Source organism: Cyprinodon variegatus, unplaced genomic scaffold (genome assembly GCF_000732505.1).
Source record: "Cyprinodon variegatus isolate N-32 unplaced genomic scaffold, C_variegatus-1.0 Scaffold171, whole genome shotgun sequence".
Lineage (NCBI taxonomy): Eukaryota > Metazoa > Chordata > Actinopteri > Cyprinodontiformes > Cyprinodontidae > Cyprinodon > Cyprinodon variegatus.
Genome location: NW_015150624.1, coordinates 823,944 through 896,032, shown reverse-complemented (window position 1 = coordinate 896,032; position 72,089 = coordinate 823,944). Strand labels below are relative to the sequence as shown.

Sequence of the window (72,089 nt, the reverse complement as noted above, 5' to 3'; positions counted from 1 at the left end):
ACAGTTATGAACAGCAGTGTTTCAAACTGAAGTAATGTATCTATCAATAGTTACATAGTAAATAATTTTTGTATTATTTTGATGTGATTTCTCTCACAACACCAACAGTCTTTTTATTTTCTCTGTTAAAAATCTAACTTTGGCTTCTGTTGTCCTTTTCTGGGTTTCGAAGTTCCATAGAACATTTTTAGTCAAAAATTTCTCATTAAACTAAACTGATCATCATAGGCATTTTTTTGTTTCTTGATAGAGAATGAAATCAGTTAAACATTTAATCCCTTAAAGTAAATTAGGAAAGAAAGATTTTTGTTATAAAGTTATAGTTTTTAATTAATTCACACAAATAAATGCACACAAAATATAAATTGCGTTTTGACAAGTGACCTGAAGTGAACAAAAAAAGATTAGTCTTTCAGAGACATCCAGGTATTATCATACATATGGCAAATTAGGTGATTGTGGAAATGTTACAATTTAAGGCACCCCTTTGAAATCCATAACATGGAATAATTAAACTATTGGTAGAAAGATTTTTTTTTTTTTAATCTAAAGAAAAATAAATATATGGTTAGATACAGCAGGACTAACATCAAAACACTATTTTTAAGTACAATTGAAGGAAACTTGTATCGGTTCTTTATGCTGTCTGAATTTTTTAGATTTAAAATAGTTTTTTTTTTTGTTTTAAAAACTTTAACATTAAGAATTGAGTCTCCCGTAAAATATTCGAACTCATCCCTAGAAAAATTACAAGGTGGGCTACAGAACTACTATTTTTAAACATGATCTGAAACAAATTCCTTAATAATTTAGGCTAGGATAGGCTCCATATTATTCTACTGTATAGATATGCTTTGAGTGTAAGTATTCCATTACATAGTAGATGTGGTTGTATGTTTAGGGTCACTAAGCTCCTGGAAGATCATTATCCCTACAAGTAACAAGTATTCTGTAACTCCAACAGCTTTTAATTCAGGATTGCCCGGTATACTGCTCAATCCATTTTTGCATAATCTCTCATCAACTTTTCTGCCACTGCTTAAGAATTATATCCTCAAAGCACAAGGCCACCATCAAAGTTCATGAAGTTATTCACTTCAGGGTGCTGCTTTGATTTATACTTATCTTGCTTGGCCTGTCAGTTTAGACTGAAACATGTTGTGGTAACCTTGTGTGCAAGTTGTATTCTTGTGGGATTAGGGGATTCCCAACCACACCAGAACCCATCTTTACTATTTCAGCTCCAACTATTCAAGACCGACCAAAATGAGTTTGCCACTAAAGTTGGCCAGCAAGAGCTTTATTGTTGTGCTTTGTCATGGTGTCTGTTGCTATTTGATTAGTTACTGTGACTGGCTAAAACCAAACTTTGATAGCAGGTGAATGTCCCTCCTTTATGCAAAGATATTAGATAGGAATAATCCCAGATTCATAATGTTTGGAACTAAACCTGAATGCTACACATTATCCATCTGGCTTGCCAGGTTAATGTCTTTGTAGGTTTTAGGTTTTGCCATACTGTTTTTTTCCCCATTATATTCTACATTACATTTAGAATAGAAAGTGCTCCATGAGATATGAAAAGCTGGAATATTTTATTTACAACTAAAACATGCTCTTGACTTTGACACAACTGTGATCCTTTTTTTCTTTGGTCTTCATCATGCAGTCCATGACACAAAATAACAAATTTGGTGATTTCTAAAGGCAGTTGGACGCACTGTATTTTTTTTAACAGTATCATTCTCTTTTCATGTCCCAAGTAGATGTATACAGTATTTTGTTTTTAGTTTACCATATAAACTCTGACGAAATATGTATACTTTTGCAAGGCATTATAGAAGTGTAGTTTCTAATGATTGCTATTCTATATTTTAACAAGATACAACATTAAATATGTTAAATATGGAAATCATGTCATATAACTTTTGTAAATGCAAGATAGTAAAACTTCTTTAAGCCAAGTTACTATGATTTATGGTAAAAAAAATAAGAAATAAACAATGCTAAACAGGTATGACAAGTTCAATGTTGACAGGTTGCCAAAATGACAGATTTCAACATCTAAAATAACTACATATTGCATAAATTAGTAAAGAATGACAAAATACACCTGAAATTAAACATGGTAAATTTACAGGAAAACCAACAAAGTCTGCCCTTTTCAGATAAAAAAAAAAGCCCAACAAAAGAGGTATTTGTGGTACACCCTGTTTGTTATTAGAAAACATTATTTTCAACAATAAACCATCAATAATTTTTTTGTACTTTCTTTGGATTTTCTTCTCAGTAATATTTCATTCATATGATCTTCTGTACTGAATATATTGGATGCTCTGAGGAAAGTTTTTCTGTCAGTCAACATGTTTTCCCTTTATTCTGTCAGATACCATTGGCTTTGTTTAGTGAACTATTGCTGCGACGTTTGTTACTTTCTTCAGCCTTTATGGCTTGCTCGATGGCCTCAGTCATGGGAACCTTATCCTCTGCTTCAGTCTCTCTGTGGTAGAAGTAGTTGAAGTTTGAAACAATGACAGGAACAGGCAAAGCAATTGTCAAGACACCTGCTATTGCACACAAAGTGCCCACAACCTTACCCCCAAGGGTAATAGGATACATGTCTCCATATCCTACAGTTGTCATTGTAACAACAGCCCACCAAAAACCATCGGGAATGCTGACAAACTGTGTATCAGGGTCATCTACCTCTGCAAAGTAGATGGCACTGGAGAAGAGGATCACTCCAATAAAAAGAAAGAAGATGAGCAATCCAAGCTCACGCATACTGGCCTTGAGAGTCTGACCCAAGATCTGCAGTCCTTTAGAATGACGTGATAGTTTAAAAATACGGAACACTCTGACCAAACGGATAATACGTAAAATCGCCAAAGACATGTTCTGTCCTGAACTCTCTTGATGGGTTGTGGCCAGTTCTGTGATCAAAGTCACAAAGTAGGGAATAATGGATATAATATCAATCATGTTCATAAGGTTGTGGAAGAACTCACTTTTACTTGGGCAGACCAGAAAACGAAAGCACAACTCGAAGGCAAACCAACCTATGCAGGCAGTCTCAACAAAGAAGAAAGGATCTGAGAATGTTTTCAGCCTTTCACCAGATAATGAACCAAAGGGAGAACCTCTAGTTTGGTTAAAATGATGGACTGCTGTGGCAACTACATCAGCGTCATCTCTAAATTCCGGCAGTGTCTCCATGCAGAAAATGATGATGGATATGACAATGACCAGGACAGAAACAAGTGCTACACCGCGTGCAGCGTTAGAGCTCTCTGGATATTCAAAAAGCAACCAAAACTGCCTATACATTTCATTTTTAGGGAGAGGTATGTCAACGTCTTTTATAAATCCTTCATCTTCTCTGAACTGTTCCATAGCTTCATGTCCAAGCTCATAAAATAAAATTTCATCAGCAAACACATCAAGGGGAACATTAGCTGGTCTTCTAATTTTACCACCAGACTGATAGTAATACAAGATTCCATCAAAACTTGGTCGGTTACGATCAAAGAAATATTCATTTCTCATTGGATCAAAGTACTCCATCCTCTTAAAAGGGTCTCCAAGAAGTGTTTCAGGGAACTGGTCCAGTGTTTTGAGTTGTGTCTCGAAACGAAGACCAGCGATGTTGATGATGACCTTCTGGTCTCCATCATCAAGGCCTCTTTTATCTGCAAAAAGATCCTCACAGCACTCCTTCGTTAGCCGACTGAAGATTGTTTCGCTTTCTTTTACCCCTTCACTACTTAAGAGCAGTTTCCAGTTGGATATCATGCTGGCACAGCTGCTGCGACCCTTTCTACTTGGTGATGGCATCGTCGGTGATTGAGGTAATCCCAGTATTTGTGTTGGTGGAATGGGTGAAGATGATGTGGATTCCCAAATGTAGGAGGGTATGGGGCTGCAGTGGGAAGGGGTGGCAGACAGTTGACGGGCTTGTAGGACGTTGTTGATGTCTGGGCTGTTATTGTGCTCTGGAGGAACATCCACTGTGAGAGCTGTTGTCTCATCAGCATAGGTGTCAACTTCATCCTCAAGGCTGCCATCAATGTCCTCCAGGCTCTCAAAGTCAACCAGGGCCACTTCCATGGCTGGGATTCAGCCAGTGCAATGCCTTGAAAAGGATCAGTATCAGAGAATTTTACAGTCTTTGTAACAGAGGGAAAGTCCAGTTTTCAAAGTTGGTAGCAGCATTTGCATATCAGAGTACAGAGTCTTTTGGAAGAATCTCTGAACAAACAGATGGCCAACTTCATTTTTAGCTTCTGTTCAACACCTATAGAAGAAAGAACAAAGAAATAAAGATGATTTTTCAGTTTCTGTCAGTGTTTGGGTACCTTTTCTACATTAGCTTCTATAAAGTACAATGTTTTGATGTTTCAAAGCACATATTTTATCTTAGCTTTTTCAGAGATGATGGGTTTCTTGGAAATTAATAGTAAAAAATATTCACATGATATCAAAGAGGCACAGTAGAAAATTAAATCTCAGGTTGAGCAAAACGTTTTAGCCTTTTAAAACTGCTATTGATTTTTTAATAAATGCAAGATGCAGTTGTTAGCACTGCCCTTGCCTTGGCCATTTTGTAGAAGTTTGAAGAATAGGATAATTTTTCAAGATCAGCAGATTTCTACCAAGTCAAAAACTGGTAAATTGTTTTTTTTTCTACCTTGAGGAGTGTGTGTTTGTGTACGTAGGTTTCTTTGATGAACACAGCAGAAGACGAGTTATTATAACAAGGTTTTAAAATAATTTATTAAGTTGCATAATAAGTGCGTGTATCTTAATTTCATGTGAAGTCTTATCTGGTGACAGTTGAGAAACTTATGTCTCTGTCACAACTTTAATCATTTTGACTTGGAAAAGGGGTAAATAATCTGACTATTTTTTTTGTATTTAATCAAAGCTGCAGTAGTATATCTCCATGCTTTTAAAAGGGAGCTCTGGTGTATTCATCAATATGGACCCACTTTAAGCTACACAAGCTTCAAGGTAACTAGGTCTTTGCATGAATTAATGCATAATTAAGTGGCGTGAAGTGATAGCACGGATCTCCCTTCTTCCAGACACGACATTTAAACTACACTGGACCACATGACTTCCAGAGGCCATGACACATAAAACCTTTGTCATTTGTGATTAAAGTTAACTACCCTTGATTGTGTACCATTTAACTAGACGCCAAAATATAGAATGTGCACATACATGAGGCTGGTCTTTAAAAGGATTTCTCTGTGAGTGTCTGCTCATTTTGTTTATTTGACTAAATGTGTGGCGGAGATGTTGCAGATGTTTAATTAAAGACTTCAGACGTCAAAAATCAAAACTGGTGGTTCGAGCCCTTCTCTAAGAGAAATAGACACAAAAAAGAGTTAATGAGGAGAATGATACGAAAATTGTTGGGGAGATAGATGTGGGTGGAGTGATGGGTTAGGATGAAAACTGTGCAACTGCAAAAGGAAAAGTGACAATGAGACAGAATGAGAGTTGTGATGTGGGTGGATTGATAGACAAGATGATGAGGGAGTACCTCTGGCAAGGGGACATCAGTTGTTTTTGTGAGACAGGAATAATGTGAAGATGGAATGAAGGAAGCAAACAGTTATCCTACCACATGATGTAAATTAATAATCCAAAAGTAGTAGTAGACTGTTTAAACATCCCTAAATCTGAAACAGGTTTTGCTCAGTACCAATAATACCCAATAATACCCAAACGTCATATTACACAAAAAAATTGGAGTTTGTATATCAAAATACCTAAAATACTAATAATTCCTGTTATGTATTCAGCATTAGTATGACAAAAAAATAGTATGAATTGAACAATTGTTTGTAAACAAGTGTCATTAATAAAAAGCAAAATGTAAAGAATCCAATCTTTGCTGAAACTCTAGGCCATGCACTAAAACAAACAAATCAAAACTATTGAAATATATTCACATTAAAACAAAAAAAAAAAAAATAAATACAGCATGAAAAGGGGATGCTTTGAAAAATGTTTTAGGTTTCTGGAATACCATCATATATTTTAGATGCATCTAATTTTTTGTGTTACTTGAAAAAATATCATAGTCTCTATACTGGTAAATAAAGTTTTTACTTTTTTAAATCTTATTAATTCTAAAATAAAGACCATAATGAATCTTTTCAACAGCTTGCAAGTCCAAGGAGTTGTGACGTGCCTCTTACCTTGTTTTTAAAGATGTTCTTAGTTTTCATCCTTGCAATAAGCTCGGAACCATCTATCACTAAAGCAGGATACTAAATTCTCTGTGAGTTCTTCTGCAACGTACTGCTTCTCTTCCATTTGAGGTCAGAATGCCTTATCTTTCGTGGACTACACTTGGTAACCCTATGCTTAAGCAGAAACTGGAGATGTGGCAAAGGCCAAACAAACCTACACATGCTAAGAAACACACCCACACAAACACACACACTTGTCAGACTATATCCTTAAGGGGATTTTGCATTGCCATTTATTTCTATGGCCTAAACCAGGCCATTACCCAAACCCTACCCATCATTGATACATATCTAACCCTAAACCTAAGCTAAACTCAATTCCCTTCTTTATCCTAAACCTAACTTCCCACCCCAAAAGAGAACCATTCATCAAGTGGACCAGTGGACAGGTCAACACAAGAAAATATAAGTCCCCACAATGTAGCATGTATGTGGGAAATGTCCCCACAGATACAACTTTTTTAATGGCAGGATTCTATTTATATTCACGTCTGTTCACAGCACTTTATATACATAAAAAAGGAAATACAAATGTTGCAGTCAAGGTATCTTGGATCTAAAATGTCTGGAACCTATTTTTTAACCCCTAGAAGCATGTGGGATATCTTGTTTGCATAAGTGCCTGTTCATGCGTGTCATATGCCATCGACCAGGGATTTAAGTGATGTGCTCAAGACCTTCTAGACTGGAACGGTGTTATTTGATACTCTGATTTCTCCATGCTTGATCCACTTACCTTACACACACAAGTTTCTGACGTATCTACAACTAACTTATTTACAGTATCACAATGAATATTTGATAGCTTACTAGTTCGATACTAGAGGGTAGACAGAATGATAAAGCTTCCTTCACACAGCCTTTCACTTTCAACAGGTCTTTATCAGCAGTCTCTTAAAGCCTTTAACTCACTGCTATGTCTAAGCTGTGCACCTCAACAGCATACATTTTTAATAGCTATCTGTCTAAATTAGTGTTTCAAATGTTTCAACATTTAGGACAGCAGCGCTCCAAAATCACTTCTAAGATTTCTAAGGAGCCTTTTGATATTTTTTGTCAGCTAAAGTCGGAGATTTTGGTACGGTATGTAAAATTGCATGTAGGGAAGCTGCCACTAATTCTACAGTGTTGTTATCCACTGTTGGATATCAACACAGGGGTGGACAATTCCAGTTCCTGGGGGCCGGCATCCTGCAACGTTTAGATCCATCCTTGGTCTAACACGCCTGAATCAAATAGGTGAGTTACTTCCTTACTATGCAGTCAGTTCCTCCAGAGTCCTCTCAATCTAAACAAAATAAAAACAAAAGGGGTTTATTTGATAGCTTACTAGTTTTTTGCTAATTAAACATGTTTACTTAGAAAAAACATGATCTAGTGGCCATGAGTTGTATTCAAATCCTTCTTATACTTTTTGACCAGCGTTTTGGACATTTCCTATAATATCTCATATTTTACATCTTATTTTTAAGGTTGAAAAAAAAAAGGTTGACACTTATCTGACAAGAGATATTTTTAGTTATTTAATTTATGATCTCCTCTAGAGGGGTGAATGTGGCTTTATCTCTATCGGTAACTCCATGAATCCATTGGTTCAAAAGTCTGCTATCTTATTCAGAAACACAGTTGGAAAATTTTGCAACAGTGCAGTGCTTTCCTGGACAGGTAACCTGGAAGTCAAAGGTCTAGTGCCCCTTGTGGATAAGACTTACCTAGTAATTATTTTATAATAGTTCATTAGTCAGAAGAATTGTCTCATTAAAATTAAAATATTACATTATACCTCAACTTGAAAAAAGCCACAAATCGCTTTAGACTGAACTGTGTAGAAATACATTTTATGTAGCAGTGGGAAGTGTGAAGCTATTAAAGTGTGAATCCATCACTTTAGTTTGACTTTGAATTGTTTCAAGGCAGCTCAGATACAAAGTGTTGTGAGAGATCAGTAATTACTGATGGTGTAACTATAGCCACCTATTTTGATGAACATTGTTGGAGGAGAAAGAAACAGAAACAAAATAAAGAATGAGCTAAATATAAACAGCGGGTAGAAAAACATATTGAACACACACCAGTTTTCTCAAAAAATAAATGTCTAGCGGTGCTACTGACATGAGATTTTTATCAAATGTTGTTAACATCAATGCAATCTCCTCATTGAAAGAAATCAAACCATAGATCTCCAGAAATCAAGTAATGTGTAATAATGTGGAATGGCACAGGGAAAAAGTGTGGCGCCGCGCTGCACACTTTAGTATCTCCTGTGGATTTATAGCATGTGGGTAAACAGGAGCAGATGTTCTTGCAAATCAAGCTTAAGACAATCCCTTGCTAGCTGGCTTGCCCAGTAATATGTCTATGTTGAGCAATTAACAATATGAAAATGTATACTGTAGCTGAAATGACACATTCCTGCTTTTTGCTTAACCAATTTACTAATCTCTGAATCTCTATTCCCTACACTTTTTAAACAGTTTTAAGAAGCTAGCAAAATAAATTTTGACAAGTGATAAGTTTAACATAACATAACATTTAATTTTTTGGGGGGAGAGGGGTTCAGAGAAATTGGGGTTCAGGAATATTGTTTTACACTGGAAAATGTTTTTCCTAACAAAAAAAGTGACACCATCCTGGAGAGAAGTATCAGCTGTGCTGCTACCATAAGCACCTTTGTTTATCGATGTTTGAGCTCGGCCTATTTTTTAGTGTAGTCCTGTTTCCCTGACTGTGACTGTCTGGATGTGCTCTCTTTGTCGTCTTACACTGAAGCTGCTCAGAGCTTGTCTGCCTGGCAAAGTGTTTCCTGGACGGGGCTGCCTGTTGAGCTGGTTGACAAGTTCCTTTGTATCTCTTCTTTTTTGTATCTCTGGTTCTGTCTCCTTGAACCCCAGTCGGCCTTGACAGATGGCCACTCACACTTAGCCTGGTTCTGCTGGAGTTTTCTTCCTGTTAAAAGGTAGTTTTTCCTCTCCACTGTCACTATAAGCATGTTTGGTGTGAGGGATTGCCTTTGAGTCAATGAGTCGATGCACTCAACTGGTTTTCCTTAGATAGAAAACTTATTGATAGAACCAATTTACTGTATGATCTGGTTGAAATGTAAAGTGGAGGAGATGTGTTGTGAATTGTTGTGAATAAACCAAACTGAAAGTTTTTTTTTGTTTAAAATGAATTATTGGAAAGTATGCTTTAAATAATAAAAAATATTATTCTAAAACATACATGTTGAATAGATTTTGATTTTATTCATGAATGTTTTAATTTACAATAAAAGATACATACAACTGACATAAAAGCAACTAAGAACTTTAAGACCAAAAACATGCATGACGACACACTAAATGTCAATGTGGGTGGCCAAACCATTTAATCTTATGAGCTTCTTTGTCTTGAACTATTAGACAAAGCTTTCATTGTGCGGTGAAATCATACTGCAGATATAAATGTTAGTTTGGATCATACCTCTACTAGACAAATGTCTTTAGTGTCTCTGTGCTGGTCCTGTGATAGACCAGGTGGTCCTGTGATAGGGTGTGTTGCTTCTCTCCTAATGATATATGGCATTTTTGGATCAGAATTTTGACCCTTTTAAGCAGATTAACGCAGAATGGGTAGCTCAGTTCTATAAGCCAAGGCATCATTTCCACAAATTAGGGATATCCCAATGCAATATTAATACTGGGCATCAGTCCAGTATTAACCAAAAAAAAACTGATATTGGATTTTATTATCAAGCATTTAAAATCTCAGATATTTTAAAGCTAATAGAAACACTCTGCTTCTGTTAAACGTTTCTGTACCTCACTGGTTAATTTTACATCCATCAGTTGTTTCCATACATTTTATTGTTGACTTTTGTATCCTTTTATTTTAAAAAAAGGCCTTTTCTAACATTCTACAGTTTAAGTGATAAAAGGATGTATCATTAATGTTAATATCATATCGCGTCAAACTTGTTATCGGACAATTCTTAAAGCAGCAATATTGGTATCTATGAAAAACTTGCACTTAGACCCCCCTACCACAAATACCATTGATCTGAGGAGCTAAATATACTGTATCTGTACTTAGGTAGATAAGGGAAGAAAAATAAATAAGCTTTGATAGTGAAGCATGCAACATTTTATAGTACTTATCTATTTCATTCCTGCAAATTCAGAGTGAGATATGTCTTTTCTCCAGGTGAGGAAAATATAACACAATGATCCAGGTTACTGAATATCAGTAGTCCTCTTTTCTCCTAAACTGCATAGAACAAATAGACAGTACCAACACAGAACATCAAGAGTTTTCTCTGATTTATCATACTGGAATGTCAGCAAACAATCCTTTCAGCCTTATTAGAGATTTATTGTGACCTTGCTCTCATGCTTTAGAACCAATTTAGATTTAGATTTGGGAAATTAAGGGTCAGATCTAAACCTTAAGTTGTTTGTTTGTGTACAATCAGGTGCCTGACACAAGCATCAAAATCAAATCCCTAAGAATGAAAGTTTTTATACCAACATGTAAAGGAAATCATATATCTAAGACCAGACAGAAAGTGTGTGATATGTACATTTAAAGATACTTTTTTTGCAACATCCTCCATCTACCATGCTGTGTGCCTGGTTTTCTTCATCATAAGATATTAACAGAGACTGAGATGTGGGTGATAATGTGATCCCAGCCCAGGCTAACCGACAGCCTGGGATGGGTACAATAAAATAAATAATAAACATAAAAGCTACTGGCATCATCTAAACAAGGACATTTATGCAGCATATGAACCATAGGTTTAAAGCACTTTCAGTCAGATTGTTTAATCCAGACAGATGCAAGTGTCGCAGACAGATTATTAACTCTAACCCCAGAGACAGAGAGGTGAGTGATGTGAGCTGTCAGCAGCTTTGTTGACATTATGTCAGTTTTCAGAGGATTCAGAGGATTCTCAGAACCCGCACTTCAAAATAAAGACACAGATTATTTAGAATTTGATTAGCTCCCACAGTCACAAAGAGGTTGAAGAATAACAGCAAAGAAATATTAGATAACAAAAGCTCATAAATAAAATAATGATAAATGTTAGCTTAACAACACAGCTTGTTTGTGCTTGTTAATTTAATCATGGAGCCTAGAAAGTCACAAGTTCTTATTCCCGTTGATTACCAATCACAGATTAGTGTTTGATTCAGATGGTTAATAGTGTATTATGCTAAACTTCCATTTGACATTTTTCAGATTCTTGCAACAGCTTGCTTTACAAATAGACAATCTTAAAATATAAATACTTAATGTTAAATGGTAACAATAAACGTAGTATTTTTTTTTGTTAATGATGCCTTAAGTCTTAACCCCCAAAAGGGAGACAGCAACACTGTTAGCCTGTCTTCAATAATCAACTTAATCACAAAATTAATCTTCATATGGTTATATTAATATACTTGATATAATATTTTGATATGACAAACATAATACTGCAAAAGCCGATTTGTACTGTTGCTTTGGTTAACATGCAATAGTTGTCAAGGTTGGGTAAAAGTTAGTTGAGGACCTAAATGCATTGATGAGGAGACAGAGATCAGTTATTGTAGATTTAATGTGATATAGATTCCAACAGAAATATAAATCCATGAAAAATAAACTAGAAATCAAACCCAGGAGACGCCAGGGAGAAACACACATGAGGATAGAAAAAATTAAGAGAAACCAGCACTGAGGAACTGCACAGGAGGAGTATATATGGGAGACAGAGCAAAGACTTGGGTAATCAGCTAAGAGGAAGCAGGTGTGGATAGATGCAACTAGAAGGTAGGGGAAAGGAGACTGGTACAAGAGGGCTACAGAGAGCAACACAAAAAATAAACACTGCTTAAATATAACTAGAAACCAAGTACAATAACACAAAATGGAAAAGAAACAATTGCCAAGAAAACACAGAATGACATAAATAAAAATGTTCAAAAAATTAAAAAAGAAACAAAAAGTCCACACAGGGCAGGATCATGACAATAATTTTTATTTTGCTTGAGAATATCATTGTTTTTTTTTATTATCATGGATTAATTTGCGCTGACTTTAAGATGATTTTGAAATGTACCTGCTCTCAGTGGTTGTTCTGATAAGACATTTCCTTTTCAAATAAATCAAAAAAAATTTTCATGACTTTTACCCTCTTCAAATACATAACATTACTTGTCGAATATGCTGAATTAAAAATTTAAGACTTCAGCTTCAGAGCTACATGCCTTGATTTGGACTTAACTTGGGAACTAAATGCCATTTCCTTGCAGGAAAAGGCCCTAGCCTTATTAGTGACTTCCAATATTGAACAGTTTAACACAGATTTTGTTTTAAGATATGTATAATCCTTTAAGTGTAAAAATGTAAAAAGTGTTTTAATGTAAAAAATTATTAGTTTAGTTTATGAAATGATTTAAAACTTGCTTGTCTAACCCACACATAAGATAATGTACCATAATATTACATGCTATGCAGGGATAAATGTCAAGGATTATACTTTCTCATGTGTATTATTTATAATGAATTTTAAAGACTAAAGACAGAATGTTTTAAACACAGGGAGAAAGTTCTCAGAGAATGTCATGTTTTAGCCTGAATAGAGAAGATTATCACAAGACAAAATGTAGCCTTAGTTACAGCATACACCAGCCTAGACCACAAATTCGTTCAGCACTGAAAATGGCTTACTACACACAAGTTTAGATCTTTTATGCGTGATGAATCAGTGAAGGCTTAACTGCTAGAAGACATCTTAATGTTATTTTCCTCTCACTGTGGCTTCCTACTCCAAATGTCTCTGGAGAACAGATTGGTCTGTTGACGTGCCATCCCTGCAAGGCATTCATAAGCTGTAAGCTGCTGTTGTTGACATGGGTGTGTCTATAGGCTGCAGGCCAAGTCTCAGTTCAGAGCAGCTGGGACTGAAATCCCTTATCCTTCTGATGAGACATGTCTACATAGGCACAAGCACACACACACATTTGTATAAAATAACAGCATCATTTAGAAAATCTCCTCCTGATGAATTAAAAGCTTCCGTTAAAAAAACTAAAATAGGCACCGAGATACAGAGACTATATCACTTAAGGCAATTACAAACCAACCAAAACTTTGCAAATGAAAATCATAGAGTATGAGTAAAAAATAATCTAATGCAAAGTTAAAATAAGTCCAATGACAATCTTTTTGAATGTGGTATTAATATATTAAAATTCAAATAATATCAAAACACATTAAACACATTAAAAGTTATATACAACAGAACTTCTGAAAAAATGTGAAATTCTTGATATTAAAATTTAGATCCCCAATTTTCTACACCCATTAATCTCCCTCATATATGTTGAATCAGATGTGGATGCAATATGAAGCATCACACAATGAGAGAGTTCACACAATGAAAAATACGTGTATTATACTTTGAATAAGGTTGGGGCAGCGTGCGGGCTGGTGTAAGGGATTTAAAAATGTCTTAAAATAATTGAAAGCAGTCTTTCCACTGTTGAAGATAACATTCAAGACAACTGCATACATGCTTACCAAGAATATGCATACTAAGAGCAAGGGAGTAAAACTAGTTTTTCAAAAACTCTTAAATGTCATTACAGGACAGCTACAGCAGACGCTTACTACTGCTGATATAGAAAAGCTTATGTGCACATTTTTTAAAGATACTGCACAAGTTTAGGTTTCATTTAATAGTTTATTAATAGTTTAATAGTTAGTTTATGCCAACTGTTAGAAAACTCTAAAGGCTGATTTATACTTTGAAACTAGGTTGTCTGTGTAGGTGTCGCAGTGAATGCAAAGACGTCCCCGCCCCCTCCGCAGACACTCTGCTGCACCTCTCCCAAATTGTAGGTGACGGCAGAGAGTGCCGCAGATAGGAGTCCTCTGATTGGTCAAATCTACATCCGCTTGCCGGCTTGTTTTGTTTGTATGACCGCAATTGCAGAAAACAACTCGTGAAGTTGGACCAGCTAAAAGAGCGAGGCGCGACAACGCTGGGATCCTTTTTCTACCTGGATCCCTGCTCTTTTTCGCTGTAATTTCCCTCTGTTGTTGGACAAACTTGCCCCCACTTCCTCAACGCCTTGGCCATATCTAGACCCACAGCTAGTTCATGATTGTACCTCTTGCGTTGTGGCGTGGAATATAGCGCAGACCATGCTTCAAAATTGAGCAAGCTCACTGCGACAAACTTCTACGGGGAGTATAACCAGCACTTAAGTAGAAGGCGGATGTTTGTCCAAAAGAACTTAGACAAAGACCAGGGCTGCATCCGAATTCATCAAATCATTGCCCTTAAGCTTGTGTTTCTTTACCTTTCCCCACCATGGGTGAAGAACGAGGTTCAGGCTGTTGCACCAATTCTGGACAGCCGTCTGGGGGAGATCATGATGACAGAATGCCAGAACAACACAAGCAGAGTATTGAATAACAACTTGAAAATAAGTAAATCAAGCGAGGCTGAAGAAATGGAAATCTTCAGCACTTCTTTTGAATTTTACCTAGGCTATAAATGGACAGGAAGTTGCAGGGGGTAGTTTAGAAACAATTTTTGTGAAGTGAATGAGGATAATAGTGGAATTGAAGAAGACTGAATTATCGGTAGCCTGAAAAAAACCCCACAAACCAGATGTCAATGAAAGAGCACAGTTGTTCAATTCTAGAACAATCTAACAATCAACACAATTAAAAGGCAACAGAAGAGTTTACATAAAGAAATTAATATAAAAACATATGGTGAGCAGAATCCAGTTCAGTTTAATTAAATTTAAAGTCAAATCAAAAACAAATTGTTAGGGAATGTACAAACCGCGAAAGTTTTGCATATGAAGTTTTATTGGTTAACTGCAAAAAAGGCCATTCTTTACTTAGAGAATATGTGCAAATGTGCATACAGTATATGCAAAAATTCTATTTATACATAATGCCATTTATACGTCCATCCTCTATGCTCACCATAATTAGGTGCTGTATGTTCTGCATGGCCACTGGTCCTCACTTGCTGGGGAGGGCCTTATAAGCCACTGGCACTTGTACGTGATCAGTTTCAGATGGGACCTAGTGTGGCTGACCCTCTGCGGGCGCTCGCAGATGAAGTGAGTAAAGAGTAGGGGGAGGGATTAACCATGGAAAAGGCCTACTGTCAGGGATAGCAAAGGATTCTTCTGCAGTCAGCAAACAGCCAACATGTACTCAAAGCTCAGTAAAAAGTGACACTGCCAAGAAAAGAATACTTTATTAGCATCATCTCGTGAGTTGAAACCAAAATATGACAGAAGCCAGACAGAGGAGAAAGAGGAGACCTAAGTGCAGTAGCATTAGCTTTAATCACTCAACTTTGATTTGTAGCACATTTGCCAAAATGTATACAGGGTTTGTTAGACATATAAGCCCAACCTGTAAGGTTGGACCCCAAGAACTGAAACTGAGGACTGCAGTTTCTCTGTATTTTGAGAACGTTACCTGAGGGTCAACTTTCAGTAAGAAGCTTTTGTCTGGACAAATATAAACAAGTGTTCAATCATAATTCATGCAGCTGTTATTAAATCTGTTCCAAAGCAAAGTTATATATTTAGGCTCGTTTAACCAAGGCCCTCATTTCCAACACTTTATTCAACTAATTTACACAAACCATTGCTGTTCTAAATATTATCTTTTAAAAAAAATATTTTGTAATATCAAACACTTTTTTTTCATATAATGCATGTAATAATATATTTTTAAAATGTTCCTACAGTCTAACAACACTATTTTATTACCTCATGTTTACAAACCAAAGCTACAGGATTAAAAAGCAGAAATTAATTTTACCTAAAAGCAATGAAGTGTGAGCTCTCATCCATCCCATCATGCACCCAGGTCAACCAGCATCACCCTTTAGCATCATTCAGGCACAGATGGGATTCAGGGTGTCTCATTTCCAGAAACATTAAATTATTTTTCAGAAGCCTTTTTAGTGCCAAAGCCCAGACGGGGAAAATATGGACATCTGTTCTAACTGTATGACATACCACTAATCTCAGGTGGTGCACACGCTAGCAACAAGCACTCACACACATATACACATAAACTGATGAAATATTGCATGTGCACATGTGCTCAAGCCACATCTGCTTCTAAAAATTACCACATGACACTTACTGTACCACTTAAGCCCCAAGGACTTCCCTGCATGCAAACACAGACTCTGGGCAAGTCAATCGTTTTTCAGATATAAACAACATTGCATGAATAGTAGGGTAGTTTTTTTTAGCAGGCAGACATCACAAGGTAAAAGGTATATCTATTAAGTTTAGGTGATTAGTTCACTGTCAGTTAGAAACCATTTAGTTTCTTCCAAAAAGTTTGTCTTTTCTATAAATTCTGAGGTACAAACAAAAATTAAAGTCTGGAGAAGAATCCACACCCTTTCGTATCAGGCTACGCAGGGAGGTGATGATGATTTACATGTGGTGCAATATAGTAGGAGACCAAAATGGAGCAAAAAAGCCAGTACCTGACCTGGGTTGATAGGCATCCACAATGGATAAACTAAACCCTTGCAAATGTAACTTGGAAAATACAGTTGAAGATTTAAAGCTGCGATCACACATGCAAATAGAGACAGGTGCTTTTGTTTTGACAGAAACCTGGCTTAAAGGCAATCTTTCTGATGAAATAATCCTGCTGAATGTGCTAACAGACAACAATTAGACAGCTCCATTACATAACCTGAGCGTCCTGACTCTGCAGCTCCTCTTTGAACACAAGAAGACAATAAAAAAGTAGTAAAGACATGACAAAAAAAAAATTGTACATGGAACCTTAATGGGTCAGTATCACAGTAACACAGAAGTTGTAAAGAATGGATGTTCAGTGTAATCTATTTTGTGTATTTTTTTTCACAAAGTCATTTTACAAGTATCAAATGACAGGAATAACATCTTGTATCAAATAAAAGTAATCTACTTCACCTATAACGCTTGGTTATTGTAGGTTATGAATTCAAGTTGTGCTTTGTTTTAATTGTAGGCCTAATTTAAAGCAGAAACATTTTAAAGTAAAATATCCTGAATGATTATCATGATATAACCTTAACCTTTCAATAAAAGGATGTCACAAAAGCTCACATTTTATTTTTCCCTATAGCGCAGTGCCCATGAAAATACACACATTTATTTGCAAAGTCTAGACTTTCATGCCAACAGTGATCAAAGCCTGCTTATGCAAAAAATATTTTAATCAGACTGTTTGAACACTTTTTGAATGGCCTCTACTGTATATTCAGTTTTCCACATAATCCAAGGGTTTATTTAAATTTTTTTGTGACATTCTTAAAACACTTCTATGAGACAAATCACTTAATAGCTACAATCTTCTCTTTGAAGTGATGAGACAGCTCCTTTAATTTCAACTTGGTGCACACCAAATCTAATGTTTTATGTTTAAACAGAGAAAACCATCATAATTATGTAATCAAATACATAATATCGATGTTCACCTGATGTTGTCAGTTCTAGCACCTAAATTGTGGAACATGCTCCCTGTTCATATAAGCAATTATTAAAATTTTTTAAATATAAATGAATCAAATTGTTTCCTTGTGTATCCCTCCCTAATCGCACAGATATGATTAGTTCTACGTTTTTAAACTCTGATTTAAAAATAAGAACATTTTTACCAAGAGTTTTTTGCTGCATTAAAACCAATAATGTAGAACCATAAAGATGCATTGAGACAGACTTTACTCAGCAGACAAAGTTTCCATTTCAGATCTTTTATACAAAGTAAGAATATACAGAATTTACTAGTGACAGCTAAATGCTATCTTTGTAGATTAAGGGATTAAGCAGCATTTCTCTTATTGAGTAAATCAGTGCATGTTAAGTAATCTAATCCTTGCAGTTTCCAGTCATGGATTTTACTTGATAAGGACCATGTGACTTTTTAGTTTAGTGAGGAGCAGTTGTGTTAATAAAGATGCCTTAACCATCATAGGTTGGAGTATAAAGTGAGTGTCTCAAGAGTGGTTTAGCTTAGATACCTACTTGTTGCACAGTTTAGAGGATGATATCTCTCAACACACACGCATTAAATGTGAAACAGATTATATACAGCAGTGGACAGCTGAAGATCACACTATATGCTTATACTACTGTAGAGGAAGTAGAGCTAAGCAACAATGTTGGTTTGTTGGTTTATTCGACTGCGATGGACTGGCGAACTGTCCAGGATGTAGCCTGTAGACAGCTGGAGATAGGCACCAGCACCCCTCGTGACCCCAGCTGAGATAAAGAATGATGAAAAATGGATGGATGGATGGTTTATTCGATTGGTAAATTTTTTATTGCACACTTTGAACTCCTTAAAACTAATTATGTATAAAAGTGGATTAGAATAGAGTAATATAGAAATATACTCTCATTGAGTAAATCCAGTTATGATATCAATTAATCATAGTGATTATATATTTTAGCCATATTGTCAGATTAAAAAAAGCTATTAATAAGAGACACATCACAGAGTCACATTGCACATGGGCACAAATACGTAACAGGAGCAGGAGGAAGATGGAATTGAACCCCAAACTTTTGGATATAATTTCAACAACTACTGCCATTTTTTTAATTTTTTTTTATAAAGCTGTGAGATATTTACAAACATACAACCCACCTGAGTGCTGCTGCTGACCATTTCCACCCCTTTATGACCATAGTTTACCCATCAGGTTGTCAACAAAAAAAACAGCATAAGTGGAAGATGGATTTTTAGCAAACTTTTGCTTCAGGGAAAAGGGGTTCCTAATTTAACGGGCCATGAGATGTAATTCTTGCTCCCTCATAAACCCTTGAACCATTAAAGTGAGTCAATTAAGATAAATATAAAACCACCCACCTTTAAAATAGACGTGGTTCTGCAGACTTCGTGGTTCTGCAGACTTCGGGTCTCAATTGGAAAGTTTGTCCGGAGGCATAGTCTGCGCGCACCGGATCTCCAGTCCAAAAGGCGCATCCAGCCCTGCCCGCGTCACCGGCCAATCACTTACTGGGACCAGATGTGAGTGATATAACCACATCATAATTACCTTGTATTGAAAGTGGCCAATTTCTTTACTTTGTAAAATACTCGGTTCTCTTTGTCCACAAACCAGTGTTATGCGCTTTTCACGAGAGGGTGAGGGTGAGAGTGAGAGAGAGAGATGTCTGAACATCTGTCCGTCTCATCACAGCAGGCTACAGCTAAACGGCTCAGTGTGATCAGGATTCTGTGATTAGAATATTTTTTCACCCAAAGTATGCATGATCCCTTCCTCAAACACTCAATGAATTTATAATTAATATCCAGGGCTGTTTTGTTTTCCAAACACATTGGCGCCTCTGGTTCCATTTAGACTTTTAGACAGATTTTATTTTTAATATTTCTGTAGACATTATTTGACTCTGGTTTAGGGGTGATGTAGTTCACTGAGGAAAATGAAATATAAACTAATGAAGACAATGAAATTACCATTAAGTATATTTTGTCGTTTCAAAGCTGAACAACAAAGCTATCATTGCATCCATTGTGTGCGTCTATTGGCACCCATGGTGTGGCCAGGTTGTATTTTGTGCTGGTACCAAAGCAACATAGACATCTCTGTTTTTGTTTTTCCCTTATTTTACTTTTGCTCTATACCACAGTATTTCAAATGCAGCTTGTCATTTTGACTAAGCAAGTTTGAGACATAAACAAATTAGTTAACTAGTTAATGATATGCAGCTGTTTACAGTTGCAAGTAAAATCTAATGATTAACCACTTTTTGCTTGTATAATTTGCAGATGTAGCCTTCATTCCAGTAAGCTGTACACAAGAAGCAACTGTTGATTGGTCCAGGCAGAAAATGCTATGAAAAAGTAAGGATATGTTTCCATCTACAGGCAGATGATGGTATTGCTGTTTATAGTATGGAATTGAAGACTTCCAACATCAAGTATATATTTTTTTAAAGTGTATTAGGGCGGGCTGAAACATTTTAAATCCCTTTTCATCTTTAATCTGTAATATAACAGCAACATTTCAATTAAATAACAGATTTCCTATAGGGGAAATGGACTAACTAACTTTCTTGGCAACAATTCCACTCGACAAATGCATTCAACGTATTTGAGAAGGGTTGGTGTAGTAAAGAACAGCTTGTTTTCACAGTATTCACCATTCCTAAAAGTCAAAGAGTCAAAAGCTCTTCTTCCTCCTCCTTTCACCTTTATTTCAATAATCTGAAATCCAAAATGGTGACAATAGTTAATCCTTAAAAAAAAAAAAGTATCACAAGAACTTTATAATGGCAAAGTCATGCATGTTTCAATGCTCTGTAATTTTAGTAGATAGTCTCAAGTTTGGTTTGACAGATTTGAGACAGGCCTGGGAACTTACTTAATGACAAAATACATCAGTCTTTCCACTCCAGGATTTAGACCCATGAACAATACAGGAGATGCTCTGAAATGCAGAAGACAGTTGTTTTTGCCAGAACTTTCTACAGCTCCTTCAGTATTGCTATTTGCCCCTTGGCAACTTCACAGATCATTATCCATCAACTTCACATTATCTGTCTTATTGTTTCAAACTGTGGAGAAACATTAATTTTTTGGGATGCTACTGCTGCAGAAGTCTTCCACTTTTTGTTGATGGTGACGTCTTCACTGAGCTGTAATGTAAAAACAGTTTAAAGCAATGTTTTAATAACCCATACAACTGTGTGACAATAACTACAGTCATGGTGTAAACATTCTAATGTGTTTCATCTTGGCTTATTTTTCAATATAAAAGTAATTTTTAAATGTATCAACTTTTTAGCACATGTAAAGAATGACCCATTGTTAGGTAAAACACAAGGCAAGACCAGTTAATGTTCATAGCAATATTCACTAAAAAATAGTGTTGCACGTGAACTAGACATGGTGTCATGATCTTGCATTCTGAACTTTTAGATTCTGTGTAAGTTTTCATTTTGGATTCTCAGTTATGCTTCATTTTATGTTATCTTTTTTGAACTCTTAATTTTACTCTTCCTTGTTATCTCTTTTCATAATTTTTGCTATTATTTATTCCTTGGTCTATTTTTAGTTAGTTATTCTTTCTCTTAACTTTAGATTATGTTTTCCATGGCTTCAGTTATCTCCAGTCCCTTTTCTTGTCCTCTAATTTTCCCTTTGGTTATTCTTTATTTTTTATTCATTAGTTTTATTCCCCTTTAGACTTATTTAAGTTATTTTCTAGTTACAGTTGAAGCCTGTTTTCCCTGGTTACTGTTGCCTCAAGTGCCCCATTCCTTTCCCCTTGGCTCATTTCTAGTTGCTTCTGTCCACACCTGCTCCCATTGTTCTGTCTACCTTGTATACTCCTCCTCTGCAGTTCCTCAGTGCTGGATTCTCTTAATTTCTTCTTGTATGTTTCTCCTGAGCCTGCAGCCTGTTATTGCAGGATTGATGTTTTAGTACCATCTACTTCACCATTAAAACTCTAAGAACCATCTCTGCCTTCCCTACTCTGCCTTTGAGTCCACAACAGAAATCACCAACCCTGACAAATGGGGGAAAGAATGCATTTCAGTATTGAAAATATCTGGTTTTGGGCCTGATTTAATATTTCAACATAAATTCCATAATTGTAATCTATATAATTTAGTTTTAGTTTTAAAAATGTGTGAAATTTTTTTTAAATAAAAATAGGTATCCTGTGTTGGGTTCCTACTCCAGGACAGCTTGTATTGCCAGAATGATATTTATTTTCCCAAATAATGGGAGACACTTTTTTTTTTCCGTTTTTTTTTTTTTTTTTTTTGCTCCCTGGGGCTGTAAATATGCATAGGGAAATTCTTCATCTAAAAGACCCAATTATGTTCAAGCCTGAACTTCTTGGTGAATGTCCTGAGATGATGCAAAAATATCTGCATGTGTTACTGTTATTTTCAGTCTGTTTTGTGCACCAGTCTCTCCTGCAGAAAACCTCTTAAACAAAATTAAACTGCCTCTGTGCTAATACCATGCAGCTTGGCTAGGGTTCTTAAACTGAAAAGGTTTTTGTTTGTCTTTATAACTTTTCAATATATTTAATGACTTTATTAATGAAAATTTGTCAGATTTTTTAATGTGTGTGACATTCTGATACATCTTTTTTTAAGTATTCTAAATACTTTATTTACAATTTACAGATTAGATATATTTAACTAACATACTGTAACCTGCCTTATACCTAAAAAAAATAAATAATATAATAATTAACTGCTCGCAAACATCAATGAAATTCTGAAAGTCTATAAGAGATATTTACTGAGTAATTCTTTTTTCCAGGACACTCTGGTTGCACATCCCAGCAGTCCTGCTTTCCTTCTCCCACTCATTTTGTCCCAGTGACTTTTCTGTCTGGAGAGCTGTTCTGCTATAACAATCTGTTAAGGTTATGTTTCCCTAACTTAGTGACAATCATAGGACAAATAGAGAAGGTAAAGACAAGAAAAATCATCAAAGAGAAAACAAATGAGCAAAATACCTGCTTATAGTTTTATTTTAGGCTTTTTTTTCAGCTAAAATTTCTCATTGAGATAGACTGATTTAAAAAAATCATATCAAACTTATCAGTCTAATAAATCTAATCACTCACATTGTTATATCTAGTTGATCCATGAACAGGACAATAGTAGATAAAAATAGCAGCATATTTTTATTACTTCTTCAATGGGGGCTGTGAGACGACATCTTTATTTTATATTAAGTGACAGGGAAACACACCTCCAGATATCATCATATTCTAACCATCAAGCAATTTTAAGCAATTTTAATCTAATGATCTAAAAACAGACAACCCTAGAGAGAGGGAGACAGAGAAACTGAAAACCAGAAGGGATTGTGGAGCGTGGTTTTAGAGATTATGAATTATTTATGTGAGTGGGATATTTTAAGGCCATCACATTATGTCTGGGAGCAATGAGTTAGTGGGAGGTGCAGAGAGGAGAGAATGAAGTGGATATCATTGGCTTTGTTTTTACTGTGGTTACTACTATTGCACTTTGCAAACCCCTCAGTGACACATACTCACTTATAAACTCTAGATTTCCAGGCCCACATATAAAATAACAAAAGGCCAATGAAAGAAACATAAACGGTGCATGGTATTGATCAGCATATACAATCCAGTCTCTTATCTCCATTGGTCAAGAAAAATTCTGCTATTTTTCATTTGGTTAAGAAGTAATTTCTATTGCATGTGAATATGCTCTGCACACATTCTAATTCTACTACAACCAACCCTCTTTGTCTGTGTCTGGCAGATTGTCAGGTTTACAATTTTTTTTATTTTATTTATGTGGTTCCAAGCCATAATCATGATTTTTTTTTTCTATATCTGAAATTTAAAAGTCAAGATTTAAATAATGTTTATTTTAGATATGTAAGTTCAGAAATAAATATTAATCAATGAATAATAAATAAATTATTTACTCAAAAAAACAGACTGAATTTGTATTTGTGCAGTGATATCCATTTAGATTGTCCACTAGGGGGCAAACATGAACGTTGAGAGCGCTTCAAGAAGCTCTACAACTAAACGTTGCTCTCTGATATTTGGTGATTTGTCAAATAACTGATGAATTAAACTTTATACATATGCAAGTCAATATTATTATATTTTCACATGAAAGAGTGTTTCTTTTTTTTGTCTTTATGGAAAGCAGGTGGTTCTTGAATGGGATCTTCTTAACTATGCATCCTTATTTCGTATTTATGGGAGTTTTTCTTTAGATTTTGTATACATATGTGTGTTTCTCTAACCCATGGGTATATTTGGCTCACATTATGTTGCTACAGTAGTCAAGCTAAAGATAAACTGAGTGAATCATTGGCTGTGCAAATTATGGCAACCACAACACAGGCTTAAATTGGAGGCCAGCAGACTTTCCCCAGCTTTTCTGAAAATGTTTCGACACTTTTGTGTAGGTGTCGACATTTTTTCAGAAAAACTGAGCAGGTCTGGCTGCCTCCGATTTAAGCTTGTTTTGTGATTGAGAGCATCACTGCTAAATATACTAAGAAGAAATTGTTTTTTTAATAATTGAGAAGTGAAGATTACCCTATTCTGCAAAGTTACTGAAATATGCTGCATATTGATAGATCTTCATGTTAACATGGCATAAAATGCAAGTATGAACAACTATAACAACAATAACATATGAAATGTCCTCACACACATACTCGTTATGCCATTGTAGTGAGGACCATGTGTTGACTCCCAGTGACTTCCCTTGATTTTCAGTCATTTTCAACCCTTTCTATGCCTTAACCCTAAACCTAACCATTACCAATGCATACCTCATGCTAACCCTAACCAATTGACACCTTAGCCCTAAACCTAACCATTAGCAAAATGGCATGTGAGGACCTTCAAAATGTCCTATAGACTGTTCCAACACCACTTACACACACTTCTCAACTATAGCTGTATATAAACTGTAAATCCTCCATGTATAGTTCATGCATATAGTTTATGTAAACATGTAAATAAATATTTATATCCTGTATTGCACCACTAGATAGATGCAAACTATATTTTATTGCTTTGTACTTGTTGAAAGAAAGAAAGAAAAAGTGCAGTCTACATTGTTCAAATCACTGAAAGGTTTTCTGTGTGGTTACTCAAGTGGGCCAGATTCTCCTGGATCTTCATGTTGTAGGACGTCTCAGAGTAGCATGTTTATAGTCCTGTAACACTAGAAACATATCCTCAGTCACGGCAAACCAAACTTGTTGCTACAAAAACTCAGTTTATGCTCCTGATGTTATTCACCCATCCATAATGTGTCTGAAAAAAAAAATCCCACCCAAATTTCCCCTCTACAGCACCATGTCTGTCTGCCTGGATAGTTTCTAAGCTTATACTGTATATAATCAATCAGCTATTTTACTTCACTCTATTTTCTTCTTACAACAACAAAAAACAAAATATTGCAGTGAGAAACAAAAAGTAACCTTCCTTCACTTAACTGTAGATTGTTTAAAGATAAAATGAATTTCCCCTTATTCCGAGACGAACATGAATATAAATGTGAGCACATTAACTGCACAGCATCCACCCATGGAGAATTATGTGCTATAAAGAAAGTTCAGACCATTAAGTGTTTTATGTATAAGGTGGTAAATCAGTCCTTACTGCAATGGAGAGTGCTCCAAGGCATTCATTTAGCTTATTGGAAATAGAGTCATATTACATCCAGACACAAGTGCACTTGTGTGGATCAGGATGACTTAGGGGATAAAATTGGTCTGGAAAATGTATTGGAAGTATGGTTCAATATATCTTTATTACACCCAACGCTACTTTTATTTATACCTCACAACATTTTATATTTATATCCTGTTATATAGTGAAAAAGGCCAAACATACATGTTATGAATTACATATTTACATATTGGTTAGGAAATTTACACACTACATACTATACTGTTACAATGAATTTTATGTAAAAAAAAAAAAAAAATGAAACAATTTTGCCTTTAAAAGTGATTCAATTTTGTAAACCTGTTTCTTTTATAATATACTTAGGAAAAAGCCATTTCCTTAATGTATGTAATTAGAAATATAAATCAGTGGCAAAACCCCCATTAGTTATCTGAAAGCTGCTAAACTGCCTTTCTCTGCTAACATACCGGAACCCAGTCAACCGAGACGCCCAGAGGGAGTTCTCCACTCCACCTATATGTCTGGGAGGAGAATCAGTTCAACCACTGTGCATTACCACACTGCTTAGAGTTGCTCTACATGGAGGGAGATGCACACAAGAGAAAATCCTTTAAAAAGTATGTGTTGGATAGATAAAAAATTATAAAAAGTGAACTGAGCTTAGTAGGTGACAAACACAGCTGCTAAGAGAATTGTGCTTGAATTCTAAACCAGGAACTGTTCTTTTTTTCAGTGTATTAATGATCCATTAGACAAGTTCAATGCATTGTAAAAAAAATATTAGAAACAAGGTTGGGTGAACAAGTTTAAAGTTATTATAATAAAGCCAAAACATATCACATTATACTGTATATGAAGGTTAATATCTATATTTAACCCACCCGTCAATTTATGGAAACAGTAAAAGTCACTTAGCTAGTTGCAGGACTGCCATTCTTCAGTCACCATAAATCAACAACCTATTTATGAGATGGAAGAAGGGGCTGAAGATCAATGGGTACTCCTAGTCACTATGGGGGTTTACATACTGGTTGGCAGTGGTTTTGGTTATATGGGTTATGATGTTATGAACATGTATATGTATATTTATATGTAAAGAAATTCATTTACATGCTCACTTTATTGAACTTTTGAATAGTATGGCCTCATAAGTCGTTTGGGGTATAATTAAATAGGTTTCTACCAATATTCCTACAGTACATAAACACAAAATACAATGTAATAATAAATTGCATTAAATATATATCATGTTTGTATTTGTTGAATGTTTTTAATTTTATGGGTTTGTCCGAAATAAAATAATTAATTAATTAATTAATTCGTTCATTCATTCATTCATTCATTCAGTTATTAAATCTGATACTTGTAATAACATTGGTTTTGGAATAAATAGTGAATATGATTGCATTCAACTTCTGGAATCATGTTGAAGTATTATATAGTTCATTTATTCAAATACTCCAATCTACCTTAGCATTATAGTGTAAACAACAAAACTGCCACCTTATCTGCCTGAGTCATGTCTCCTATCTCTAAGAACCAAGGATGGACCTTTGCAGAGGACTGCAGCAGCTTACCAGCTGGACTCATGTCACTTTGCAGAGACAATAAAAGATTTGATCCACTACTTGTTTCTATCTCATTTATTTGAACTTTGAACAAGTGCATCATCATATAGATTAAGGGTTAGAGTAACTATGATTTTTGTGCCTAGAGGTATTATTTAATATTTTTCAAATGATGAATAAAATTTCTATAGACATATTTCTATATGACATTTTAAATAAAATGAGAAAGAATATTTTGTTACTGCTTTTTACACGATTTTATTATCTTTTGAGAGATACTGGTGTTATATCCTATAGACAAATTCCTTTATAAACAGAACATGTTTAAATCTTAATCTCCCATATATATAATAAAATAATTCTAGGCTTAAATGTATGCGATTGATTAACTAAATCAACTACAAAAAAACCTGATCATGACATTTTCAAGTCATACTTGTTCATTCGGGCATGGATAAAAAATTGATGTGGCTTACACGATTAGTACAGGAAGCATATTGTCAAGTTACTGTAATAAAAAATGTGTTTAAATGGTCAAATATGTATATTTATGCTCTACAGGAATTGTTTTAAATATGTGTTACTGTCAAATTGAGAATAAGGAAAGTAATAGAAAATTGTGCTTAGGTAGAGATGGGGAGTTCTCATTGGAATGATCATTCATCCCATTGCATGATCCAGATTTACAGTCATTACAAATAAAAACACCAGACTAAAGATTTTCCTGACTACCATATTTATGTCAATCAGAAGTCCATGTATAGAGTATGGCAAGCATTCAGACAGATACTTCTTCTTTAGGCAACAATATACAGTTTGCTTCACGGTTTAGTATTTTCCAAATAAAGTGGAAAAACGGTAGTTACAGAGGAAGTTGAGAAGCCAAATATTCAAGGAGCACACGATTATCTTGATTTTATCAATGACACACAGTTGGCTCAGGATACAGAAAGTAGACATATCAAGACACAACGTATTTGAGCAAGGCCTGTGTGTGATTATTTTCTGTTATAAACCTCAGATGCTGCATTTGATTTGATGACATTCAAACAGAAAAACAATGTTTAACATATTCTGGTAGCACATCAGTTCAGCTTTCATTGGAATAATACTATATGTTCACTATCTATCCCTTAAACTTTGATTAGATCAGCAGCATATTTATAATTTCTCTTACACGAAGGAGAGTCTATACATGGCAGAAGCTTAAAGCGTTTTAAGACAGAAGACATCATTTAAAGCAGCTGCAAGTTTTAGATACATTAGTATGGCTACAACAGTACAATCCCATCAGCAATAGTTTTGAGTCCTTTATGGCCTTCAGGCTGAACAAAGCCACATGTAGGTTTTCCATCCTGACATCAGGTATGTCCATTAAGAATAATTTCCACAGGCAGTGTATGTACACACGAGTACACAAGCTGTATGCTTTCAAATGGTCAGTTTGAGTTTGTGTGTCTAAATGTTGCCAACAACAGAAAAGAGACATCTTCTGCAGTTTGCATCCCATCCTCGCCTCCTGATAGAGAAGGTTTTGTCTTGGCAGCACGTCACTTCAATTGTGTGCTTGGTAACAAGAACTGAAGGAACAGTGTTCAGGGCCAAGCTTAAAGTGACATAGGTGTTCGACAATTCCCGGCTCAGAGAAATGAGCACAACACAGTTAAAAGAAAACAAAAAAGGAAACTGGGGTGAAGGCAGTGTTTATATTACATCCGCTATCGGATATATTTACCCATCATTTTTTTCATAGTTTCATGTAATACAGGCGTTGACAGACACTGTAGCTTATCCCATAAGTTAACACATATGTGAAACACACCTTCAGAGTGTAACAGGGCATTCTTACAATGTTTTTTTCTTTTGTTTGACGTACAATATGCATATGTATACAATACACAAAAATGCAAAGATACATTAGAGCACACTGACCACACTGTCATTTGAGCTTGCAGTTAACAGTGGCCGCTACAATGCCTCTAAAAGCTCAACACTCGGCTTATGTGTGTCTAAAAGCTTTCCATTTCACTGGCTCTCTCTTGAACACAGATGTAAAGACACAGATACATGCCACGTATCAAGCTTGATGGAACGATACGTCAGTGAGAGGAGCACTCAGACATTTCCTTGGAGCATTATAATATACTCAGCTGAGCAAAAACTCTGACTGACCCACTGAGAATCTCCTTGCATCTATTAGGTAGGCAGCAGGTAGTAGCTGTTGTGCTTTTATTTTGATGGACTGTAGGACACTAAACTGCAGGAAAAAAGAATGAGTATTTAACATCCAACTGTAGATTATAGGTTTTAAAATCCTTGATTGTATAACAGCATAACTTATAAAGATTATAATAAAATAGTTTCCTCTCATACATTACCTGCAGGTTCAAAAAGATTCATAGACACACAGAACTTTATCTTTAAATGTATTGTGACGTAAGTGTGAGTACCTTTGGTGTTATTGGAGTATGATTAATTAAATTGAATATTTAAATGTTACTCATCCTAGGGCATGCTACAATTTTAGGGCACATGCAGTTCTACAAAAGTAGAATTACACTGGATAATGAGAACCAGCAAATGGTAACCTTGCTTGCCTACATTACTATGTTTATGCATAATAGATGGCTGCTGAACTAATAGGATACTAAACAACTGAAAAACAAAATACAACAATCAGGCATAGCATAGAACCAAATAAGATATCTGTGTCTACTTGTTGAGACATGAACTCCACTAGACCCTTGACGTATCTGGTACCAATATGTTAGCACACGATTATTTAAAGGGGCTTTCACAGTCAGATTTAAAGAAAAATGCCCTCTAAATGTCAATCTTTATTTATTGTAGTTAACTTTCACTTTTCAAACATCAAGGATAACATTATATAGCTATATCGACTGCCTGTTTCAGGTGGTACTGCTGAAATGATGTCTGACCAGGAAAGTTCAGCTCATTGATTGGACAGTACTAAAAATGGAAATATATTATCTTTGGGTAGAGAGCTAATGGCTTTCTACAGGATATTAGCAGGGATGAGAAGCACAGAAGGCAGCAAGATATCCTCCATGTTTTTATTATTATTTCTCTAGTTTGCTGGACAGTCAGTAGACATATGAATGCATTGGTCACTTTCATGCTGGGCAGACTATTTTTCTTGTATAGTTCATTGCAGAGCTTAAACAACCATTTTGCACAAAGGAAACACAGACTGTGGTCAATAAAGCTTGAGAGGGAACTGGTCCTAAGCTCTGTCATCTGCAAATTGGAGATAAGCTCCATACATCAAAGCAAATGTTTAATTAGATTGAGATTTTGAGATTCTAGAGGCCAAGCTAAACATCTAACACTAGTAATAGTGTACTTTCAAAAAATCTAAAGTGCAATCCTGCTTTGTGGGAGTGTGTATTAACCTGCTGACCAAAGCTATCAATAATACAATTTTCAGGGAAGTGCACAGTGTTAGACAGTGATGATATAAATGAAGCAAGTCAAAGAAAAACATTCTGAATGGCAAACACTCCCCAGCATAATATTGCCTGAAGTGTCTAGGTAACTCTGCTAACTTGCTTGTTCCCACACTGCATGTTGGTGCCATGTGTTCCACAAGTGAATATCCAAACAAAAGGAAATGTAATACTTATGACCAGACCACCTTCTTTAATGTAGTTCTGGAGATTCAGCTACTTTCAGCAGTGGAAAGGGGTCAGCATTACCTCCCTGACTGGGATACAGGAGTCCAAAACAATATACAACAAATTATTATCAACTGTGTCTGTGACGTAAAGATTATGCAGAACACACATAAAAGTTGTTCTGCAATCTGAGTACCATGGTTGGATTAGGTCATACTGCGCATTCTGTGCTCCCCAAATGCATTTATGAGCCTTGTTTACTCATGATCTTGTCACTGTTTCAAATTGCTTCTTCTGGCAATCAGTTTTCTTAGATAATAACCACCACAAACTGAAACACTTCTTTCCTTACTTCTAACACTTTTAGTTTGATAAGCAAATGCTCTCTTGCTGTCTGATTTATCACTTCCACAAACAAATGCCATGAAGACAAAGCCAAGCTCTGCTTTCCTCTGATGTCATTGGTTATGCTATGCCTGATTAATGTATGTTGTTTGAAGACAAAGATACAAAAAGCAATATTGTATCTCACATTTATATAAACGGACATTACATGTTTTACCTTAATTTGTTTTTAGAAGAAGGTAGTTTACTGGATCATTTGCTCAGGAGCAAATTACAGGAGAAATGGTGGACAAAAGCATTACATCAAATCAAGTAATTAGTGTTAATGCTTCCATTGCAGCTACAGTGCTGCTGAATGTTGTAAGCAAGCCTCTTTGCAAATCATATAAAAAAAACATTCATTCTTACATTCTAATAGCAAACAAACAAAGAGTTGTCTGATCAAGTAATGGTTGACCATATTACTCTGAGTAACTTGAGTAAATTTAGCTGAGCTCAGTCTTTGGTTGCATGTAGTTCTGATAACAATAATACCTTTAAGGGTAATGCTATAAAAGGCATGAATAATCAAAGTCATACATTAGGTTGGATATGTGCAACATATATGAAATACATCTGATATCAGCTTCACATTAAAGTATAGAATATAATAAAGTGTCTTCTTAATCTTTTTCTAACATGGAATGATATGAAGTTGAAAAAATATGTAGGGCAGTGGTTTCAAAAATCTTACATCACAGACAGTTATAGGTTGGGGAGTTAAGGGCAAGTCCTTACATGAGGGTCATACATTTTAAAAAATTACTTTTGGTAACTGGTGTGGGTAAAGTTTGTATATGCAGTCATTTAAAAAAATTCACAATTTTAAGTTGTAAAACTTGACTGCTACTAGTTGCAGTGAAAGAATGGTGGGCTCCTATAACAGAAGATAATAAAAGGATAACTTCATAACAAAAAGAAAATATTAGGTTCTGCCCCAACCTACACTGTAGTCAAACAGAAAAAAAGAAACAGCCAGTCACTCTTTGCAATACAGTGAAAATATTCCCATATGCTGTGTAGCAACATTAAAAATACATGAGCTATAGATGTAACGCAGTAAAAACAAACTACAAAAATATCAAAAATATAAAAACAAAACATCTTCACTGTTTCAAGATATATATTCTTTTACTTTTCTGGTTGTCTTAACTACTTTGATTATCACAACAAATTAGACATATAATTCCCTCTAGCCTGAGCTGGAGGCGACAGGGCCAAGGGATCATTTCTAAATGCACAGTCAGACAAAGAAAACACCATTGTAACTTCATGTCTATGTCTCACTTTGCTGCTAATATTAGGATTTCCCAGATGTAATACCTGTGATTTTGTTTTCTTGGAATCAAAACCTGGACTGTAAAGACTATAGTGAATAAAAGCTGCCTGTGGATGCTCAAACAATGTGTTTTGTAAATACAAGCTTGGTCAGAAATTCATAAAAAAAAAGCCTAACATTATCTTCACTATCAATTATCTCTGGAGCAGTTTTAGCCATATAGTACATACTAGTGGTCCCATCATGTTGCTATAATAACTTATTGATTTGGCTACTAGCTGGCTACTGATGCAAGCAGGACAAACACTGTTACAAACTGTTTCAGCTGTAAGACTAACTCCATGCAGACATAAAAAAATGCCATAAACAAGATGACTGGCAGTTTTACAGTGTGAACCGTCTGTGGTGTCTGTAAGATGCGAACACGTAAGGTCTTTTTAATCAACCTTTAGTGTAAGTTCACTTTGCTCTCCTTCTGTTCAGTGTTCATATACCTGGTACTATTGGGAGGGACATGAATCACCTTCCAGCTATACTCTTTGCTGGCAATGATTGACAATCCATTGCATTATACATCTGTACGCATCTTTGCCATATTTACGTAATTAGTGTTAACCAGAGTGCAATTTCCTGTTTTCTTGGCTTCTGGTCTGAAGTCATCAGTGTTGTGGTTAACAGGCTCATGGATCTCAACATAGTCAGATTTACTCAGAGTGGAGCCACTCCCACTTCGACCACTCTTCTTCAGATCATCAGCAGAGCTGGCTTTAGGCACACTTGGGATATTCAGATACTGTGCTTGTTCCTCGCCCTCTGTCTCTCTATGGTAGAAGTAGTTAAAATTTGATACTATGACAGGAACGGGTAAGGCAATGGTCAGAACACCAGCAATTGCACAAAGAGAGCCAACTATTTTTCCACCGATAGTTGTCGGTACCATATCTCCATAGCCTACAGTGGTCATGGAAACCACTGCCCACCAAAATGCTTCAGGAATGCTGCTAAACTGTGATTGTGGCTCATCTGCTTCTGCAAAGTAGACAGCACTAGAAAAGAGAATTACCCCGATAAACAAGAAAAAGATTAAGAGACCCAGCTCACGCATACTTGCCTTTAGAGTCTGTCCTAAGATCTGCAGCCCCTTAGAGTGGCGTGAGAGTTTGAAGATGCGAAACACCCTTACTAGACGAATAACACGGAGGATAGCCAAGGACATGGCCTGCTGGCCAGCCTGGCTATCTTCTGGCCTCTCTGCAAGCTCTGTGCCCAGGGTGATGAAGTATGGAATGATTGCAACAATATCTATTATGTTCATGATGTTGCCAAAAAATCCAGCTTTGCTTGGACAGGCAAAGAACCTAACCAGAAACTCAAAAGAAAACCAGATGATGCAGAGGGTCTCCACAATGAAGAAAGGATCTGTAAAATATGGTGAAGGATCATATGTAGAGGTGGAGTTAGACATGGACTGCAGTTGGTAATTGTACATCTCCTCGTCTTCATTTCGAAAAAGTGGCAGTGTCTCTAGGCAGAAGCTTACAATTGATATAAGAATCACCATAACAGAGATGATGGCAATGATTCGAGCTGGACCTGAGCTCTCTGGGTATTCAAACAAAAGCCATACTTGTTTCTGAAACTCGTTTTCTGGCAGTGGTCGCTCTTCCTCCTTTATGAAACCTTCATCCTCTCTGAAAATTTCCATGGCCTCCTCACCTAACTCATAAAACCTAATCTCCTCAGAAAATATGTCCAGAGTCACATTAACAGGTCGGCGAAGCCTCCCTCCAGACTGATAATAATAGAGGATTGCATCAAAACTTGGTCGATTCCGGTCAAAGAAGTACTCATTCCGAAGGGGATCAAAATACCTCATTCTTTTCTTAGGATCACCCAGCAGTGTATCTGGAAACTGAGAAAGGGTCTTCAACTGAGTTTCAAAGCGCAAGCCTGAGATGTTGATGACAACCCTCTCGCAACACTCGTGGTCTGGATCTGGGTCGTACTGGTCATGAGGCTGACCTGAATGTGTTGCAGCTTCATCCGCAGGGTCGCTGGTGGCAACCGTCATGGTGGAGGAAGATGAGGGCTGCAGCTTTCAAACAGGACGGGGCCACAATGGGCCACTAGGACGTGAAAACTCTGCACACTGGTAGGATCAGACACAGGCAGATCTGCCTGCAAAAAGCTGAGGACAGAAAAAAAGAGGAACGCTGCAATATTAATGTAACAACTTGTTCACTTTAATTAGTATTTGATAAAAACTGAATCTAAAATTCAAACAGGATTCAATTCCTAGATTCTGAATTATTACATAAACTATTTGCATGAATTGCACATATATCCAATAAATGCTCATTTAATACCTTCTCACAAACACAGAGCAGAGGATTGCAGAAATTGTCAAGTAGAACAGATTTTAGGGGATGCAATGAACATTTGGAGCCTTCTTGGCTTCACAGGGTTTAGGCGTTAGGTTCGGTAAGGTTCTCTCTTTTTCATAGAATCATCATGTGGGATCAATATGCCCACCATAATGCTGTCCACTTTTACAGCATGGAATTACCAAAGCAGATCTGATTAGAAGATGAGTGCTTCTCACATTCTCAGAGGCGGATCTTCCCATTAGGTATAACTAATGTTATTGGAATTTCCTTTAAACAAGAGCAAGAATGAAAAAAATATTGAAATGTATTTGTTTACTTTCAACTATAATTAAGAAGCAGACATTAACAATAATATGTCAAGTTTAATTAAACCTGTTTTAAAACTAACTTAAGGGCACAGGCAGGAAAATAATTATGTAAAATCAAGCAAAAAAAAATTTGTTGAAATTTTAATGTGGAATAATTGTAAAAATCTTAAAACAAAGGATTAGGGTAATGCTATATCAACCCCTAACCCTGTCCAACCTCAGGATTTGGAATTTATCATAAGATATTTGCTGAGTCAACTGTTATTCTAGGTGTGAAGAGTTCTGCAGTGAACAGTAAGACTGATATGATTAGGCAATAATCAAAATGGCAATTTATCAATTTCTAAAAACTGCCAGAATCTTTTTGGTTGTGACAATTTCTCTGCTGGATCAAAAGTTTTAATACATATCCAGTTTTAAGTACAACTTTATCAGTTACAGCCTAATGCCAAACTAAAAATAGCTAAGTGAGCAGAATTTCTTAAACTGTACACAGGTGTTGGCAATAAAAATCACACCTTAGCTGTGGTTATCAGGGCAACTGTTTACATGTAAATAAAAGGTTTAGTTTCTAATTTAAAATGTCTTAGTTTATCTTTTTACATGTCACTTTAATTTAAAACGCCAGTATGTAGATTATAAAAAGCCATAACACTCATATAAAAATTGATGGCAATTGATTTTTTTTTAGCTTTTTTGAGATTTTTTAGCTTAAGGTAGCCAATGGAAAGTGCATCTCATCTGCAGTTGGCAGTTTATGAGTTTGAGTAAGTTTATGAGTAAGTTTAAAAGAATAGATTTTAAAAGAATAGATTTTAAAAGTTTAATAATAATTCAGCAATAATCCATCCCTAAATCACGGCCTAACGTCTATGAATTGGACCGATGTATTTATGGCAGACTCTGTGTTACCTGTCAGAGGAAACTACTGTTTGTAATATACAATAATTTGAAGCTGATTAGCAATGAATCTGCATCATTTTGTTTTCACTTTGAAGGAATATTTATAAAAGGGAAGTGGTGACCTAGTAGTAGTAGGCCCCAAAAGGTGGCCAGTTTGAAGCTTTCTATTTCTTTAAGTCGCTGAGCAAGAACCTTAACCCCAGAATGTATTCAGGGTGTCACTTAGTGCATGCAGCATACTGCTCCAAGGATAGGATAGGTTAAACACAGAGGACACATTTTTCAACTGGAAAAATTAGGGGTTTAAAAAAAAAAAAAAGAAAGTAAAACACAAACCCAAGTAATTGTACTTTTAAAAACTGAATAGGTGTGATTTTAATATTTTGTTTTAAATGTTATGTGGTGACAATCTTAAAACTCATGTTTAGAACACAGTTGGGGATGGTTGCACAAATAAAGGCTACAATATCACAAGGTTGTAAAAGCAAATGTGAAGAATAAACTCTGCATATATGTGCAATCTGTCACCTTGGTTTATAGGGTAAATTAGAGAGTTGGATATGTGTCTGCATAAAATCAGAAGCCGATAATTGTTATAAGATTGTACTTTTTACAAAATTATACCTTGATGAAAATGGCTCAGTTGAAGAGTTTGGTCCAGAGAAAGTGGCTTTTTCCAGATGGGCTCGTTTTTGATGAGTAATCAGTCCCCGGATGACTCCGCCTCTGCATCAACGCAACAGCGGGACTACAGGAGGGGGGACAAGGTGTCAGGATGCAGGTTTTACCCCACCTCGTCTCCGTGTCCGACAGAAACATGCTGGGCAGTAAGCGCTACAGCCTGAAGCTGTTTGGGTGGCTGATGTTGGGAAAGGCGGTTTTACCATCAGAAAATGCTGTCATCAGCAAAAGCGAACCCCTTGTTTAGAACAACATGCCGACGCGACAGGCTTAAACCCCTGTCGCCAAGGCGACTCATAGCAGAGAAGAAACCAGGCGAAGCAGGTAGCGCGGCTGGCAGAGACACCCATGCTGCACCGTGATGTGAGGCGCAATCACCTGTTTGATCCCCGAATATGTTTCGCCTGAATGGGGTTCTTTATTTTTAACTACTTAATTGTGATTTATGCAAGCCAATCTCACCTAGATTTTATCGTCTTTTTATTTTTTTGCTTTATCCATGAAAAATCACTAGTGATGCACACTACAAGCTTATGCTTATGCTGATGCTGAGAACCATGGGTGCGCAACCCCCAGATGACGTATTTAATCGCTCATGAGGACGTATGTTTATGCTTAAAAGGCAGCCAGAGTTGGGTTCATGCATTGGTATTAAAATTTCTTAAATGGCATCTTGCTTGATAAACTCATTAGTTTGGAACGACAGGTGCCAGACATGCTCAAGCCATTTGCAGCCCCATCCTTTGTGGAAGGACAGCAACAACAGTCTTCATGCACTAAACAAAAACAGCATAGCATTATCTTCGCACTATAGGGTTGCTTCAGAGAGGCTAATGGCATGCAGGAATTCACCAGGATTCTCTTGTTGCGCAGACGGATTCATTTTTATCCAGTTTCTCTTCTTTTGAGCAGCCTTCAGGTCGTTCTTCTCCTTAGTATCTTTCCGTCTTTGCGCTCGTTTCACTAAAATGAGCAGCGGCTGTTTTTCAACACGTTTTTAAACTGCGGACTCGTCTTCTAGTTTCTCATATTTCACCATAATTTACCATAGTTGAGATGAGTGGGCTGCAGCTGGGCATTGCATCGCATACTAAAAGCCTCTTGCGCGCCTCGCCCTATCCCTCTGCGCTCCCCCTTCCCCGACTCTCCGGTCCTCAGTGGTTCACATTAAAGAGGAAGCGTCGCTCATCACAGCGTGGGAAAAAAAGAGAAAAAAAAAACACGCTCCTACAGAGGGAATTAGGCGCGTGACGAGTGAGAAAAACGGAATCCAAATGTAGTAAATACCTTAGCTGATGCAAAAGATTTAATTGAATAACGATGACAATAAACTAAAAATATGTTTTATTTTGGTCTCATTGAAGCAATATCATAGCTTATTCTTTTCAAACTTTAACTATCCCTCACCAGTTTCTTCAAAATGTTTCTTGTGTCCTCCTTTTGCCTTGTAGCAAAGTGTAAACACTTCCTATGTCTTTCTTTAAACAACAGATTTCTTCCAGCCAATTTTCAAGGCTTTTCTGACATCCATATTGATTGATTGTCTTTATTGATCTCACAGTACAGAGATTTACTCCTTACATCTGCTAAAATAGTCAAATAACAAGAATGTGCCAAACAATGAAAAAGGTTCATGGTTATATGTAGTATATACAATGTGTCCATAATAAGATCATTATACAGTGTTATTGCACAGGGTGTTTACATGGGTATTTATATTCAATTTTCAATTCAATTGAGTTTATTTATATAGCACCAATTCACAGTAAACCATCTTAAGGAACTTTACAGTTCACCAGATCATACAGTAAAACTGATTCAAAGTTTTCTATCTAAGGAAAACCAGTTGATTGCATCGACTCGATGACTCGAAGACAATCCCTCACACATATTGATATAGTTACTGCACAGGGTATCAAATAGTAATTGCATATTATACATTGCACAGGTTGTTGCCGTTGTATTGTTGCATTGTAGAGTCTGGTTGCAGCAGGGATGAATGACCTGCGGTAGCACTCCTTTTTGCAAAAGTCCTTCACTAAAGGAGCTGCTCAGCTCCTCTACTGTCATGAACAAGGACATATGGACCCAGTATTCAAGGTGAGACAGGCAGTGGGAGAGTTCAAAGCATGAACATGAACAGAACAGAAGCGCTGAGCTGTGATCTGCGGACCGCAACGGGTGCAGGGGGGTGGGGTGCAACCCATCACTGGCACTCTAGATGTGGGAGAAACACAGGTTACTGGTTACAGTTTAGTCTATCCTCTCATAGGGAAGGCAGTATCCAGCCGATGAGCTGCAGCACAGAGCTGCCCAGAGAGTGTTCCCGACGCAAAACGAAAACGAAGGAGATCATCGTCGACTTCAGGAAGAACCACTAGCCACTGCTCTTCAACAGCTCAGCAGTAAAGGTGGGCAGCAACACCAAATTCTTGAGGGTGCACATCACAGACAACCTCACCTGGACTGTAAACACCACCTCACTGATCAAAAGGGCACAATAGTGTATGTATTTCCTGCGGAGGAAGAGGAGAGCTCACCTGCCCACACCCATCCTCACGACCTTCTACAAAAGCACCATAGAGAGCATTCTGACCAGTTTTCTCACTGTGTGGTGTGGGGGCTGCAGCGTCTCAGACTTGAAGAAGGTGAGAAGTGTGGTGAGAGCGGCAGAGAAATTATCATGGCCTCTCTTCCCTCCATAAAAGACATATCATCCGAGCGTTGCATGTCCCAAGCCCGTAACATCATCAATGACCCCTCACACCCTCCTTCGAAGCATCCAATGCAGGTCCATTAGATTCCGAAACAGCTTCTTACCCACTGCCATCAGACAGCTTAACTGTTGTGAAAACTCTAAATTATGTCACAGACTGTGTATCACACTGAAAACACAAAACTAAAACACTGCATAAATGTACTTTATATATATATTAAATGCTCTGAACTTCCATTTCAATGAGTTTTTTTGCAACATGTTTTTTCTCCCACACTATTTACATTTGATAACTTCTGTACTTTAAGAAATGGAAATGTCATGAAAGCTGTACAAAATTAAATTTCGTTTTATATACACTATGCGTATACAAAATGACAATAAAAGTTTTCTAAGAAGTCTAAGTCTATGATTTGACCATTTTCATAGAATGTATATTATTACTTGGTGTAGATTTATTCTGTGACCATTGTGGGTTTTTCATTCATAAAATGTCATTCTTAAGATTCATAAAATTCAAAAAATACTTACACACATGCAAATCTTTCTGCTATTTACAATTTATTTTTAATGAGCAATTAAGGTATTGTTTTCTAAATTCTAAACATTTGTTTTAATACATTTGAATTAATGAAAAGTATCCCATTTTGCATTTATCAAAAATGTTAAACTACTTACTAAAATATTCAATAGCAACTGCACCTATGCATTTTGTTTAAAAACTCAGCCAGTTTCAGATTGTCTTTAACATATAAATACCCAGTATTTGTATTAAGAGATAATTTATCCTATAAGGTTTAAAACTATCTGTACCTTTTTATCATATAACACTCACTCATTTTTTAAATATCATTTTTCTTAATTCAAAATATTACTGCAGTTTAGGAGCAGGGTTGCTTGCTTTGTTAGGTTGATTAGTCATTCTAAATTTAGGCATACGGGTAAATGTCTATGGTCATTTATCTTATGTGTCTGTCCTGTTCTTCCATTCATCCATTATCTGTACTCCTCCTCTCTCCAGTGGACTCCTGGATCACCAGGGACATTGAGAGGAAAATCTGCTCAGGAAACATGCAAAATAAGTTTAAGCTATGTGAAATCCATTTAGGTCAGATACATATCAAAAAGGAAAAGTTTAATATGCTTATTATAGGAGGTAAAATCTGAGCAAAACACAACTTTAAGACAAAATCAAAGATGAAATAATGATTTTCTTCATACTTTTGCTTTCATTCAATAATTTTATATAATTCATTGACGTAGTATAGACTCAAAGTCAGATTACATGAGGGTTAGTGTTAAAATGTATAAAACAATACGACAGTCACTTTGGTTTGTAGTTGTTTTTTTTCTTTTACCTACATGCATTTTAAAGTTTCATTTACAAAAGTAACAAGAATCTGAAAGCGGAGAACTGCAGGAGGTCAGTTGAACTCTCTGGTTGGTCTGAGGGGAGAAAACGGAGCGATCAGGAAGGAATTTGTTAATGATAACTGATGACTGATTGATTTCCTTATCTGATTACTTGAGGGATGAAGGGGAGGTAGAATGGATCTTAAGGGTTTGATTCAGCATGCTTTGCAGACTGCACCCCGGAGGTCCAGGATAATGAGAGGGAGATCCGAGAGCGTTGGTACTTGGAAGAGGCGTCATGCTGAAGAGTGGGCAGGCAGGTGATGAAGACTAAGAACTAATGTACATGTAAGACCTTTTCCAAGAATATCGGAGATGAACTGAGGTTCACTTTTTTTTTTTTTTAACTATAACGGAGTACACATTAAAAGTGTTACATCGGTTAAAACAAACTATAACAAGATGGATATTCCTGGTTTAAGTCTTTGGCAGGAATACCATCAGGGGTTATAATTCAGCAAATAGAGAAGATCCTTTGCATCCTAATATATACAATAGTCCTCTTGACTGAGAAATGTTCTCAGGTGTGCAGCAACACAGGTCAGCATAGCCACCCGCAAAAATTCTCTCTGTCACACCAGAAAAACAGCAAAACCCCAGAGACCCTAACAATAACTTTACTCAAATCTGGCTTTAAATTGATCTACAACTTTCCTGTCTTAAGGAAATTGGAATTGACAAAAAAAAAAAGTCAAAACAACTGGTTTAAAAATATAGAGCAGAAGTAAGTTTACAAAAATAAATTACTTTCTTCAAATGTACAGCTGTAAAGTAAGAGAGATTACTATGTTTTAAAAAGTTTGGAAAACTGATAGATTATATTACTTCTTCTGCAAATGAGTCTTTTGAATTTCATTTTATGACTCTAAGACTTAAAACAGCTCTTGGGTTACTACTTTAGATATAAACCATCAACCCAACTTTCAAATTACCAAATATTTTAAGCTTCGTCTTTCTTTCTTTTATCCAGTTTTCTCCAAATCAATTTTCCCTTCAGTGACTCTCTATATATAGAAACTGACCTTGAAGATGCTCTACCTGCTGCCTGCATTCAACTGGGCTGATTACATCCACTGCATTCCTCAGAGATATGTTTATTTTCAGAGTGGAGTCACCCGGATTGATTTTGTCTCAAATTCTCCTTTTTTCCAAACCTTTGGAAAGAAGTAGAACGTCAATACTGTTTAAAAAGTGTGTTGCCCTGGGAAAGCATTCTAATATTTGAATTATAGATTTGGGGGGTGTTGATATATAAATAAAGATATTTAATGGTATATAAGACAACTAAAAAAACAATGTCTAAGGTCATAAAAACCAAAAGCCTGAAGTGTAGATCAGGAACATGAAATAAATCCTTGAATGGAACAAGAGACAGCAGAGATTAGTGAATAGAGTGGAAGAAGTTGAGCATCAGAGAACAGAAACAGAGGGAATCAATAAAAGAACATGAAATAAACACAAACCAGTATCTAACATTGAGAACACAGCTATTGAAAATTGAATTCAATTCAGTTTAATTATATAGCACCAATTCACAACACATCATCTCAAGGCACTTTATAATTCAACCAGATCATACAGTCAAATTGATTCAAAGTTTTCTAAGGAAAACTAGTTGATTGCATCGACTAATTGACTCGAAGGCAGTCCCTCACACTAAGCAACTTGTAGCGACAGTGGAGAGGAAAAACTCCCTTTTTACAGGAAGAACCAGACTCAGTGCAAACGACAATCTGCTGAGGCTTACTGGGGTTCAAGGGGACAGAAGCAGACTTACAGAAAGAAGAAGAGATACAAAAGACAACTGTCAGCCAGTTCTACAGGTGGCCCCGTCCAGGAAACACACAGCCGGGCAGGCGAGTTCCGAGCCAACTCCCATGTCAGAGGATGAGGAGATCACATCCAGCTAGTCACAGTAGGAGAAACAGGACTACATTGGAAAACAGGCAGATCTTGAACATCTATAAACAAAGGTTTTGAGGCCAGCAGCACAGCTGATATTTCTCTCCAGGGTGGTTTCACAGCCAAACAGAATCAGACCAGATGAAGCTACTATGAGAAAAATCAGAGCATAGCTTTAGAGATTGAACCAACAAATTCAGCAGAGTGGGAGAATAAAGAAGCAGGATGGTGAAAAAGGGGTCCCTATGTCCTCCAGCAGTCTAAGCCTTTGTCAGCATAATTATAAAGATAGTTCAGGATAACCTGAGCCACACTAACTGTAAGTTTTATCAAAAAGGAAAGTTTTAAGCCTACCCTAAAAAGTAGACAGGGTGTCTTCCTCACGGACTAAAACTGGTAGTTGGTTCCACAGGAGAGGAGCCTGATAACTAAAAGATCTGCCTCCCATTCTACTTTTAGAAATTCTAGGAACCACTAGTAAACCTGCAGATTGAGAGCAAAGTGCTCTGTTAGGAACATAAGGAACAAGCAGTTTCCTGATATAAGATGGAGCTTGGCCATTTAAGTCTTTATATGTGAGAAGGAGGATTTTAAATCCTATTCTGGATTTAACAGGAAGCCAATGAAGAGGAAGCTAGGATAGGGGAGATATGATCTCTCTTTTTAATCTTCATCAGAACTCTGGATTTTGGATCAGCTGAAGGCTTTTAACTACATTTTGTGGACTTTCTGAGAGTAAAGAATTACAATTGTCCAGCCTTGAAGTAACACATGCATGGACTAGTTTCTCAGCATCACCTCTGGACAGGATATTTCTAATTTGTGCAATATTCCACCGAAGAAAGAAAGAAATTCTAGAAACATCTTTTATGTAACATGATCAAAAAATAACACTAAGATTTTTTACTTTATTATCTGAGATCAGTGAAATGTCTGATTAATCCGTTTCTTTTTCAAAGACTGGTCTGAGCATATAAATAATAAAGAGAATCGGCCCTAGCACTGATCACTGTGGTACTCCACATGTAATCCTGGAGCATAAGGAAAATTTAACATTAATGTGAACAACCTGAAATCGGTCAGATGGATATGATTTTAACCCATCTAGCGATGTTCCTTTAATTCCTACAAAATACTCAAGTCTTTCTAAAAGAATACTATGATCAGCTGTGTCAAATGCAGCACTGAGATCTAACAGGACACGTACAGATACAAGTCCATTAACTGAGGCCATGGGCATATAATTTGTGACTTTCACAGGAGCCTTTTCAGTGCTATGATGAGCTCAAAAGCCAGAATGAAACTCTTCAAAAATTTCATTATAGTGTAAGTGGTTGCACACTTGTCTGGCTACTACTTTCTCAAGAATTTTAGATAAGAAAGGAAGATTGGATATAGGTCTATAATTGACCAAGTCATCTGGGTCAAGAGATGGTTTCTTTAGTAAAGGTTTAATTACAGCTACCTTAAAAGACTTTTGTACATATCCCTGTAACAGGGACAGATTTATAACATACAAGTTGAAGGCTTAAATGAAGACAATAGTTTTGAAGATGAAGAAAATCCATACGTGGGCCGGTGTATTGGAAAAATGGCCAGGGCCTCAGCCATTCACTATATTTCTGTAACTTTGCTTTTTCATGATTATTTTGCAAAAGTCTCTATGCCCAGTGTGACCAGTATAATTTATGTGCATTTCCATCCCATTATGAAATCCTTATGGCCGAAGGCTTTCTGTATTTAGCACAGCAGTCTGGAGCTCCTTTTCTATCCTAGATAGTGTTTGTACTGTAGACCCTGTGGAAGGTGATAGGAATAGGAGCTAAAATTTAAGATATGCAGATTTAGCCTCAAGCTAATTTCTGAGCTGTGTACGTATATGTGCTCATTGTTATGCAGGCAGATTTAGCCATGCTGACTCCTCAATTTCCTCAATGATGGAAGGAGATTTTGGCTTAAAATCTCACAGTACTGTACATGGACCTGCAATTCTCCCCTTTGACAAAGATTAGTCCTCCTTTCCCCTTTTGCAGAAAAAAAAACTGTACCAGGCATCATGTTCCACCCCCATGCTTCACAGTACCTATGATAATCTAGGGATATTCACCAAATCCTGTTCTGGATCATCCATATGGTTTCATGTACTGGCTTAAGACACAGAGAGCACCTCAGGATTTTAGACCATCTCTGTGTAGTGTTAGTGATGATAGCCTTTGTTCTATGATCCCAGCTTTCTACAGAGCATTCATCAGGTCCCTCTGTGTAGTTTTGGGTTTTTTTGGTCACTATTCCCTTGACCAGTTTGACCAAGTGGGATAAGATCTTGCATCTGGGCCCAGATAGAGGGAGATTATCAGTAGTCATGGATATCATGCATTTTTTTCCTACAACTGATTTATTCAAACCAACCTTATTGCCTATTGTATATTCACCCTTCCCAAACTGGTTCAGATCTACAATGTTCTTCTTAGTCATGATAATAGGTTAGTTTAGAGTCTGACAGTTTGAGACTGTGGACAGGTGGCCTAAGTACAGAACTCAATCGGAGGACAGAGGAGGTTTTTAAAGGAAAAAATACAGGTCTGTGAAAGTCACAAATCTTGCTTGTTTGTAGGTGGCCAAACTCTTATTTTTCGCCATAATTAACAAATGGATTATTTATGAATTTCACAATGTGATTTCCTGGATTTTTTTTTCCATCTTGTCTCTCATTGTAGTAGATGCTTTAACTTGACATAATGAAAATCACAGACTTCTCTCATTGTTCTGAGGTGGAAAACTTTCACATTCAGTGGTTGACTAAATTTCTTTTTTGCCCCATTCTTTACTGCCTAAATGTACTTTATATTGTTAGCTTTAAGAATAAAATGATTGCCAGAAATGATCATGGCTGTATCATTAACGGTATGCATGGTTCAGGGTAAGATGCCAAAATGAACTCCTTTTGGCGTGGAAAGCCTATTTTTGCCATAGACCCCCAACTGCTAATTTGAAGCTTGGATCAAAACATTACTTCTCAAATCTTAATTCAGCTTTACCGTTTACTCACATGCACTGGCGTAACTTTCTGAACGACTGGAGTGTACATGTCCCCTCCATGCCCAACTTTGGGGATGGAGGGGACAGTCCCCACCAATAATTTCAGCTTTTTTCCCTCTTTCCGCTGACTTACTTTGGCCAACAGTAACTGGGTTGGGTGCTGCTGTCTATGTTGAGAGTGTTTTCAGTCCATGTTTTTTCCTCTCTCTCCACAGCTCTCGAGTCCCACCTCCTGAAATATCATCAGATCCGTCGCTTTGGGACATAATATTATTTGGGGTCGCTATTCACTGCGTACAGAGTAGCAACGTGGAGGAGGAGAGACACAGCAGCTCTCAGTGAATTTTAACTGGCAGCTACTTCGATATATGTTTCAGTAAAAGCTGGTAGACTGGTTGGTTAAAAAAATTAGAGATGCCACTGAAAAAAATTTGTTAGTTAGACATACTGAGCTTTTTCAGCTAAAAATGGCAACAGAGTGAATATTTATATAAGTTAAAAAAGCTGGGCTTCTCAGAGGACCATTACTCAGAGTTACAGATTAAAATGAACATATATCTGTTGTTTTCTTATTGAACAGAGAATCAGGCTGCAGAGCTTCTACTGTAGATATCTTGAAAATTAGTTTCTCTGGCATCATTATATTGTTAGACAGGTTCATAAATCAGTTTTTATGCAGAGCAGAGACACAATTAGGGACAGCTGCAGATTTAAAGGTAAAAAGGATTTACTGAAACATGCAACATGCAATAAAATATATCTCCAAGTTTACAAGAAAAAATATACAATGTTATAATAAATTTCAACATATCTTTTTGTCTTTTGTAGTTCAACAAGACTCAGAAATAGCTGTGCCAGCCAACCCAGAGACAGCCAGACTCACAGGACACAGACTTAGAATTAAAATATAAGAAACCTACAAGAACGACACAGAAGGTCGGAGTCGGGGCTTGAACCGTCAGTCCTTCGATTTCAGGGCAAACTCCTACATCCAACGCCACTGCCGCCCCATATAGACTTTGGCTGTCAATGATATACAGGAAAAATTTCTAAATTTGATTCTGCTGCTTTTGAAGGAGGATAATCACTGATGCAGCTTAAATGGAAGCCATTCATGGATGGATGGATGGATGGAATTGAAGTTGTGTCCATAACAGGGATGCATGATATATTGATGTTGGCATCGGCATCGGCTGTTATTCGTCATTTTTTTATACATCAATAATTTTGAGCCCTTTATAAATAATGCACTATAGGCAGGCATCTGTCTATAATTATAAATATCAGTGTACTGTGGTACTCTTGTGTTTTCAATAATAGGAAGGCATTCAGTAAATATATGTTTGAGGTCATTTTTGGAAAATATAAACCCTATTGAAAGCGTCCGGGTTGAGTAGCTGTAGGTCCATCAGCCCCCACCCTTAGAGTGCCCCCACCAATGTTTATCCAAAAGTTACACCCTTGCTCACATGTCAATAAAAGTCATCTTTCAAACACTTTATAGTCAGACAGAGAGAGCATTCCAAATCCATCAGTGTTATTTAAATATAAAAAAGATTTTCTAAGGAAACCCACGGCTACTCCTCCTTAAGGAACATATAATGACAGTAGAAAGGGAAACTCACGTTTAAATTATTCTGTTAAAAAAAAAAAATTACCTTTTAAACAGAATCCTACTCAATGTGGTCTCCATCTGGAGTGTTTTTCTGGGGACTTGAGAAGACTAAACATACACCAAAAAACAAAAACAAACAAAAAAAAAACATCCACATGCTCTGATTCAGAGTACTTCTTTTCTGTATTAAAGAAATTATAATGGGTTCTTAAATTACTGCAGCTATCAGAGAATCACATTTGAACACCTATGTGATTAAAAAATGAGTATAACACAGTGTGTAGCAGCAATAGCTCATTCACTTGCTTTATCTAGAAGAGAGACAGGGTTAAGCACAGCCAAATTTAGAGAAAACTGAGCTGTTGCCAGCTTAAGCTCAGGATATGGTCACAAGGAAGAAGGAGTCAGAGCTAAATTGAATTTCAGGCAAGGCAGAACTTCCATTGAGAAAAAAAAGAAAGACAAAATATTGAGTTAACATCAGCGATAACTGCAAGATCACCAGATAGTAGTACAAAACAGTAGCAGAGGGAGCAAAGGTTGTCAGTATGTCCTGTAGTAGCTTAAGCCTTTAGCAGCATAACTACAGAGAAACAGTAGTTCAGGATAATCTTACCCTCAGGACAAAGTGTCTGTCTGAAGGACAAAAATGTCTCCCATCCTACTTTTAGAAACTCTAGGAAGCACAAACAGACAGCTAGTCTGAGAGCAAAGTGCTCTGTTAGGATTGTGGAATAATTTAATCTCTGATGCATCTTGGAACAAAATTTAGATCACTGATCATTTTAATATTAAATATTTTCATTAATTTGGGAAATTGACAGGGAGCCAATAAACTAAGCTAAATATATATTTTCACCTTTTAATAGAAACCTCACTATTCTTTTGATAAGGTGGATGATTTAAAGCAGATTTTGAGGACAGCCTGACATTTTACACACATTTCAAGTTGAAGTAAAGTGTACTTTGACTCTGTAGGTGCTACTTTAACACCTACAGAGTTGAATATAACTCTGTTTTATATTTGGTCCCACTCCAAATTAGCGTCTCTATAGTCAGTGTCAACTTTTCAGAGTGAAATTTACTAATTTAGTGTCAAAACCCAGATCTCTCAGAGACTGGCGAGTAATCGACAGCCTACAGAGTAAAAGTTACACTGCATGGCTGTCAAATTTTTCACTGATTATGAACTCCAACATTTAAAGAGATTTACACTCAATGTATTTGTAAATACTCTATTTAAACTAAAACAGACTGAATGTTTAACATCCAGTTTTTCAATGTGTATCATTTCCATTTTGAATGTTAAACAAAGAGGTCATTAAAAACGGTTTAACATGGATTTCAAAGGCTTGTCCTGGTGAATTATAACCAAGATTTTTTTTTTTACTTCATTATAATTCCAAAGAAATTAATCAACTAAAATGTTGATTTTTAAATGATCTTCTTAAAAGAGAAAAACATACATCTTGTCTTAATAAAAGCAATACATTTAACCGTGATTCAGGTTTTTATGTCTTAAAGTCATGTATGAGGTCTAGACGACTGATTAAATAAATTAAGAATTTATCTGTAAATCAGTACTTTCATCATTTACTAAGATAAATCATATTTGTTGTGTTTGTATTTCGTAGTTAGCATATTTTGGCGCAAGAACTAAATCATATCATACTTCGCAAGTAAACCGGGTGTGTAAAAGATTTTTCATTAACATCAAATTGGAATCTGTCAGATAAAAAATATGATATAAACCAATCAAGTGCTGTTCTTTTGATCCCCATAACAACCCAACAACATAGGTACAAATTTGAGTCCATTATTTGAGGCTATGATGATATATTAGATTATATTAGGCTTTCATCAGAGCTGTCCAATGCTAAGGTTGGTGCAACCAGGTCAGCTATGTGTAAATGGTAGGATGAAAAGTTTTCAAAAGTTCTTTGAAAAGTCTTCATTTAATGATGGCATCTTGAATGGCAGCAGGTTTATGAGATAAAGGTTTAATACCAGCAATTTTAAAGTCTGTAGAAGATATCTATTTGTTAGGGCCCTGTAACACCTTGCCGATTCAGCCAGCGAATGCCTGAACTTTCTATGTATTTTTTCAATTTTGGGCATATACGTAGAGTATTCATAACGAGTGCAGAATGTATGTCCAACGACAGTATAACTTATGCATAAAGTACAGCAGCCCATGAAATGATGCACGAGCCAGTGTCCTGAGAGATGCAATAAAGCGCCCGGATGCCTGCATAAAAAGATTTCTTTTATCGCTGTATTAACCGAGCTGCTGTTAACAAAAAAAAAAAAGATTAAAGAAAAAAGAAAAAAGAAAAAGACATAAAGAGGTTTTGAAGTCGCAGCAGATGGGAAGATGTCATGGGAAGCTTGTTGGTTGTAGTCGTGGGCATGAAAGCAGGGAGGATCCATCACACTCACCTTCTTGCTCACCCTATGATGGGGATGAAGTCTGAAGGAGTACTGAGGGTTTCCTCCTGTGAACCCCCTTTTATACCAAAAACGCTGACAATACTCCATTATGCAGTAACTATAAGTTAGAAACATGTCCAGTGGTCGTCTGGAACATGTCAAATACATTGATATGCGTTGGAGATAAGTTCTTGATAAGTTAGGCATAAGCTATGCACAAGTTACTCATAGCTTTTGGATAAGCTGGACGCCACTACTTATAAGTAACTTACATTTAACATATGTCAACGATCAGATAACTTATCTGTAACTTCTGCACCATGTACGAGCACACGCTGGCCTACGTAGGGAGCATGCTCAAAATTTCTTGACATACTTGCCACACGTCGATGTGTGCCGCTATGTTTCAGTGTGCTTCACCATGCTCATAACTTTTACAAAACTGACCCATAACTTATCCAACGTATGCCAGAGTTTTTGCCAGATTTTTCGTGTCAGGCATACGTTGGCGAAATTGTCAAGGTGTGTCAGGGGCTTTAAGGAGTGGGTAACTCAGAGAACTTAACTGAAAAAGAACAATCAAAAATTAGAGATAGATCAGGTACTATGGAAAGTCTAATGCTACCTCACTTATCGATGATCAAGTTGCTATATTTAGCAGGTGACCAAAAACCTTTACTCTTGAGGAATTCCTTGAGGACAGCAATGCTGAAGGCTGAGGGAAAGGATGGTTTAACAGAGTTGAGACTCTTTATATATATTTACTAAACCAAAAATAAACCTTGGGTTATTCTTGTTTTCTTTCATTAATGATAAAAAAAACAGCCAGTCTAGTTGTTTTTTTTATATAAAAGAATATTTATCAAACTAGGTGGGATCCCTCTAGATGTGAAGAATACTATTTTCTGGAGGTGTTCTTTAAAGTCTGCACCTCTGAATTAAACTAGGGAATCAAATGTAGCCTTCTTTTTTAAGAAGGCTACATTTTCTAATGCCACAGGCACTCAAGATGCAACATCACTCTTTGTGAAAATACATTTTAAGAGGATATAAATCAGGTTGCTGCCCCCTACTGCGTTGTTTTGAGAAATCAAATAAATTACAACGGAACACATCATGTAAAAGTTGTTACAACATTATTTCATATATGATAATTATTTCCTATATGTTCTCTACAGGCAGTTTGTAGCATATAGGCTCCATGAATTTTTTCATAAACTACAATTCTGCTTCCTGGTCTGGACAATTAGTTGTCTCTATTTTAAGACTTATAAATCAGTCCTGATTCCAAGAAAGAAGAGGCGCTTAATCTAAACTGGGATGGCTGCCATCACTCTGAATAATACAAAGGTTGTTTTTTTCCCCCTACATGCCACTTATCAACTTACACATGAACAATCTTGCTTTTAAGGTATTTACAGTAAATATTGGAATATCCCTTTATCTTTTCTGAATAATTATAATGAGTTCCTGGATTTCACCGGCATATGTTCTCTTGTCTGACATATTTTACGGTCTTTGGTTTGATTCATCTAGTTTCCAAGTGGTCTGCATGGTGACTCCCAATCTGCACGTGGAAGAGCCATCCTCTGCCAGACACAGACATATACTGTAACCAGTGGTTGTAAATATCATCAACAAATACATGAGACATTTTTCCCAGTGTATACCTTTCTCAGAACCTTTGTACACATACAGTAAATGACTTGGCAACTATTACAGATGCAGACATTGGAAGTAGTGACCAGTGTCTACCTGCAGGGCTGCCAGTCTCTTCATCTTACCAGCCGTCCTCCTTTGTTACTATGGAGATATTCTGCTGCAGTGCCATGGGTGGTTGTGAGCTTCAGTGACATCAGATATATTGTAGAAATATCGGATGCAGGAAGATGAATTTAATGAACAACTCAAAGGTAAACTAACAGAAGAAGACAAGTTCAGAGAAACCAACACAGAGCCATAAGGTAACATTTATCCAATATACCTTATAAACGGCTTATTGGAAAAGCGTCATCAGGAAAGTGGTAGTTTATTCACTGAAGCACTAAATCATACCTGCTGTTACACAGCATGGCATTGCATCTGCTGTAAACCTTTATAAGAATGTTAATATTTATCCCTTTGGCACAGACCTGATTGGAAGATTTCCACTCTGCTCCTGCTCACTTCAATCCTCTTTATGGTCTAAACACACTGCCAACACAGCAGGGAATCACCAAACATAAATCCCCCTCAGCTTGTACTGCCTTAGTTCTTATATCTGAAACAATGCTGTCTCTTATTTTCTATGTTTGCCTTTGATTTTATTTATGTTTACTGATACTGTGTTCTTTAATAAGGCAGTGGCACAATTCTAGTATGAGCTACTATTATGCTGTATGGATTCTGTTTTGTTTATTACTCTGTTAAAAAAGTGTGTAACTCTACTTGGTAAATTGATCAAACAGAAAAGTCCCTAGTGTGTTAAATATACAACCTGTTGGCATAGCCTCTTTATAAAGAGATGTACACTGACAACCAAGACGATGAAGTCTTGAAAAATAGATTTCCTTTGCAGGATATCAAACACATGTTTTAAAAGCATACTGTAGGGAAAAAATTAAATAAAATAGAAAATCTGTTTTTGTGTAGATTTGGTTTCATGACTATACAAAAAACAAGTCAAGATTGTCAGCTACATCAATAAACTTTAGTGATCAGAAACAGGCATGTGCATGTGTGCACTATTGTTTCAGGAATAATAGCTTTTGAATTAATAGTAATCTAAATAGAAAACTGTGAAACACATAAAACATACATACATACGTTTGTTTTATAGATGAAAAAGTACACATTAAGTTAGTTTGACTGCTGAATAGAGTAGCCAGCGGCTTTAACCGTTTTAACACATCTAATTGATTCAAGAATTAAATGTGCTTCTTTTTTACATTCATCAAAACACCATTTTAACATGTAATCACAGCGATCTAATCTGAATTATCTACTCGACCGGTGAACTTTGCTGAAATTTTCCATCAGGATAAATAGGAGCACAACCTAACTGTGCTTCAAAATAACTTAAGGGACTATAGAGCATATTGTGTATGCTTCTGTGTATTCACCAAACAAGAAAGACAGTAGTCCCACTAGTAAATAAGTGGAATAAGGCTAATAAGAAATACAATACACCTCATCATCTTTTTATACGGGTCATGTTAAAGAACAACAATGCAGAATCAATTTGGGCACACAGGTTCTTCACTTCTCAATATTCTGCTCTATCCCAAATAGAGAAAAAAAAAAACAAAGTGCACTCTTGGATAGAGGTGAAACATGTAAACCTGTGTGTATTTGTGTTTAAGGTGTCTGTGTTGACACATGTGTCTCAATGCATATGTATTGTTCTTCGTGAATACATCAAATAAATAGCAGCAAACAGCACACATAAAAATGTGTCTGTTTAACATATTTAGCAACACAGAGAGCACGAACATATAACAAAGGCATATGGCTAACAGTCTTTGATTGGTATCACAGTTTCATATCAGTCAAATCACAGATGGACTCAGTTTTTACCACTTGTTCAAATTCCTCCTGATTGTTGTAGTCAACGATTATAAAGACCTTCTGGGAAAAACTAAAAATAAAGTGAAAAAAAACAAACATAAAATAAATCAAAGTCTCAATAAAGTGAACGGTGCTTGCAAAGATACTGGCAGATTTATCTAACTGTGCTTTTACATATCATTTAGACAGCAGAGTGGATAAAAGGTACCACAGGCAATTCCAGCTAAAAGTTTTGGCATATCTATATTAGTGTCAATCCCTTAAAGGTTGCATTCATAGAGTATTGAGTCCAAACTGTATGCTACAACACTTTGTAAGAACATTGCTACATGCCCATTATGAATTTAGGATTGAGCAGTGGGAGCGTTGCTAGTCACAGCCTTATCCGTCCGGTTTGAGGGTACTAACTGACATTAAGAAGACAGGAGAAGTAGATCCAATTGATTGTTGTCTGAATTCCAAAACATGGCTCATCCAATCCAACAGAGAGGGATCAGAGTTTCTGCAGCCCTGAGGAGACAAACAGATTCATTCCATGTTAGAGGATGACCTAAACCATTAAGCTCTATGAGTTGTTTATTCCTTGCTGTTAAATGTGTTTTTTTTGTGTGTGTGAATGATTTGTTGTTTTGTTATGAACAATTATGAATTTACTTTATGCATTTACTTTTCTTCTGCATTTACCCCGAATGGGACAATAAAGTATTATTTATTAGATTTATCTTTGTATTCTATTGGCCACTAAGTGATGCAGATCCTTGCTAGGTCAGGTCAGTGGCAGAATAGAACCATCCAAAACATGCAGGACAGCGGTTCTTGATTAACTTCTTTCCATTTTACTTTAAATAGCAAAATGTGGTATTTTGACACGAACATTGATGAGGCCTTTTAAAGTCGTCCCTTTCTTCAAACACCTGTTGTATCAAATCCGACACTTCCATTATTACGTCTTGTGAATAATCTGAAAACTAAATTGCCAGTTATATTTAACATTTAAAGACGACGTGGTGCATCCAAACAGGGTTTTAATGGCATACAGCATAAATACAAATAGTACATAATAAAATTATGTTTTTTTCCTTTAGAATCCAGCTTGATTATATTAACATATACATTGATGTTTCTATCCCCTGTAAACAGCCAATGTGTAATTTATCAGTGTACCAATACAATAACTTTAATATTTAAAAATAATTTTTTTAGTAAGTGGTTTAGCAATACAAGGGTTTTTAACTTAATTCCCAACAACAAATCAATTTTAATTTTGTACTTTGTTTACCTTAAAGGGAAGCAGCTGAAATGAGATCATCATATGTTCCAAGGTGTCTGAGTAGAAATATATTCTTTTACCTGAGAGTTTGAGAAGATAAAGGAGAAAAAACATCAGAACCACAATGCAGATATGACTCTGATGGCCTCATTGATAAAACAATCACTATGTTCCTTTTCTTTTGCTCCTGCATGCAAAAATCTGTAGTGCAAATGCTGTACACTGAGAATGAACTATGCAACAAGAGGATATGACAATTTAATCTAATTTACTATAGTCTGTTTTGTAGTACTGGCTGCATTTTTATCTGTAGATTGTCTGCTAAATGTTATTGTTTCAAAGAAACAATTTCAAGTGTATTTAACAGCAATGAATAAATAGTCTGAAATGTATCACAGAAGAGGAAGGATAAGTTATGTTCAGAAAGTACAGACAAAATAACACAGATGCAAACAGATAAATGTTGTAAGAACTACAAAAATATGTTGTAGTCTTGGTTTATGAATCCACAGTATGGGAGCCCTGCTGCAGATCAGGAGCCTCCTAACATTTTCCACAGCTCCCTCTCAAAATTGAATTTACAAAGCAAGATATGCATGCCCTTATTATATTTAAACAATTTAACATCAGACTAGCGTTTCAATTAAACAACCCCACGTTTGGGGGCATGCTTAACCTATATCTAAATAATTTTTTTTTATGTTATAACTGCACATTTGTGATGCAGATACAAATAAATCATTATTCTTCCTTTATGTGTGAACGCAAATGTGCAGCTGTAAAGTATGCTTAAAAACTGATTAAAAGTACCTCAAATAAATAGATTTTTCTTCAAAAATAAATCAGGCAAAATGCAGAGAAATATGCATATGCAGAGTATAACCCATTATAGAATACATTGCTACATGATATGGGTAGAGAAGAAACTGTGTTTGCACTTTCTGTGATGTATCCCAAGGTTAATGAAGCTCTAAGGATGACAGAGGTCATGAAAGCCACCTGTTCTTTTAGAAGCAGAAAGTGGCCACCAGGGGGCATAGCTTAGACAAGCTGGTTTGGCATGCTGTTGCTGGTCCTGCTGATTTTATATACAAAGTCAAATGAAGGTGAAAGGCAACCTGGAGTCAGAAGAACATTTTGCTCTTTTTACAATGTACACACAGGAGTAACCTGAAAACGTTAAATAAATGCACATTTAATTGATAAATAAAAATTCAACATATTTTTCAATATAAAATCAGATAATACATGCTATTGAACAAAATCTATGAGGAATAACAAACTGTTTTGTGTGTGGATAAGAGGGCCTTATGCACTATCACTGGTGCTTATTAGATTTTGATGGCAAACCACTTTCTGAACAGACAAGTTTTTACGCCTTATTCTGAAAATCCATAAACAGTGCAGCTTTTGTTTTTCTTCTCTAACAATAACAAAGGAATCACAACCAGAGCTTACCATTTTTTAGTGAGAGAACATCGTCCTCTGCTGGCCCCCCGCGGTAGTGCACAAAGGACAGCCGGGCAACGTAATCTCAGTCCATTCATAATTCCTTACATGTTGACTCCTGATTCCACTCTGTCATCACGACACCGTCTTGAGTTGTGGTCCACGATTTCAGAGTGTCTGATGTCTTCACTTTTGTTTTCTGTTGTTTTTGCTCCAGCAGCCTTTAACAGTCACTGAATCTAGAAATGTTTTGTTCTGAATGATTAAACAATGAAAAGACATGCTGCCCCCCTCACACTAGGTCCTCCAATGTAGCTGTGAAACCATCTGGGAGGTTACTGTGGAAACGGCAATGCTATGGCAACGGCACTGGGAGGGTACCAAGTAAACTGGCGTCGCCATGGAGACTGCATCACAGAGGGCTCTATTTGAGGCTTCCGCGACAGAAAGGCGCTCCATCTTTGATCAGAGAACGCTCCCTTTTCTTGTTTCTCTCCTCACGTGTATCTCCCACCTATAAAGAGACCCTGACAGCCGCTTTGATTGGTGGTTTACATGGCGCCGTTTACGCATTAAAAACCCAAGTTTATACCTAGGTTGTTTTTCTATTGTTTTTTTGTTTTGTTTTTTTCAAAGCAGTAGCATTTAATCTACACTTTAACGCACAATAGACGTACCACAAAACGGCTTATATGACATATATATGCTGGATTATGTTTACCTGACATTTGGCTACATGTTTTTGAACACAGAAATAGGCAAACATATTCTAATGACTCTGAATATTACACATACAGGCTATTGCTTGCGAAATCACGACTCTTAATGCATGGTAATAACGCATGAGAATCCATTGTCAGGTGCTTTCGCTTTTACGCGTCATTCATCTTTATCTCTATCTGTTGTGATGCGTTTAATATGCTGCTTATTGCACGGCATACAACAGGTTCAGTGAACAAAAGGAGGAGCTCTTTCACTTTTTGCAAGCAACAATTACCTAAATATGTAGATATACAAAACTAATTGATCGAACGGAGTACAAATCATCTCATTAAACAAACGCGCCCAGCATCATCCATCATCTTATATCTACTGTTGCCTCCTAAAGTCGCTGCAGATGCGTGATACATCACGTCCTCCTGCTCTCAGTGGCCGTTTGCGTTCACGTTACACGTCGGTGAAAATCTTTTTGTTTATGTTTACACAGTTCTGTGAGTTGTTCTGAACGGGGGTTGGGTTGGTGGGGAAGTTTGGCTGCTGCTTAAAAGAACCGTTAAACCCTTGCTCCTCTATCACCATGTACTCGCTTTTACTGAGTGAGGAGGATGATCGAGTCTTCCTCAGCTCCTCTGTGTCCGCCAGAGGTTGACAGCTCCCCACATGGAGGTACTGCGCCTGCTCCTCGCCGTCCGTCTCTCTGTGGTAAAAGTAGTTAAAGTTGGAAACGATGACGGGCACTGGTAGCGCTATGGTCAGCACGCCGGCGATCGCGCACAGGGACCCCACAATCTTGCCCCCGATCGTCACAGGGTGCATATCCCCGTATCCTACGGTGGTCATGGTTACGACCGCCCACCAGAATGCGTCCGGGATGCTACTGAACCCCGAATCCGGGTCGTCCGCTTCAGCGAAGTAAACGGCGCTGGAGAAAAGTATAACCCCAATGAACAAGAAGAAGATGAGCAGTCCCAGTTCGCGCATACTGGCTTTGAGCGTCTGTCCCAAAATTTGCAGGCCCTTGGAGTGACGCGAGAGTTTGAAGATGCGAAACACCCGGACGAGCCTGATTACGCGCAGGATGGCCAGCGACATGGCCTGCTGTCCGTTTCCCTGCCTCTCCGCCAGCTCTGTGCCCAGTGTGATGAAGTAAGGGATGATGGCAACGATGTCAATAATGTTCATGATGTTTTTGGAGAAGGTGGCTTTGCTCGGGCATGCAAAAAAGCGCACCAGCAGCTCGAATGAGAACCAGATGATGCACAGCGTCTCCACCACGAAGAAGGGATCTGAGAAGGGACTAATGAAATAGGGAAGCGTGCCATTTATCACAGGCGCAATGGTGATGGGGTCCCTGTTCTCATCCCTGAACTCTGGCAGTGTCTCTAAGCAGAAGATGACAATGGAGATGAGAATGACCAGGACAGACACTATCGCTATTCCCCTGGCAGGACCCGAGCTCTCTGGATACTCAAAAAGCAGCCACACCTGCCTTTGAAACTCATTATCTGGCAGCGGCCGCTCCTCCTCCTTAATAAAGCCCTCATCCTCTCTGAACTTCTCCATAGCCTCTTCTCCCAGCTCATAGAAACGTATTTCCTCAGAGAAAATATCAATGGGCACATTTACGGGTCTCCTGATGCGCCCGCCAGACTGGTAGTAGTAGAGGATGGCATCAAAGCTGGGTCGGTTCCGATCGAAAAAGTATTCATTCCTGAGGGGATCGAAGTATCTCATCCTCTTCTTAGGGTCCCCTAACAGCGTCTCTGGAAACTGTGACAGAGTCTTCAGCTGCGTCTCAAAGCGCAACCCAGAGATGTTGATGACCACCCGCTCGCAGCACTCGTGATCCGGTTCGTATCGATCCAAAGAGTGGTGGCCCGGTAGAGCCGCCGACTCCTCCAGCATGTTGTCACACGCCACCACCGTCATCACGTCCGCCTCTGTCTCGGTGTAGCCGTGGTTCACCAGGTTGTCGCCTCGGGTTTTGGTCGCGCTCGGCGGGGGTGATTGCAGGAGGCTGAGGTGGTCGTCCATGCGCGGCTGAAGTCGCATGCAGGGGCGGACGCCGCGCCCCCTCCGCGGACCCCGGTCAACCACAGCCACCGCCACAGCCTCGGCTCTTCCACGTCTCTTTCTCTCTCACTTCTCATGCGCCTCACTTTCGCTCTTCTCCTGTTGCTGTTCCCAACCTTGGGGGAGAGATCTGGATTTATAAACAGGCGTTCCACCCGCCCACGGCGCGCCGCTGATTGCTTTCTTTTGGAGTGGTCCTCCAATAGCAGGACGCACCGATACCAAAGATGCAACAGACGGGCGTCATTCAGCTCTGTAGCTTGGGCGTGCCAGCCTTCCCCTGCCCCTCTCCTCATATTGTTCCCCCCCTCTCTCTCTGTGTCTCACACACACACACAACCACACACGTCAGCTAGACTCATTTAAACAAGGTCATTCCTCACAGACAGGACAGTTTCAATTAGGATGGGCCTTCTTATAAATATATCACAGCCCATTTGTTCCTGAGGTAAAAAAAAAAAAAAAAAAAGAGATGTGTCTTATTGAATCATCAATCACTTACAAACTGACCTGCAGTTGCACCTTAAAAATAGTCATTTTATTCCTCCTTACAATCATTGATATTTCCTGGTCAGTTTTATCTGCGTAATTGTCTATAATATGAATATAAGAGAAAATACAGCATTTGGATATGTGCATGTCGGAGCAGTTTTCTCAGAAATGGCAGAGGACGGTGGTCTGTGTTTTTTTTTTTTTTTTTTTTTACAATAGAGACACAATAATACTATGAAGTATTATCAAAGTAAATAACCCCCACCCCACTTCCGATATGCTGTTTTTTGTTTTGTTTTTTAAATATGAGATCTATTTGAAGATCCATTTAAATGCCAACCATTTCTTGTCTTTTACAGATCATGAATACAACTGTTCCTTTACAGTACAGTACAGTAAACTTTCCTTTCCACCACAAATGTTTACATTCAAGCTCTGGGAGATTTTGATTTAAATTAATGTCTGTCTCTCTGCCTGTCTGCAGAGATGCAGTATGTATGTATGTATGTATGTAGACAGACAGACAGACAGACAGACAGACAGACAGACAGACAGACAGACATGTATGTATGTATGTATGTATGTATGTATGTATGTATGTATGTATGTATGTATGGATGTATGGATGTATGTATGCATGCATGTGATTTTTTACATTACTATTGTAATATGAGACAGATGGAACTGCAAGTCATTATAGTTTGAATTTCATTTTCATAGTCCATTATCTTTATAATTCTTTTTGGTTCACTTTAGTCATTATTCAGTAAATCATTTTTCTATATGAACTATATACATTTTGGTAATCATATAAGCTTGAAGCAGCATCATATACTTCCCAATCCAATTATATATGTTTAGCCACCCACTGGTTAAAACTGTGTCCAATCAAGACGGGGTCCCTGGCTGCAAATGTTTAGTCGGAGTATGAAGCTTTATATAGCCTGTTTGTTTATGTTAATAGATATCTGCTTTACCATCTGCATAACGCAGGAAAATATCAGGAAATGGCACAGACCTCTTCATTTTCCCATGAGAATTAAACACCCACAAAATGGTTGATTCCCTCTCATGCATATGACTTGCAGTGCCAAACACATATGCATCTGTGTGTGTGTTCATGTGTACTGAGGGAGAATTTAATAAAAAGCATGACAGCTGACATCTAACTGAGCTGAATTTGCTCTGCAAAGGAAGGTCCAACGAGGCATCAGTAAGTATTTTACCAGTTGTTATGCTGCCTCTTCTAACGACTTTAACAGATGGAGCCCTCTTTGCAGATATTTACAGTATGTTTTTCTCCACCTTCAGTATCTTAGGTCAGTTACAGGCAAGCACACAGGCACACACTTTGTCAAGAAGTGGAAGGAACAAAGCACAGAAGGGAGGAAAGGATAAAGGATTACTGATTGTGAGAGATGACTGTGTTTGTCGCCCAACAACATCTGCTTCCTCAAGATTAAATTAAAGTGAGAACTAAATGACTGAACTAATCTATGAAGTATCTCATCAATGTACAGAACACCAATCCTTACATATTCAACCATACTTAATTGAAATTAAAGTCTAAATGTTCAAACATTTCTTGTATTGGCATATCTGTAAAAAAAACTACATATTGTAGAATAAACTTCAGTGTATGCAATCCAAAAGCATAATAGCTGAAAATGATCTATGCTACATGAGTTAAAATTTTAATTTTAAAGATCCAAAACAAAAATTAGGTCTAACATTTCCGTGCATTTTTCTTATAAGATGTTATTCATTTTGGGCTTTTAGTGGTGAATTCATTACAGGGTGTAACGATCATAGAGAGAGGGAAAAAAATCTGCAGATAGATTACAAGTTGGGATCATGTGATATTTTTTTCTAATATGAATATGTGGAAACACCTTATGATTTAAAATGTTTAACCATTACATTTGGAGAATTGCAACAATTCTTCCAGGGGAGAGAGCCTAGCAGCTGGCAAAGCTTAAGTCTGTAAGGAGTTGGACAATGTTGGGACACAAACTATGCAAGATTCAGTAAGTTTTAGCAGTTGACAGAGATGGTGTATACCAACAGAGAACTATCGAGTGACGGTTCTAGACCAAGTTTACCAGGGTGGGGTCAGCGTTTTGTTTTAAGGGGGGCATATAACAAAGGAAGGAAACTTTAAAAAAAACAGGAGACAGAACAATTATGGCTGGTGAGCTGCAAGTTTGAAAACTATTATCTTAACTCAAAACAGCTGAAGTTAAAAGTGCAACACCATCATTTTTAAAACACTGCTAATGTAAAACTTTAAAGATACAAAAAATGTAAGCGGTCCAAAGATTTACAGTTTCTCTGCCAGTACAGATCACCATAAGAAATGATTCACTATTTTGTCTTTAGCACATACTAGGAGTATTGGCCCCTGTTAGACCCTGTCTAGAACTGCCCATGGAACGCTCTGCTCCAGTCATGACAACTTTAATCTCAGCTTAAATTTGCAGCTCTCCATTAGGACTAGACAGGTATCTGTAGAAAACTTCAAGGCAGAATTTTGGTATATAGCTAAAACAAAAAGGTAGTCTATGTTTGAGTCCATAAGAAAATCTCTGGTTCAAAGTTGTATCAGCTGTCAAGTGCATTAGTGGAAGGATCAAGCTGTGGATCTGCCAGTAGTACTGATGCGTTGCAAAATGAGAATGAAATAAAAAAGAGAGAAACCATCAAATTCTTCTACTTTAACTCAGATTAACAGCTAGATGATTTTAACTCTGACATGGCAGCTCCAGCTGGTTTTGCTAATAATAATATAGACTAACATTAAGGTTTTGTGCGTTCCAGCTTCATTTTGTAAAGAAATATAAAGACAATTTGATTGAGAAAGATTGAAAATGAAAATAAACTTCAACTTGTTTACTCTATGCAGAAATATAAATAGTTAGATAATAAAACCTGTCTATGTTGTAACTGAGCATCTAAACAGACATATCTACCATAGAGCTGCATGTCAGATCTGCAATACAAAGTTTTTTTTTTATAAAGTGCTGTATATCCAGTGATATTCAGTGGAAATAACTGTGTATTTTTTTTAGTTGTTTTAATAAAAGAACACGGTAGTTTTTTTACCAGAGAGAGTGCTCCATATGAGGACAAGTTAAGCAGCCTTGGAATCATAAGACTAATAACAGAGTTTATGTTCCTACCCAATTGTTTTAGAAGTGCTGGCTCTAACTTATACACAAACGTCAGTTCAGCTTTGTGGTGCCTCAGCTGTGACTGTAAAACAGATCTACTAAAACATGCAAGAACCTTATCTTTGCTCTCAGTGATACAAACATACTGTCTTTTGTAATTTTTACCTTTTTTAAATACATTTTAATTACTTTAACATTAAATATTTTCTTTGATGAATACCTTCAAATAAAATATTAGCTAACCTTTGGTCTTAAATAGTTTTACAAGCCTACTGGTCTTTCCTCCAAAACACAGACATGCGCTTTGATTGAATGACTCGAAAAATCAGTAATGTAATTAGCTTCCACTAGGGTAATATAGATAACATTAGAACTATACTTATTCTAGATAAAAGATGTTTGCATTCTTCTGACTCAGAGTTTTCCCTGTCCACCTGACTTTAACTTGACATGTTTAATTTCTTTGTCATCTTCTAATTATTTAACATTATTAGAATCAGCCACATCAAAACATTTTGATTATTTTTAAAACTTTATAAATTTTAAAGCAATCTTTGAGAAGTACTTTGAAGCTTTAAAATCTGGTCGTTTTTGGTTATCCTGATAATGACTGAAATAAGGATTTAGAAATTGATTTCAATCTTGAAAAGATATATTTGCGATGCATTTAATTCTTTTCATTTCCTAAGATTTTTGGCAGCTCTCCTTTTCCTTTAATTGTGAAGAAAAAAGCAAATTCTTTATCTTATTTAATTTTTTTAGATTGTAATTTCATAAATCAACTTTGATTCATCCTTTACAGTCAGACAGATTATAGTAAATGGTGTAGCTCCGACACATTTAGTTTACACGCTGTTTTGGTATTGAGGCCACATTGAAGCTGTCTTGCACTAAAAAAGGCCAGTCAGTCTTCTGGGAGAAAAGCTCTGGGACTGCCAGAGGGCCTTTTTGTGTGGTTTCCTGCCTCCATGTTAAATATAGGTCCACCGCAACTCCCTTATTAACCTACGAAATTAGGCTACCTTGCACATTGCACTAGAACAAATTCAAAGTGGAATGTGGAAAATGAAAGCTGAGAATCATATGAAATGGTGTCTTTTGAAGAAGCAAAAGCTTCACTGGCTTAGGTTGTGAACATATGGTTGCACTTGGAAAAAAACAGGATGGTTTGGATTGTCTTTTAAGGATGCACAATGGCAGACTCTTGAAAAACCTCTGGGGAAAGGCTATAAAAAAAGGTTTAGTGAAGAAAGAAATATAATCAGTTTTCTTGCTCAGTTTACGTTTAAACCAGTAAACTATCTCTAAATGAGAAATGTACACCTTTGATAAATAAACCTTTGTTTTCATCTTGTTGTAATACTGCACCATTGTTAACATTGGGCAACAACTATTTCATTAGCTACTCATATTTGTTTGCTTATTTTTTACAGTGGGTCATCTCTCTGTTTTAAGATTTTTGCCATCTTGTTGAGAATTTTATCCTTGAAAAAACTATGTGTTGGTTTTTAAATGAAGCATTTCAACAAACTAAAAGGTGATAATTTGTCTGTTTTGTAAGATTTGAAACTGTGTGGAAGTCTGATGTAATGTTTTTGAGAGATCCCACTGGAATTGTTGCTTGATTGCATCTCCCCTGAACTGTGGAGAAGCTTTAAGGGGATTTCTGGTCATGATTCCCATGAGATGCCTCAGGGTATGTCAGAAGAGCTCCAAAGAGGGTTGGTTTCTAAAAAAAGATTGCTTTAGAGGAATTAAATATATATGAGGATCGATTTTTCAAAGAAAATGCTTTTAATTGTGACTGCATTAAATGTAGTAGTAAAAAACCTAAAACAAAACAGGAATATAAAACACCTCAGTTTAGGTTTCGTGCCTACCTAATGCAAGTCAGTGTCCATTTCATTGACAACATAATAGTATATTACTAAAGTATTTTTTTTCTTTATTATATGTTTTTATACTATTAAAAAGTGCTGCATAAGTGTTGTCAGGTTGGTTTGAGGGTGGAAGAGGACCCAAATGCAGAGACTGAAGCTGAAGTGATTCCTGGCAGATATATTAATGCAAAAGGGTGACAACTGAATTCAAAAATAACAAATTCAGAAAATCAAGAACTAGATGACTTTAGGGAAAACACACAAGTGTAAAGAAACAATGACAATGAACCAGCAAACAGTGACTGAGCAGGAGGTGTTTAAATGGGAGACTTAACAAAGACAAGGCTAATCAGCAGATTGGGAGCAGGTGTGGACAAAAGAATCAAGAAGGGAAGCTAGGAGAAGGAGACTGACACAAGAGGCAAATGAACAGGGGGCAAACAAGAAATACATAAGAACTCAAATATACAAAATGGAAATAAAATCAAAGATAAAACTTAAAGAGAACCAAAACCATGACAATTGTGAAGTTCAATGTTGTACAAGCTCATGAAATATTTCATGGATTAAAATATGGAAAGTTTATGGTGTCTGTTTTTAATAATTACATTTGGAAGTATTGTAAATGATAAGTGGAGGCCAATGTGTGTCATTTAACCTCATTATAAATCTAGCTGATATCTAGCTGGCTGGTTGGAGAGAATTAGTGTGTGTTGTCTCTTCATGGAGACAACACAACAGGTAGAAAGAGTGGTAAAAAGAAAGCTAAAAATGTGGGCACACAGTCAGATGAGACCAAGGTGAAATATTCAGCTTAATTCTAAATCTGCCAACCTGAATACACCATCCATACTATGAAACCTGCAACTTGTCATAGGCTACAGGACTTCAGACAACGGTTTACCTTCCAGTAAAATAACAACAACGACGATGACGACAAAAACAAACAACAAAAAACAAAAACCACTGAATAGTTTAGTTCAAAGCCTATTCTTTTTTTTCCTGAGATGTGCAAACCTCAGACACTGTCAAAGGTCTTGCAGTTATCTCAAGTCACAACAAAAAGTAATTCTACAAAGTAGTGACTCTAATTTAGGCCATACTGTATTTATCAGATTTCTATTTACCAAAAGTGTCAAGACATTTTACCAGCCCTTAAAAGTTATATATTTCTTGGTAACTCCGTCATTAAGGAACAGTATTTCTTATTCTCAGTTACCCTAAAATAGCTAAAGTATTGGTCTAAATTAGAAACAGCCTAAGTTTAAGAAGTCTCTGCTGCTACTTCCTCCCTTCTCTACCTCTGCAACTCTCTCTCCAGTCCAACCTCCTGCTCTTGACCACATAAAAAAAATAGCAAGAGCACTTTAGTGCTGCAAAATAATATTTGCAAGTAAATGACACAGTCATGGGAATGGAGCACCTGGACATGTGGACTAATTTATTAAACATTCATATTTGCATAACAAGTGACATATGAGGGCTGGCATGCAGCTGCACATGACAGTATCAGCAGAGGTAGGCAGGAGCAAAAAAACAAGTGAAAGAGGACAGGGCCATCTGTAGAACAAAGACTGACTGGCCAGGAGCCATGTCATGGCCTGCTGTAACCCGGCAACAGAGGAGAGATCTGGGAGAACTGGTGAGCATCAATGTAAAATTTCAGCTAGTCAAGATACCTGTACTTAATTAAACCTGATGGACTTTTCTCCATGTTAGATAGAGAAAATGTTATGAATAAATCTCAAGCATTTCCATATAGCTTGCATGTAAGCTGCCACATATTTGGACTAATGACAAACAGATAGTACTGCATCCAAGCTTGGTGTTTATGAGGGTATTTTTTTGTTCCACTTCCCTGAAAAGCACAGCAAGCCAATAGCTGGCATTTGTTTTTCAGCCTGAAAAGGTTGAAACAGTCAGTTGTCTTGACCCAACTTTGTTTGTCACAGTTTTAGATTATAATGATGTTATTTTTAAATTTTTCAACTATTAAGTTAAACCATGAAATCAATAGGAATTTGTTCTATTTATATCCCAAACTCCTCTGCTTCCTAATTTATCTGAACAAGGCTAGAATAAAGAGTTTACATAACCAAATAATTTGGTCTATAATGTGATCAATATTCAAATTTCATTAAGAAGCTGACCCCCGAGTCTACATGATAATGTAGGTCCCATCATGATTATATCTGAAGTAGTTTATTAATAACTAAAAGTTCAAAGACACGTTGATCATGGTATAAAACACAAAATAAAAATTTCCAAAATTCTTTTGGTATATTTGTTTTATATGAAACAATAGAGATAATACCATAGCGTTGTGGTCCTCACTGTGTGAGTTGTTGTTGGCACGGCTCAGAACAGAGGACCCAGAATTCAAAGCAAAGAGACAGGCTGACTTCTCAAAAGCCTTTTTCAAGAAACTTCAAATCTGCAACTCAGCAGCTAGGGCATCTAAGGCCCGAATCTCTGCAGAGGGAAAACTCAGGTTAGTAACCAAGTAAATCTGACGGATGACGATTATTAAGGTGTGAGTCAGTAATCTGGTCTTAAAGTTCAGTCCATAACCAGAGGAATGAGTTGAATCCAGCCGGATGGCTAAAACCTGCACATGGCAAATGCTGCCCAGAGACTTCCAGGAGCTGAAACCTTGAAGACTGCTGAACCGGATGAAGAGCAAATCCAAGCAGATGAAGGAAGGCAGGACTTAATGAAAGACGAAGCCAAAGCCTGTGTTGAAGAGGTTTACAGTATTCTAGGCCAGAACATCAGAGATCTAGAGGTACCAAAGGGAGATCCAGGTCGAAGTCAGGATGCAGATCCAGGTATAGTCCGCAGGCTGAATCCAGCAGGAGTATGACGACAGGTCAGGCAAACAGATCATAACAGGAACAGGCAGGTTCAAAGGTGCAAAGAAAGAACAGGTTTGCATCAGGCAATGGGAACACAAACAGGTTTGCTAGAGAAGTCTCACCGAAGGCTCGAATAATCTGGCACTAATGACTGGGAGCAAGCAGTTTTAATAGAGACTAGAGCAGGTGACACAGAGGAACGGTGATGAGAAACTGGGCGGAGCTAGACAGGTGAATGGAATGAACCATTAAGCCAGTCATCATTTCCAAGATCATGACAGATGTGTGGGTATACATTTTGTTCTTCCCCACTTCAATCTGAAAAACTCAGACAGAAACAAAATGATAATTAGAAGATGTCGTAATGCTGGCACTGATGGTTGTTTTTTTCAATTTTTCCCCTGCTCGCCTATCTAATTGGCCCCACGGCCGATTACCACCAAACTGATTAATCTGGTCCTTGCGGCTATTTATGCTGTTTGCTCTCCTACCATCATCACCAAATTATTCAAGCTGTCTCGGTGTGAGTAACTCTGTTTAATTCTGAGTAGCTTTTTGCCTATGGATTTTCGATTTTTCCCTTTTCACTGTCTGTTCTGCTCAGCGTGATTTTTGATCTGACTTCCTTGATTTTGCTGGTTACCAGACTTGAACTGTGTTACTGACCTCTGCTTGAATTCTCCTTGGATACCTTTCTGACCACCTGGTCTCCAAAACTGTTCTGGACTGGACTTTGGCTTGAGTTTCCTAACCTAACCTGTCTCAGCAGAGAAATCCGATAACCCGCCCCAAAGAGTTTCTTCCACTCTCTTGCTGTTTCTTTTCAATAAACTTATTTGAAACCTTAATTTTTGCTGCTGAATATTGGGTCAAAGGTTCAGTGGTAATTACAGAAGAATTTAATTGATACAATTACTTCAGTCTTTGGCGGTCAGACCTCGGCAGGAAACATTAGAGCTGTATTTTGCTTTGATATACATAAGCAGGACAGGGGTGTTTCCCCCCAGGCCTGAAACTGGTGGTGGAATGGAGATAGATAAATTTGGTTCAGTCCATACACTGCTGGTTGGGTCGATGACCTGCTTGAGCTGTATTGGTGAGATCCAGTAGACTGCGTGAGCTGATACTAGTGCTCCCCTCAGGGACCTGGGAAGATGGAAGTCCAGCTTGGATAAACACAGGTTGCATGAACCTATCCATGTTGAGCAAGCATGAAGCAACAGTGGAGAGGAAAAACTCCACTTTGGGAATAAACCTTTGGCAGAACCTGACTCAACATGGATGTCTTCTGGAGGTCTTAAGATGAGACAGGGAATGCAGTAAGAGTCCGGGGAGAATTACACTCTGATGAGGACAAAGTTGAAAAAGCACCATGGAAAAGTCAGATGAAGCTTTAGCTACGATGGTGGAGAAGGGGATGGAGGTGGTTTGAATTGTGAGGTTAGAACCTGACAGCGCATCACCATAACTATTCCCCATATTCTGCCATTTATATCAGATTAGCTGGCACTATTATTCTTATCCTACTGTTCACAAGAATTGCCATGTAATACACCTTAAGCAGCAAAAACCCAAGAGACCCAAGTGTCCTCCACTATGATGGCCACCCACCTGCCTTTTTTCTACCCCTCCACCCCACACTGCCCAAAAGACAAATGCAATAGGTCATTATGAACCAGACATTCCCACAAACACACAATTACTTTGGGGCTGGAGCTCCTTGGTGGCCTGCCCAGCCTAAGCATACATCCTCTTTAAAGCAGCACATCCATCATTAAGTGGGTCAGCCTGTCTTTGCCGAAAGCTACAGCCAAGAAGAGGTATCAGATGGTTCTTATTTAGCAGTCTCACGTCTGGTTCATCTAACTTCCAGCCACCTTTTGTGCGTTTGCTGCAAGAACCAGTAAGTAATTAGCCAACATAAAATTAAATGCATCTGCAGAGAAATTCATACTACTTTAAATGTATGAAATAATTGTTAACTTCCTTAAGTGGAAGGTCAGACATGCAAAGCCGACTTTTTTACAATTCAGCATTCTTTTCAGTGATTCTCTTTTTCCTTTCTTTCTGTGTTTAACAGTCCTTCTCTCCTAGACAAAGCAAGGAATGAGCCATTGCTCTAGCTAAATGTATGTGCAGTCTGTTATCCTAGAGACTTGAAAAGTGGCCCAAAGCTTATCTGCTTAAACGTTTCTCTTTCCAAGACAATGCCACATAAGAAGCCACTGCTTCATTTAACTGTCTGTTTTGTTGTGTGTGTTATTTTTCTTTGGTGTAGTGTGTAAACCTGGATCAGTGCTGCTATGCTGGTTTAGTGTGTACACTCTTTCTTCTCAAACTCTCAGTCAGTTGTGGCAAACGGCAACTCACACTGAATCTGTTCTCAGTATAAGGAGTTGCAACAAAGTCTACACTTCATACAGTTGTCCAAATTTCTATGTATAGAGAAATTTTCACTAGTTTTGGATCATAAATCGAATTTTACTATATTTTATTCAAAATAGCAAATATGTGATTGTTTTCTTTTTGTCGTTATGACTGTATTTCTGTTTATAACATTCTTTTTTTTTTTTGCAAATCATGATAACTTGAGTTGTTGACTCCAGTTTCATAAATAGATAACATCAATTAAATTACAAAAACACTTTCCCATCATTATTATTATCCTCAGGCAAGCCAAGGAAAGGCATGCTTATTTGTATAGCACAATTTGATAGGGAAACAATTCATAAACAAAACAAAGGAATGTACAGTATTTTAGTGGCATTACTGAGGCGGGTAAAGAAAAGTGGGACATCATTGATAATGTTCGGGTAAATAGTTTAAATAAAACAGTCAAAAGCAACTTAAAAAAATAGGATCTCAACTGTGATCTTGCATGTGTTGATTTATCTCAACAATCCAGGTAAAATAATCCCCCCAAGCTTTGAGTAAGTCTTGTGGAAAGGTTAATCTTTGTTGACATAGGGTACCAGCACTTTTACTTTCACTTTAGTTTTATTTTCTTAAAGTAATCTTATTATCTTTAAAATGATCTTTATCTATAGAAATCTTGTTGATACTAGCATTACATATGTCCTTATAAAGCTACAATTTAAAGATTGAAAGTTTTGCCCTGTTTCTGTTATGATGTATTGGTTTTCACTTTGATATTTTCTTCTACTACTTCTTCTGATCCCTCAGGTCAGTTTGTGTCTTATTTTCACACTTACTTTGTGCTAAGAACTCTCTTAGGATGTCCTTTATCAAGTTTCCATTGATCTATGCCTTCTTGTTATTTGGATCTCTGCCAGCCAGAAAGGGTTTTTTTTCACCCTAGAGGTTTTGATATTTTGGCCTCATGAACTTTGCCTCAAACGGCTTGTTTTGTTTTAGATAGTAGCAGTGAATTTTCAACACTGCATGTGCTGCTGACTGAGTGATCTAAAAAGGTAAGTGAAAAAAGTTGGTATTTCCAGAGCAAAGTTTTCAACACAAATTAGGTTGTAACTTTTACTTCATCACCTAATCAGTGATGGATAGTGCAGCCTGGCACGTTTGTGCTGTGCTTTTCAACTCTTCTAATATAAATGATTGATACCTGGAGAACCTGAGGACCTTTTGAGAGGCTGTTTGAAAGAGGTGTATGAAACACAACTCTTAAACATGCTGAACATGTCTGGATTTTAATATAAATACTCCCTGCAAAATTAATATTGGATGACACTGAGACAATTCATTCAGAATGCAAATTAAACAAGATACTATACTATAGAATCATACATGTAGACACAATTTGTTTGTGCTAGAAATGTATGGACCTACATATATCTGTTGAGATGCATAAAACACACAATTAGTTGATTAAAGGAATATTTATGAAGATAAACCATGCTTTTATTTTATCTTTTATTTAGAAAAGGGTCAAGTTAATGGAATATTATGAAGCTTTACATTACAAGATGTTAGACGTGTAAACAAAGATCCTCATGCATCCAAAGCTACCCTCTCCTTTAGCCAAGACCATAGTGTTTTATGCACTTTCATCTTACAATAGATGATTGCATAAACTGTTAAAAATAATACTCTGTAAATTGACCACCACTGTATTACTTCACCTTATTCTTTTAGTTATATGTAATATATATCTCATGAAAATCATGCAGAATGAGAAGCATCTATATGAAGAAAAGAGCTAAAAGTAGATGAATAACTGCAAATAAATATCCTTTTCTTCTGATCTGTTGATCTGTAGATTTGCCTATATGTTCTTAAAGTTGGATGCTATGTTTTAACAAAACCACATCCCTAAGTAAGTGCATAATATTTTTTGAAAACCACCTTCTCCAATTTATCATTTTTCATCTGTCTTTCTTATTCCACAATCACTGGCATCTATTAGAGGTGTTTCCTTGATAAATAATTCAGCATTGGCCTTTAGAGGAATATCTGCCCTTATGAGCAGAGAACAAACACATTTCGTGTAAATGTGGATATTACAAGTTTGCTCATATGTGGTGGAATATTTTCATAGCAAAAATGATGTTGTGGGATTTCCACATGTTTCTAGACAACAGACGTGCCAAAATTTTTAAAGCAGAAGGTACCTTGTATAACACAAGTGAGATCAAAGTCAACCACAAATGAAGGAACCCGCCTATTAAAGAAAAAAAAAAGAATATGGTGTCATTGCTGAAGGCAACATAAAACAGGCTGAAAGGCTGCAGCAACAACTGTTATAAACTTGGATTATATCATTTCCACTGGTACGTATCACAGCTTTTGGTTGCCAGTTAAAAGCGAAACAATTTATTTTTTTTGTCATGGTTGGCTGCCATAAAAATATTAAATCCCTTACTTATCAAATCAAAAAAGAGGTTTGTATTAAGACGTTTTTGTCTCCTATCTTAGGACACTTTCTTTCTTGC

At 36.9% G+C, this 72,089-nt stretch overlaps 3 protein-coding genes across 4 annotated transcripts; all 3 read right to left on the bottom strand.

The window, feature by feature from the left end:
- Position 1: 1 nt before the first annotated feature.
- Positions 2-6,339, bottom strand: LOC107087028 (potassium voltage-gated channel subfamily A member 10-like). The gene is made up of 2 exons (XM_015378363.1): positions 6,210-6,339; positions 2-4,294 (listed from the first exon to the last, which is right to left on the bottom strand). The coding sequence occupies exon 2, from the start codon at positions 4,105-4,107 to the stop codon at positions 2,383-2,385; it is 1,725 nt and encodes a 574-aa protein (XP_015233849.1). The 5' UTR covers positions 4,108-4,294; positions 6,210-6,339; the 3' UTR covers positions 2-2,382.
- A 21,245-nt stretch (positions 6,340-27,584) lies between these two features.
- On the bottom strand, positions 27,585-37,738 carry LOC107087053 (potassium voltage-gated channel subfamily A member 2-like). 2 transcript variants are annotated; one of them, XM_015378398.1, is made up of 3 exons: positions 37,465-37,738; positions 36,556-36,679; positions 27,585-34,546 (listed from the first exon to the last, which is right to left on the bottom strand). In XM_015378398.1, exon 3 carries the CDS (start codon positions 34,402-34,404, stop codon positions 32,902-32,904), a length of 1,503 nt encoding a protein of 500 aa, XP_015233884.1. In that variant the 5' UTR covers positions 34,405-34,546; positions 36,556-36,679; positions 37,465-37,738; the 3' UTR covers positions 27,585-32,901. The 2 variants fall into 2 exon arrangements, with proteins under 2 accessions (XP_015233884.1, XP_015233883.1); XM_015378397.1 differs by having other exon boundaries at positions 27,585-34,521.
- A 14,649-nt stretch (positions 37,739-52,387) lies between these two features.
- On the bottom strand, positions 52,388-59,056 carry LOC107087057 (potassium voltage-gated channel subfamily A member 3-like). The gene is made up of 3 exons (XM_015378406.1): positions 56,002-59,056; positions 54,553-54,623; positions 52,388-53,783 (listed from the first exon to the last, which is right to left on the bottom strand). The coding sequence occupies exon 1, from the start codon at positions 58,762-58,764 to the stop codon at positions 57,160-57,162; it is 1,605 nt and encodes a 534-aa protein (XP_015233892.1). The 5' UTR covers positions 58,765-59,056; the 3' UTR covers positions 52,388-53,783; positions 54,553-54,623; positions 56,002-57,159.
- Between the last annotated feature and the right edge of the window lie 13,033 nt (positions 59,057-72,089).

Bases quoted from the DNA above. Each gene is read 5' to 3' on its own strand.
- LOC107087028 (XM_015378363.1), bottom strand. From the start codon at position 4,107: ATGGAAGTGGCCCTGGTTGACTTTGAGAGCCTGGAGGACATTGATGGC.
- LOC107087053 (XM_015378398.1), bottom strand. From the start codon at position 34,404: ATGACGGTTGCCACCAGCGACCCTGCGGATGAAGCTGCAACACATTCA.
- LOC107087057 (XM_015378406.1), bottom strand. From the start codon at position 58,764: ATGCGACTTCAGCCGCGCATGGACGACCACCTCAGCCTCCTGCAATCA.